Here is a 56,323-nt window from a genome sequence, read left to right on the forward strand (position 1 = left end):
CATCTCCTTTTTCAGCTTTTCTCTCTCCTGACAATCTATGTTGACCACGGGGATGATGGGAAATAAAGAGGATCTATTTTATTTCTCTAAAACCTGTCCCCATGCCACCACCCCATCAAATGTTACTTCCTATTAGTACTAAAACTGCAGGAGACTGTCAGGAAATGCTGATCAAAATGACAAATTGCCGTCAGCTGCCAGGCCTCCCACATTCAGGGTGGTCAGCAGACATTGTTCCACTAGGAACAGGAAAAGGTCACTGCTTGACCACTATGTGCCACCTCACCTTTTCCCCCACCCTGCAAGCAGCCCCATTGGCTGCTTTCCCCTGCTGAGCCCAGGATGGGCTGCAGGCCACAGTGTGGGCAGGAGAGAGTGGGAAGCACTGTGAAAACCACAAGTGCACGTCACTCACAACCCTGCCAGCAGCGTTTCCCCCACAGGACCATCTTTAATCTCTGAGTCCAACAAACTCCCGTGACATTTGTGAAATTTTCTGACCAGTTGCATATCACACCTGTGGGTGAAAAGATACACTTCTCAACGCCCAGTGAAATTTAAAGTAGGATTTCCTTTGATGCTTGGGAAGAACTGTAAGTCCAGACATCCATTCGGTTTCAGAGCAAAAAGAGCCCTGTCTCTATTTCAAGGGAAAGTCCGTTCATTTTTCACCCACTCACTTGTGCTTCAAGAGCTGTTGTGAGTTGAGTTCCCTGGGTCCAATGCTAAGTGATCTGCACCCAGGGTTTATAGGGAGTGCTCCGGGGACAATACTTGAGAAGGAAGCAAGACCAGGAGGAGAGAAGATAGATTGAAATGCAGTCACAACAACGGCCTCAGCTGATCCTGTGTCGGGAGCGCTGGAGCTGGAACCCTTCCCTGCAGAGCTGCTCCTCTTTGAGGCAGGGAGCAGGGCCTTTAAGCTCCATCTGGTGCCCATGGAGGGGCGTGATCTTCTTTTCCACTGAAGCAGTTTTCAGAAAGGAACCCAGATGACATGTCTCATCTTTCCAGCTGCCAGGGGTCAAGAGAGAACTGGGTGGTCCATCAGAGTGTATACCCCAAGTGCCTGCTCAGGACCAGCATTTGATTTAACTGCTCCTGCTAACTTTGAACTTTCCCTCTGAATTAGGAGACTATCATGAAAAGCAAATGTGGGAACACACCAGTTTCCCTTTATTTAAAGTTTTCCTACACTTGATTCAATTTAATAAGCAAGCATTAAAAACTATACTATGGTAAGCAGCCTAGAAGTGCATCTCCAGGTGCCTGGGCTGTATTCATACACTGATCCGACCCAGCAATAGAAAAGAAGGAACTTTACCTGCGGCATCAGAGAGGAACCTTAGGATGATGCTGCTGAGCGAAGGAAGCCAGACAAAGGAAACACATGCTGTATGATTCCACTTACACAAAGTCTACAAAATTAAAACTAACCGACAGTGACGGCAGATCAGTGGTTGTTTTAAGAAGGGATGTGGGGCGGGCCAGAGAGAGGACAGGAAAAGGCCACGGGGAACTCTTGGGGTGACGGGTGTGATAGGTGTAAGCACATGTCAAAACTTACCAAACTCTACACTTCAAATATGTAGCCCTTATGTCAGTTATATGTCAATAGGGCTATTTTAAAAACAACTATCCTATGCAGGTGTCTGCGCCCGGCCTCAGGAACACAAAGGTAAATAAGAAACAAACTCTGCTTCCAGGGAGCTCAGATGTACATTCAACTAAATAGAATGCAAATCAAAATAAAAACTAGCATGATATAAAGAAAGAAACTATTATGGGGGCAAAGAAAAGGAGAGAATTTTTTTCTGGGAGTGTAGAGGATAGGAACAGCTAACTCATACAGGATTTACGATGTGCAGGGCACTAAAGTACGTTGACGTCTTTAATTCTCACGACAACCGTGTCTGGAGGTGCTGTCCTTCCACCCGCTTCACAGGTGAATCGGTGGCTCCAGAGTCCCTGTTCGTACTCACTGGTCACCGCTCGCTCTGAGAAGCCTCGCTCGGCCCGGGCCTTGGAGGGTGCGTAGAGCCTCCCCAGAAAGAGGCTGTTTCGTCAGAGGTCCGTGTGCATTGTGACCCGGTGGGCCTCCAGCTATGCTTGAAATACAGCAAGAATTTCTACGGGGATACACTGGGAGAGCCGCAGGGGAGAGGAAAGGGAGACTGCGGCCAGTGTGAGCGGCCTTGAGTGATTTGCTAAGGAGTTTGGACTCTGACCTTCCGGCAAAAGGAAGCCACTGAAAGTTTCTGACCAGAAGAATAACATCAAATCTGAGCTTTAGAAAGAGAGTGGAGAGCAAAGAGAAAGGCTGCCCGCCTGCAGGCAAATGGACACCTGGCAAATCTCATGTGGGTCCATTCACAGGCATTGCACTAGGACCATAGTCAATCGATAGAGCTGGGATCGATCGCACTGTAAATTTAAGTTTCAGTCTCAGCATATTTCATTCTCTGGTCACCTGAGTCCTGTATTCTTTCTGTTTTCACCTGTGTTTCTGTACATTTTTTACCCAACAGGAAATTACAGACAACCACAACTGGAAAATAAAGTGACCCTTTTGCAGGCCCTTTGCCTAAATTTAGTTCAAAATTGGTTCAACATTGTCCCTATGCTGGCTTAAAATGAAAAGTCCCATGATGACATTTTAACTTTTTTTCATGTGAAAGTGATCTTTTACCTCCGCATAAGTTCAAGTTGTCTGATCAGCTCACGGTCTGAAAAATCAAGCAGCACCGGTGTCGCTGACCCCAGGACGTCACCTGGCAGCCTGGAGGCAAAGCCCTGTCCTGAGCCGTGACCGGGCGGGTAGAGAACCCTGAAGAACAGCCTCTTCGGGGGAAAACGGGAGAAGCGGGTAGCTAGCCGTGGTCGCCTGTCGCCTGCCAGGAACACGTCATGTAGGCTTTCCTCTTAAGGGGGTAGGAGACGGGCACAAAAAGAAAGCCTCCCCCGCAAACAAGGACGTGGCATTGCCTGGAGAAGGACTGCCATGGCTGAGACACCATGGAGGCGTAACTGGAAAAACTAGAGTCCATGGAGGGAGCCTTGTGAGGAAAAAACAGTAATCAGACCAGAGAGCCAAGTGTTCCCTTGTGTTCTTAGTTCTGCCACGGACACCATGTCTGCTCAGGCAAGCTCCTTGATTCTTTGTTTTTATTTTATTCCCTGCTCGAGGATATTTTTTCTATTGCTTTTCAGAGAGAGAGAGAAAAAGGGGGGAGAGAGAAACACACACATCGATTGGTTGCCTCCTGGATCGAGCCTGCAACCAAGGTACATGCCCTTGGCCAGAATCGAACAAAGGATCCTTCATTCCATGGGCCGACGCTCTAACCACTGAGCCAAACCAGCTAGGGTCTTAAATCATTATTTTAAAAATGGTACACTGCAACACTCACTCCCTGCTTCCATAAGCAGTCAGTATTTTTCAATACAGTCAACACACACTTAGGAGACCCTTCTCTGGCCCCAGCCACCCCAGCTGAGGGCAGAGTCAGGGCTGGCTCCCGCTCTCCTGGTTTGTCCCAGAGCCCTCAGTGCTGCTCAGACCTCCTTACCGTGTCTGGAGAGCGTGGTAAGCATGCAGGAGGCTCCTCGTTCCTGTGAGATCTGGTTTAATCAATTTGGGATGACTCTAGCAATCTGCATTTTAGCTGATGGCCAAGGCATTCATGTCACCATACAATTTGAGACATATTAGGTCGCACTAAACTGCTTAAGAAAGATCTATTTTCTCTCCTCTTCTTATTCTCTTTCTGCCTATTGAAATAGGTAAAATATTTGAAAGACAGTTTTGATGGATAGAGTTTTGCCTACCCAAACTATTAACACATTTACAGATTATTAGCACTCATGTCAGTTAGAACTAGTAAATATTATTTCCTTTACAGTTTTCCAAACATTACAGACTAGCTTCTATTTTCTAAACATAAGTCTATTCATATGTTGCTGTGTGTCCTTGGAAAAGTGAAATCAAATCTATCTCAACTTGTACAATTTTTGAGGATTAAATACCAAAATTGTTCATTTATATATTGTCACCCCCACTAGATCACAACCTCCTAAAAACAAGGATTTATCTGTCGTATCTGATTATATCTTAAAACAATACCTACTAGATGGATGAACAGATGAAGGGATGGATGACGGATGGATGGATGATGGATGGATGGATGATGGATGGATGGATAATGGACAGATAGATATACAGATTTTTTAAATGAGTAAATATGTGAAAGAATGAATTCTGCTTCTAATAACCATTATAAATTGCTGCCAGAATTAGAAATATAAAATATTCCCAAGGGTTCAGCAAAACTCGTCTAATTATAATTGTTTAATAAACTGGAAAAGAAATGTAAAGAGAAGGCGACCTTACTGTACAGGACACTTTAATGTCCTTCCCACGCCTCCTCTCCCCAGCCTTGCAGCTGGTTGACTCACCGGCGCTGCCCGCGGGGCAGAATGATCTGTGCCACCGGCACATCGCGCGCCTCTCCCACGGCGATGACACATGTGGCCCACTCGGGGTTCCAGCTGGAGGTGTTGGGGGAGCTAATGCAGGGGGGCTTCCAGGGCTGGGGAGGAGCGAGACCATGAGGTCACAGACCGGCTGCCTCCCCCCTTCAAAAGCCGCCACCTGCTCCTGTTGCTCAGCGCCGGGAGGAAGCGGCGGCCTTTCAGCAGCGCCGCGCAGGATGTGGTGGGCCGTCTGCGGCCTGCTGGGCTGGCTCCCCCTGCAAGGTAAGGCCTCAGGGCCGGCGCGCCCGGACCGCCACCTGGCGTCGGGGCAGAGCTGCCGGCGGTGGGCGGCGTCCCCGGGAGCTCCCGCAGAAGCAGCCCAGGGGGTCTGCGGGTCCGCCCGCTCACACCAAGCGCAGCCCTGCGGCGTCCTGCGCTGCGGGGACACGGGGTGGAGTGAAGGCCGCTGTCCTGTGGGCCCCGTGGGACCTGTCGGGGACACGCGGCGAGCTTGCTGGGGCCGCCTCTTCAGAGTGCCCGCCCGAGGAGCGGCAGCTTTGGATTCTCAGATTTCCTTGCTGTGTGAGCCTTAGCCAAGCAATGCAGCTTCCCTGAAGCCCAGTCTCTGCATCTTGAAATGAAGAGGACAGTGTGACCCACCGATGCCCGGGCGCTACATGGTCAAGGTCAAAACGCGGGAGCGCTCTGGGCGCAGCAAAGCGCTGCGGGGCCTGGGTCAGGCAGAGCCGGTCATGGGCGGCGGGACCGCGCGCTGTGTCGTAGGGGCCGCCGTGCTCCGTGTTCACCATCATTCTCAGTTTTACTCTTGGTTTTTAATTCGAATGCAGCATTGTGCAAATTAAAGGAAGACTCAGCTGCCTTTTGAGCGCAGGTGAAATTATTCCTACCCCAAGTGGGGGCAGGGCAGTGGGTGTCCCGGCGACTGCGGCTTGTGTGCAATTCGTGCAGAGGAAACGCTCAGAAATGTGCTGCTGCTTGTGTGTGTGCGCGCTTGTTGTCAAGCATTGAACCTGGGTACACGGGACGTCCCCGTCCCCCTGAATCTGTACCTGCCATAGAATTGATTCGGAAAGATTCTATTTAAAAAACGAAATTTCCTACTTTACTTAGTATTTCAACTCTTTATTTCATACATTTCAATTTGTGCCTTCTAGTTTGATCCCGGTACCCTAAGGACTTGATAAGTATGCAATTTTGGTAATAAACAATATTTGTTCCTTTAATAAGTGGCTTAAAGAATAGCTACTACATTCAGAAAAACCCTACATTAGACAGCTAAAATTAGAATGCTTTAGATTATGCTGAAGTTTAAAGCCTCTAACTGATCTTAACTTTGTCAGGATTCCAGTTATTATCTCATCAAAATACCTCACAAAAATAAGTTTTTAAATAAAAACAGCAATAATCATGTTTTACAGTAAACCTAAGATGGGTCATTTAGAAATATGCTCAAATACTCTTTATAAAGAGGAGAGAAAAAAATATGTATTGTGTAATGCACAGCACTGGGTACTTTCTGTTAACTAGATTTAATTCTAGCAAAGATACTGAGGTAGGTATTAATATCCCCAATTTACATAGGAGAAAATTTGAGGATAAAAGAAGTTAGAAAACCTGCCCAGGTTTTCACAACTAGTTAATGACAACATAAATATCAGCCTACAAAGTACACAGTAAAAGTATTTTCTCATGAATCAATGTATGTGCACAGGTGTGTGTGCATGTGTGTGTGCATGTGTGAGTGTGTACTGGGTTGTGACAGAAAATGTGTTTCTTAATGTGGAGCAAAAGTTTGAAAGCCACTGATTTACTCAGTTTGGAAGGTCCATTATTGAAAAATCCCGATGTGAAAACTTGGCAAAGGGCCACCCAGTGGGCGTCTAGTCCCACTGACATCTGAGAACTGATTGCTCTCTCTGACCTAAGCTGGCTCAGGCCCACCAGAGTCCCAAATAAGAAAGGGGTTGACTGTGTCCTTTCGTGTTGGTACAGAGGCAGGAAATCCACTGTGGCACCACTATAAATGATCAGCTGTGCTTAGCTAATTGATTACAGGGAGATCCCTCTACCGTCTTCTAGTGGCAACTTCTAAGGCTGCCCAAAGTCTACAGGCCAGAAAAGCCTCACAGTCTCGGAGCCCACACTCCTTCCAAGGTTGTCGTTGGCATAACTAGCTTCGAGGGCTGCTAATCAGTAAGCACGAAGGGTTTTTCAGAATCAATCCCATTGGCCTCTGTTGTGGATGGTGACAGTCCCCCAACTTGCACCCTCTCTGCTGGCCACTTGGAGGAGGGTAGGCTACAGGAAACCAAAGGAACAGCTGCAATTGAGTGGGGTCCTGTCGATTCTTCTGACCAGGGAAAAGTCATATGCTTGTTGGCACATATTTGAGGCAATTTCTTTAAAGTTATACTAGAAATAATTTGATTTTGCCAAAGTCAGATTCTTTTTCATGCGCATAATTTTCTCTACTGATTCTATCTTCAGAATAATAATCATTCCTCTTTGTGAAGTTCTGATGGACGAAAGCGCATTTCGTCTCCCACCTCACAATAGTCTTGTAAATGAGGCCCTGGCTAGATAAGTAACTCACTGCATGTCTCTGGTTTTAACTTAGCTCTAGTCTTTATTTTTCAACACAACAAATACAAAGTCAGCATCTTATTACTGAATTGTGCATTTACTCATTTTTAGCCATTAATTCAACTAATACTTAAAATCTTACTCTGTGCTAGGCCCTGGTAATATAAAATGAATGAATGGCAAACCATTTTTCCAAGAGGAGTTTGTAATCCATCCACAGAGACTTATGTGTAACCACTTATTTATAAAGTGCTGTGCTAAGTGCCATAGCAGAAGCCTGTTGAACGCCTTTGGGGACCTGGAGGAGAGAGTAGGTAGGTCATTGTGGGGAAGACGGAGCAGGTAGGGCAGGTTTGACAAAAGTGGTGTAATTTGAGTTTAGTCTTGAAAGAGATAAGAAAGGTCTTCCAGGCCAAGAGAACAGCATGGACCAAAGCAAAGTATCTTCATGAGCCTGGACTTCCGGAAAACAACTGGCCACTTGCATGGAGCATCTGGGAAGAAGTATCAGCCAGTGATATGGGACAAGAAGATAGGAGTCAAGGTATTTGGGATTTTGGTCTCATTCTTGCAAGTAACAGGAGCCTTAACAAGTAGTCTAGTAGAGGAAACAGGTGATCAAACTTATGTTTTTCAATGGAACTCTAGAAGCAGATCAGGATGATCACTTAGAGGGAGCAGAGACCAGAAGAAAGTTACTGCAATGGCCCAGGAAAGAAACACTGAGTGCCTCAGCTAAAGCAGTAATAGCAGTAAAAACGTAAAATAAAAAGATGAAGAAGGGGCGGGGGGGACAAATTGATTACAGAGGTGTTTAGGAGATAGAAAGTGGTTCCCAGTGTCTGGTGTGCAGTGGCTGGTGAGGACATTACTGAACACAAGGAAACACTGGAAAGGAGCAGGAGGCGTGCTTGTGCTAGGCGTGCCCGCAGCACGGAGCAGGAGAAATAGTGGGTTCCCATTGCCCGTGTCCATCTTAGGGTCCCTGCAGGACAGACTCTGTTCTGGAGCTTTTAAATTTATCACATGCAAATCTAACCCACTAAGGTAAGAAAAAGAAAGGATACTAATCCTTTCCTCAGCCGACTGTGCTGACCTGCAGTAGAGGCGGAGATCACACTGCAACTCCCCAAACCTTGGGGAAAACCAAGGACTCTTTAGAGGGGCACAGCTTTTACCCCTGTGTGCTTGGCAGGGGGCTGTGCCTGCTGCCTGCCCTTTGCCTGGGGAGTGGATCACATGTGCTTTGGCATGAAGTCGTCCCACCGTTAGGACAGTTAGGTAATGGGGTTGGAGGTGGAGATGGTGAAAGGTCGCAGGTTCCAGTTCCGCACACAAACCAGTCACAATCAATAGCCCTCATAGACTCAACAAGCAACCTCTTAACACACACGATGCATGGATGGATGAATTCAGTCATGGAAGTAACAGCCAAGCCCAGAAATCAACAGTCACTGAGTGAGCATGACCTGCCAGTGGTAACTGGCGACACCAAGAGAGACAAGTCATTCATTGCCAAGCTCTGCACGCTCAGCCTCTCAGAGCCACAGAGAGCTAATCTGCAGCTGGAACTCCTCACTCAGACGGGGAAGACTAAACGGGCACAGAGCACTCAGGTCTGCCCAGGAAAGGCTGAGTAAAGACGTACATGTTTGCGAGCTTGCAGAGAGGAAGTGGTGAGCGGAGGAGATGCCCACACCCCATCCATCCCTCTGATGAAGACGGTGAAAGTTTGACTCCAAGCTTTGGTGAAAACAGTTTAAAAGAGGAGTTCCAGTTTAGTTTTAAATGTCAATGAGAGGATCATGGGGAACTGTTACTTAGAAGATGTGCCACCAAAACTTAGGTACAGCCATCCTCTCCCCCCTTAACATGAGCTAGACGCCGTGTGCACATTTCAAGCACTGCAGCTAAGCAGCAGGGGCCGGGGCCTTCGCAGCTGGTGCTCTTGCCTTCTGCAGTGGCTTCCTGCCTCCGAATCAAGCGTGGGGTCTGCATGATAGCCCTGAAGGATAAACAGGCCTGTACAGCCAGAAGCAAGGCTTGGAGCACAGACAGTGAAAAACAACAACTAATTTTCTATGCCTCAAACACAGCCCTTTCCGTCTAAACTCAGGCACCTGCAATGTGGGCAGTCTGCTCAGCAGCCTGGTCCTGCGTTCTCAACAGCAAGAGCAAACACTAATCTCAGGAGATGCAATTCTTTAGCATAGGCTAAAAAGCCATGCAGTTTAATTCATAAGCATGTATCCCAAGAAAAAGACAATGATATACACATGTTTAAAATGAGAGGCATTTATTCATAACCAGGCTGCCGATAAATCTTGCCACTCCCGTCTCCCCAGATGCAGGCTTCCTGTCTGGGCAATCATTTACCAAGGGGAAGAAATTGGCAAAATTTCTAAGTATCAGTTCTGGCCAGAAGGATGAAATCAGGGCATGCTGATTACAGTAGTTTCTGTTCTATTATTGATTCAATGCAGCATGTCCCTCCTGCCTCTCAGTGCTCTTATTAAAAACAGGAGAACCTAGATCTCTGCCCACTTGCCTGCATTGTTGTGCCAGCACGAGGCTGGCATTAAGTCATTGCTTTTTAAGCTTGCACCGCGATAGTTCCTGTAAGGAAGGAATGTGAAACATACTCACTGCCCTCCAGAAACTTCAGTCTGTTTATGGGAAGCAAGGTAATGCACAAGAACTAGAGAGCAAAGCAGGAGTCACAATGAAATGGCTGTGGACACAACCATTGGAAGCTCTAGATCAAAGTCTTGGCTCAGAGCCGTTTAACCTTAGAGAAAATTCTGTTGTCACTTCAAAGCCTCTCTGCTAACACCCTTATTACTCAATTATGGATCGGTTTTATAGATTGGAATGTTTCCAAATGACCCGACCGAAGCAGAACTGTGGCCTTATGCCTCAATGCTTTTGTGAAAAAACAATCTTTTTATTGACTCTCTGTTGTTCATTGTAACATTGGCTGATGATATGGGTATTTTCCCTTGGGACTCAGGGAAATTTTTCCCAGGAAAGGCAGAATGAATACAATACAATGACTCTGGGTGGTTACTGCCAGAGGCTCGATTGAATTAATGACCTAGGAATGCAACAAACGAAAAGGTCCACACCAATTAATTTCCAGAGCTCTCCAAAGTACCTTTCTTAATACTTGAAATCTGTCACAAGCAAATAATTCCTTTCTTATTTCTCGTTTTTAAAATTTAAAATAATGCAGTAAAACTCATTACATGTCATTCATAATTTCTACCCCACAGTATTCTTACATGCACTGAAGTGTTTTGTACTCTCCTTGATAAGAATTGTCATCCTCAGAAAAAAAAATTTTAATTTAAAATTTGAAGAAGTAAGAGACCGCAATAAGTGTGCCAATTTATTTTTCTGTCACTATCTTTTTGGGAGGCTCAAGTTACAGGTGCTTCAGATCAGTTGTTTTCTATTCTCTGGGGACTGTGACTTGGGGAGTCAGACTGCACGCCTGCTGCAGGGGTGCTGCTGTGGATGCTCCACTGGCCTCCTCTGCGGACGCCCTCTCGGGGTAGGAGCTCTTCTGCAGGAGCCAGCTGGTCCCGCCACGGGCGGCAACACAGTTCACACTCTGTCTCCGGGAACCGAGACTCGCACTCGAAGGCTCAGGGGCTGGTTTCACAGAGCAAGGCCAGAGAGGCTGAGGCTCCTGGGTCTCATCACTTAGTGCAACCAAGTTACCTGGGCCTGGAGCTCGCGGCCTATAGACCTGGGTACGGACCCCAGCTCCAAGGCTGTGTGACCTTGAGCCTCTCTTCCCTCAGCTGTAGAGCGAGCCAAATAGTTCTTGCTTTGTAGGGGTAGTTCGAAAGTTAATCTAAATGAAGGTAACGTGACCTGTCACAGTTCCTGGCACATGACTGAACAAGTGCCCACAGATGCTCTTCAACTGTCCCCTTTTCCTATCCAGACCCCACCCCTTCACTGAGACCTTCAGGAGCATCTGTCCTGCTCCTGCACACAGTGCCCACTCCGCGCCTCGCGTTTCTTGGTATTGACTCACGTTTTGTTTCTATAGAAATGTATACGAAATGCTCGAAGAAGTGAGGGAGGTTTGTTGGGGCTGAGTCCCTGCCTGGGCTCAGGAGCGGCCCGGCTCAGGCCAGCCTGACCCTCCCCGATTCTCTCGCTCCGCAGAGGCCTTTAGGACGGGGCGCACAGAGACGGTGACGGTGGAGGAAGGCGACGCCCTCACCCTGGACTGCATGGCGCCCCAGGCCAAGGCCGCCCCCCTGCAGTGGCTGGCCCCCTCGGGGTACACCATTTTTTTAAATGAGCATCCTGGTAAGTGAAAGAAAAATAAACTGCCCCAGACCTCAACTGGAGGGATTTTCCAGACAGACAAGTGGGTGGGACAGAAAGCCAGCATGAGTCACCCAAAGGGTGGGCTTAGCCCCGCCTACTAATACCCCAGAATCACCCAGAAGCTTGTTATTTCACACCTGGCTACCTTCCGTTTTGTGACAGGAAGTCTGAAATGGAAACCTCACCAGAGTGGTTGGTAAAGGGGATTCAAATTATGAAGCATATTCTCATGACCCGCCTGGCCCCTCATCCCCACGTCACATTTCCAGTCTCGGTGACCATGAAACAAGCAGCTGCACACAGACACATAGCCACTAACTGCTCTTCCTTCTGATGCAGCCAGCACCCCCCACACCTGCAGCCAGCACCCCCCCACCTGCAGCCAGCACCCCCCACACCTGCAGCCAGCACCCCCCACACCTGCAGCCAGCAACCACCCCCCACCTGCAGCCAGCATCACCCCACACCTGCAGCCAGCACCCCCCACACCTGCAGCCAGCTGCTCCATTGTCCCCCTGAGCAATCCAGTCCTGTCGCATGCTATCTCCTTCAGCCTTAACAAAGTCCAGATGGCTGAGCTACAGCAACCGATGGGACACACTGCCTTGGAAAGGAGGCCGTCACTCCTCTCTGCACAAACACACCTGAGTGTGTCCTCAATGCCTGGCATGGAAAGGGAGCCATTTCTCAGTTTTACTGAGATGTTATTGACATATAACATATTAGTTTCGGGTGTACAACATAATGACTTGCTATGTGTGTATATAAATTCAAAATGACCCCCATATACTTACATCTCTTGTTTGCAGGATTCTTAAGCCTATTTAATTCATCTCTGTGAGCAGGACTATAGTAACCCCTCCCCCCGCCCTTCACAATAAGTCATCGTATATCTCCACTCAGTATTTCCAACTTGGAAAGTCTTCAGAACAGCAAATTTCATTCTGCTCTTAAAAAGCAGAGCCTCTGAAAAATGTAACACGCTTTGAAAACATTATTAAGTGTTGATATGTTAGGTGTAAAATAACTAAATATAACTATTTCAAGCTAAATTAACTATTAAGACTAGATTCCAATAGAAGAAATAGATATTAACTGTTAAAAGCTCTGACAGAAAAACTTCACATAGAGATAATTCTGTTACATGATGCTTTCGGTTCTTTGTGTTGGGTTTTTAAACTCGATGGTGATGACGTCATCAAATGTCAGGCAGGAAGCCTGAACTGAGCTCCCTGGTTCCCAAGCAGGGCTACGTTTGCCTCCAGGGACATTTGCAGGATCTGCAGAGAGTCTGTGGCAGCGATGGAGAAAGGCAGGGGAGCAGGAGGGTTCTGGCATCAGAGGGCAGAGGCCAGGGGTGCAGGTAAACACCTTACAGTGCACAGAACAGCCCCAGGCGAGGAACTAAGGACTCAAGTGTCAGTGGTGCTGAGGTGCGAGTTCCTGCATTCAGTCCAGGTAGCATCAGGACGCAGCCCTGGTTCCAGACAAGAAACAGTCTTCCTTCTCAGCCATTCAAGGTTTAGCAAGTTTAGGCTTGTTCATATGATAAATCTTAACAGAAAGGGAAAAAAGAAAAGAAGGGAGGGAGGGAGGGAAGACAAAGCGACTCGCTTCAGGAGCCTCTGGTGAGCGAAGGGATCTTCACTTGAGATGGGCTTCCCAGGTCGACAAAGAATGACGAGGAACACTTGCTACTGGCTGGGATTCTCCAGAGTTTGATTTTTTAAACCCCCATTGGCTGCACACCTGGAAAGACTAAGTCATAATCCTTGGGGAACTTCAAATAATAATGAACTATTAAAAATTAAAAATAAAAAGTGCCCAGCTGGAGCAATGACGACCAAAGCTTTTATTTTCCATTCTTCACATTTATTCTGACCAGACATCAAATGAATCAGACCTACAAAAGGTGGGGCATTGTTGTTGTTTTAAAATATATCTTTATTGATTTCAGAGAGAGGAAGGGAGAGAGAGAGAAACATCCATGATGAGAGAGTCATTGGCCAGCTGCCTCCTGCACGCTCCCCTTGCTGGGGATCGAGTCCGCAACCTGGGCATGTGCCCTGCCCGGGAATCGAACTGGCAACCTTTTGGTGCTCAGGACAACGCCCAACCAACTGAGCCACACCAGCCAGGGCTAGTGAGGCCTTTTTCATCATGTAGAAAATAGAATTCTTTACAGTTCTTCTGCCACCTGAACCCTCCACCAGCATAGTGTTCTTAATTTCCTACAAACAGCAATAGAGCAAATGGTTTATTTCGCCAAGACTAGTATCAAAACATTCCCTAAACTAACTTCCAGCTATTGACAGGCATCCAGCTGGTAAAACTAGAATTTGCAAGTCAGCTCCATTCAAGATGGGATATTTGTTCCTTTAAAGCGTGAAAAGCAAGAGCCGCTCCTGCGAGGAGTCGACCCGCTGAGTCTGGCCTCTGCGGCCTTTCTCACGGCCGCTCTGCCTCTGCCCCGCACAGGTCTGAGGAGCACCAGGTACCAGCTGCTTCACCGCTCGCCCGACCGGCTCGCCATCCGCGTGGCCCGCGTGACGGCCCAGGACGAAGGCGTGTACAAGTGCCTGCACTACGGGCGCGCCGTGAGCACACAGCGGGTGCGCGTGGTCGTCCTGGGTGAGTGGCTCCCAGCCGGGGCCCCCGGAGGCGGGCAGGGTGCGCAGGCACCTCACGGATCATTTCGGTTTTAAAACGTTACCTCCAGCGAGCTATCACCTGGGCCCCTCGGCCACCTTTTGTGGAAAGGAAACAGAAAGGAGCATTTTCAGTGGCAAGCCCTAGATTAAAGTGCGAATTCATGAAATCCATCTTTGGCAGCAATTAACTTTTCTCTCCGGGGAACTAGAAAAAGAGCATTAATATTTGACGACCTGAGACCCTGTGTCAGGCACTGCACTAGGCTCGGAATGAGGCGAACTAGGCACAGCCTCTGCCCACAGGAGTCCGCTCGCTAGCTGAGAAAGGCAGCACGTGTGTGTAATGAGGTAGGACATTATGACAGCGTGATTCGGACGTAGCTGCCCTGGAAAATCAGCCCGCATCCTCTGCCAAAGTTCCCTCTCTCGGTTGGGGGTGGGCTGGGGGTGGGGACACGAGTCGGTGGCAGCCCCCTGCTCGGCTGGGACTTGCTTGGTTCTCTAGATGGGCACTTTTGTTCAGCTCAAGTCTTACGATCTTTACAGTTTTGCTTCTGTGGCAGAACAGCTCAGTTAAAAACTTAATTCCACATATCATACAAATGAATTTCTTAAACTTCCCTTATTGAGGAACCATAGTGTGGTGCCCTCCATAAAGGAATGGCACAGTGAGAGTGTCAGGAGAGGAGTGGCTCCTGGGGTCTCAAGGCCCAATGTGACAGCTCAGGTCTGTCTCTCCCTCACCTTGCGGCCACCCCGCACTCGGCTCAGGCTGCTGTGGGCCCTCGGCAGCCCCACGCCCATGCCCACCTCCATCACGTCGTCTTCTAACCAACGAACGGTCTAGGGGCCGAGTCCCAACAGCCGCTGTTCCTTACCGGCCTCGTCTCCCCCATATCGGAGCTGCCAGCACCTAACACATCTGGGGGGTCCTTGGAGCTGGCTTCGCGCCGTCTGGGTGGCAGCGGGGATTCAGTGTGAAGGGGCAGGTCAGGGCCAACGTGCGAAGCAGAACGGGAAGAGCGAGAGGCCTGACTAAAGCGTGTTCCCAAGACAGGAGTGGGAGGGAAAGGGACCAGCGAACCCTTCATAAGACACGCGTGTCCTTGATGCTGGGAGAGGACAGAAGCAACTTACCTTGAAGTGAGTCTCAGGCCCAGGAAGTTTAGAGCTGAAACCGTCAGCTCATAAACCAGTCTCTGCCCGTCACAGGCAACGAAACTGATAAACCAAGGAACTGGGGGCCTAACCCGGGCTCTTACAAGTTGGTGGCAAACGTGGAGCTAGAATTCCGGTCTCCATTCCTGACCTAGTGCTCAGCCAATCACATAACAGTCATATATCAAATGTAAAAATTGTTTTTGAAACATAGTCAGTTTGGAAATTTTTAGGGCCTGATCACGCTCTGGGTGACAAACATTCTGACTACAGCCAAAGTAGCTTTCCAGGTACATAAAAGCCCTTTAACTATATTCTGGAAAAGGTCAGGTAAAAAAATTTGCCCATGATTTAGACCATAACCCACACTGATCCCTGTAGATTATTAGGCTCTGTGCTTTGCTGAGATATGTAGGCCAGCTACTTAAGCACAGAAAAATCTGTTTTTTTCCTAGCAACTCCTTTCAAGTCAACCCTGGAAGCTTCAGTCATCAGAATGCCAAATAGAGAAGAACAAGTTATACTTAAATGCTCCACCGTGAGAAGCAAGCCCCCTCCCCAGATCACTTGGCTGTTAGGGAACCACACGGAGCTCCATGGTAAGTGGAGAAACAGCGCTCTTTCCTCCTTTGTTTTCCTTCCTAAAGTTCCAAGGGATTTTTTTTTTTTTTTTTTAATGTTCTGGCACCCTCTGATGGCAGTGGGTGCCAGAAAACACCATCCAATAATTATCAGTTCTTTTCCAAATTATCCTTATAACCAATCAGTATTACTTTTTAATCTTGAAAGGCTAATCACAAATACATTATTACATGTTTTGTGTAAAACAAAGCAGAAATCTAAAATGTAATGTTTATTATAGCGTCTTAAAATTTGACAAAATTTCATAAAATAAAACAAAATAGAGCTATTACCTGAGAGCATAAACTTTTTATTAGGCATAAAATTGAAAATCCATTTAACATAATGCATGGTCTTCCTTATACAGTGTAAGTACCCTGTCATACCCTCAAAGACAGGTGAAAATTATGGAAACAAAGAATCTAAACTTGGAGGCTTTTGATTGAAGCAGATTAGTAATTGTCATGCTTAGAACTATTTATAGTTTGTTTATATTTCCACAAACATTACATTTGATTTTACATAATCATAGATTCTTAGAGCTGGGAGGACTCTCTATTGTTGAGGAAACCGAGGGTCAAGCGGAGTTCTAGAGAAAAAAGACCTAGAGCCCAGATGTGATCCTCAGTCCAGGGCCAAATGCACAGCACGAATGGTTTCCCCTTTAATTTGCCCTATTCATTAAATGGAGAAGTCTGTGTCTTTGTATTTCACCACATTCGGGCTGTCCTTGCACCGTTACAGGCTCTGGATTTTTCAGTAGTGAAGGGTTTATAGAAGCCCATCCACCCTGTTCCCTGGCCTCCCTGTGTGACTAGGGCCAGGCTCACGGGGCAGCAGCCTGTGGCTGGAATGAGGGTGGAAAGGGAACAGGTTTGCCAAGATGTCAAGGCCCCAAGTCTCTGAGAGAACCAAGCTCATCTGATAACATTAAATAGCCCCAACCTCACACACGCCTCAAATGCCGCACAGGTGAAACCCACCATGAATTTGAAGGTGACGGGAAGAAATGTAACAGCAGCAGCACACTCCGAGTGAGCGCCGACGGCAGAAACTCCACCGTGGGCTGCGTGATCCGGCACAGGGGCCTCCGAGGACGAAGGCTGGTAGCCTCCTTCCGCCTGGAAGATCTGGGTAAGAACTGATGTCTAGAATCATTTTTAATTTCCCTCCGTATTATTCTCTCAAACAAGATTAAACAGCGGGAAAAGTCTTGCAGAGCCAGATCACTGTCCCAAAGCTCTGCTAATCGCACATTCTCTTAATGATTGAGATTCTCCAGCTGGTGGCCACTGTCCCAATGTTCAGAAAACCCCCCTCGCAAGAACGCCTAGCACAGCGTCCTAGGCATATAGCGTCCTGCTAGCCTTTTGAGGATGACAGCCAGCGTGACTTAACCTTGCTCCGTTTCATTGCAGTCACGTTCTCCGAGAGGTCACGGAGCACACTGCACCTTTACATCTAAGCTTGTCTGTATCATTTTATGCGAATAGAAAGCACTCACTCAGTGACATGACATCATCATTATTCTTTACATATATTTTGTTAAAACTGTTTTAAAGATTTTAGCTTAATCATGTTAATATTCTGAGCAAAACACAAATAACCATAAAAATAAACAAACATCAAATATTAAACACGAAGAGAAGTTGCTTCCGTTGTGAGAATCTCTGTTCTCTGATTCCTTCACCCTAAGTGGAAGAAATGATTTTTAAACTATGTAAAACTTTTTAGCAAAGAAGGACCCTATAAGAAGTGGCGTAAATCACACATCTGTAATTAACAGGCCTCTGGCCTGATTATGTTATACGGCATTTCCCAGTGTAAAAAGAGATTCCTGAAGTACAAGGATTCCCTCACACTAGTGAAGGAGGAGATTGCAGGGTGCAGTGTGTTGGAGAGAGAGCTCTGTATCCAGTGAAAGAACTGATCATGAAAGACAACTGCTCACGAGAACTTCACTGGGAAAACCGCCCGTGCTGCCGGCCCAGTGGCACTGTGGCTCCGGTTAGTTGGTCCCCTCTCACTGCCACATGCTTTCCACCTGCTGCTTTCTCATCAAACCAAAAGTACTTCTTGAGGCAGCTGCATTTAGAAGGCCCAGGGACCCACAGACTGGGCTGTCATCTGACGCAAATGTTCCTGCCCTGCTATGATTCAGGCCCCAGCCTCCACCCCATCCCTGGGAGGGAGCACAGGGCATGCAGGGGATATGGGAGAACTGCCAAAGAGAAATGAGAATTTATTTATCTGATGCTTCTGAAGGACTTTCAGATTCTTTCAAGCGTTTTCCTCTATTCATTGTCAGTAACTCTCTTCCTTCAATTTTCTCTGGTATCTTTGTGGCCGCCAGGTTCACTTCAGCCTTATAGTCTGTGTTACGCTTTTTCTAATGTTTTCTCACTGGCGCTTCTTCCTTTCCTTGGAGCTCTTGCATGCAATTCAGGCTTTTTTATAATTTTAAAAAAACTTTAACATTTGATTAAGACAGGAACATGTTAAAACCACAGAAATTCTTTGATTAAATAAAAAGCGGAGAATACTCATAGATGTTTATAAAGACATTACCCACCTGTCACACATCAGTATCAATATTTGCAAATTAGCAGACGCCTTTTTTATATGCTCCTTGGTGGCAGGCTGTTCATACACTGCTCAGACCTATGCTAAGCGGAACCCTGGAAACATTCCTAGATATTGTTTAATATTATACAATAACAGTTAGTAAGCATTGTGCAAGCATGTTGTGTGACTGGACTCCTTCATTCTCACAAAAAATCCCAAGAGTAAATGCTGTCAGTACCTTCGTATTACAGCTACTCAAAAACGGAGCATTCCCAACGTTAGGCATCTTGTTCAGACTCACTGAGCAGCAAGTAACAGCCCTGGGATTGTACCCAGCCTGAGCCTGGCTGCAGGGCCCCCCAGCAAATGAGGACTTAGATGTGTGATGGGAGGATGTGCGATGGACGGGGGTGAAAAGGTGGACGCAAGTGGAGACAGTGAGTGCCCTTGGCCCGGGACTGCCAAATGCGCCTCCCCGCAGAGGTCCCGCAGGCTGCACCCCAAAGCCCCACAGCAGGCAGATAGCAACCGCGGGACACAGATCCGCAGACCAGCCAGAGCTGCGAGCCACAGGCCTGAGGCTCCTGCAAAACCTCCGCGAGCAGGAGGCGCCAAGTGCATGCTCCAGCCTATTGCACTGAGCACAGTGTGGGCAAAACTGTTCTCTGCAGCTGCAGAACTTTGTTTGTCCCCCTTTCCTAGTTACTGATCCTAAGACAGCTCCAGAGGCCCCTGGGAAGAGCTCTCCACCCTCTCAAGACGCCCAGCAGTCCACCAGCACGGGTAAGTGTCGCAATCGCTAAAACTCTAAAAGATCCTCTCTCTTTGGGAAGTCAGTTTTCCAATGATAAGTTTTAAGAACATTTTTAATTTTAACTTGTAACAACACCATGCAGAACCCCCTCCAGCTTTGTGGTGACCTGGAGAAGTGCCATAGTTAACCATCCAGTGGGCTCAGAAGTAGCTAACAGCTTGTAAGCTCCCCCTCCCACTCCCCTCCCCTCTCCTTCCTCTCCCTCTCTCCCTCTCTCCCCTCTCCCCTCTCCCTCTCTCCCTCTCTCCCTCTCTCCCTCTCTCCCCTCTCTCCTCTCCCCCTCTCCCCTCTCCCCTCTCTCCCTCTCTCCCTCTCTCCCTCTCTCCCCTCTCCCCTCTCCCCTCTCTCCCCTCTCCCCTCTCCCCTCTCTCCCCTCTCTCCCCCTCTCCCCCTCTCCCCCTCTCCCCTCTCCCCTCTCCCCCCCCTCTCTCTCCCTCTCTCCCCTCTCCCTCTCCCCCTCTCCCCTCTCCCCCTCTCCCCTCTCCCCTCTCTCTCCCCCTCTCCCCTCTCCCCTCTCCCCCTCTCCCCTCTCCCCTCTCCCTCACACACACACAATTGTGACATTTGCATTTCCAATGTGGTAAAGGACAAGGTAGAATTCACTTAAGGGGAGATTCATTTCTTTGCTTTTCCATCTGGAATAGACCAAACACAAAATAAAGACTTGGTATCAACAAGGAGCAAAGAAGCAGGACTGGAGAGTTGCTGTTTCTGTCATTGAGGAACAAAATCACCTCCGAAGGTTCCTCAGTTAGCTGGTTGTTAAGAACTCAGGTAGTTTTTAATGATGGCGTTGAACTAGAAATGCAGAACTTAGAAAGCCTGGATTAGACAGTGAGCCCACCACTAGGTGGTTAACTCTGGACAGTGATCATATATTTAATTTATATTTACATTTAACTCAGCATAATATCAGGTAACAGCGGTGCTCAGGGAATGAATGGACGCATGCACGCAGTCCTTGTGGCGCCCTGAGTGACACCGGCCTCGTCAGGGGACATGCTCCCGCCTCCCCCGGTTCAGACACTGTCTCTGTGACAGAGCAGCTTGGTGGGATAAGTGCTTCAGAACAATACCATGTTCATAGTTCTGACTAGCAGACCACACTTAAATTTTTTATCTTGAATAATATTTAAAACTAGATGTTTGGAGGTTTTAAAACTGATCAGTACAACATGTGCTATGTAGTTTTTTTGAAGGACATTGGAGAATGAAAATATTGTGAAGTGGGACGGCCACATTACTTGCTTTAATAATCCAATATTTTTACAATGTTTAGAATCTACTTGTCTTTAAATTGGCTCACACCACTAGTAAACAACTCCATTTTCTGCTCTGCCTCTTCATGTATAACATGAGAGTTTAAAAATATGGTCTGAAATCCCTTTGAGCTTTCCATTTCTACAGTTTTATTACTGCTAATGACACCCATTTTCAGTAGAAGATGGGTGGTTTCATTCCCCTTTGGAATGGGCTAAAAAGCCGGAGACCGCAAGGGAAGAAGTAGGGAAGGTACAGCAACACCCGAGAAAGGCCTTTATGGTTCTAGAAGGTGCCTTCCCCAGCAAAGGCCCAGCACAGCCCGCTCCTGGGCGGGCGGCCTAGGTCTGAAGGGCGCGGGGCCTGCTGTTCCCAGCCTCAGGCTGCAGGCTGTCTGCCCACGGAGCTCGGCCGTCTGCCGCCCAGCTGCTGTCTGGGGCACCTCAGGGGCCTCCGCCCTCGCTGGCCTGATGCAGGAAGGAAGCATAGGACAGGTGTCAGCTGTGGCTTCTGAGTCTCAGTACCGACTCCGCCACTGATCTGCTGCAGGACCTGAGACGCTTCACTCAGCTTCTCTAGAGCTGTTGGCTCAGAGCTGTGCTGAGGAGTAACGTGTGCCAAGTGCTCAGTTTAAGGCCTGCACAGAGGAAATGTTCAATAAACAACACGCACCTTAAAAAATGAGGCCAAGAGCCTGGCCGGTGTGGCTCAGCAGCTGAGCATCGACCTAGGATCCAGGAGATCGGGTTCGATTCCCAGTCAGGGCACATGCCCGGGTCGCGGGCTCCATCCCCAGTGTGGGGCGTGCAGGAGGCGGCCCATCAATGACTCTCTCGTCATTGATGCTTCTGTCTCTCTCTCCCTCTCCCTTCCTCTCTCTGAAATGAATAAAAACATACTTAAAAAATAATAATAAAGCAAAGTAAGTCAGACGATTTGCAGCTCGTTTTGGAAGATGTGAGAAGTTCCTAAATGACCTCTGTGTTTTTCAGTGAGCATCACTGAACTTGGTCTCCAGAGCTGCTTCGCTGCTTCTGGGTGGCCGCGTGTACATGCGCACTGTACATGCACAGTCGCATGCACACGTCCCGTGTTTCTCTCGCCTTAGTTGCAGGAACGGAGGGTTTTAGTACAACAGAGATTGACAAGGGAGACGAAGGACGAGCCACTCAAGACCCGGATTTGACCACTGGTGAGTATCTCCCACCACATGGAGGATAAGCAGTCGGCACTTTAACCTCCCAGTCAGTCCAGTCGTTTTGTTCAGCCCTGCCGTCCATTCCCCTTGACCTTCCTGCTGGTTAGCTGCTCCCTCCCCCTTGGCGTGGCCGCCTCCTCCGGCTCCCGTGACAGCTCTCCCAGTCCTGTTGCTTTGCTGCCAGTCCTCCCCTGTGCCTGTTCGCGGACTTCCCTCTTCCCTCCCGCCTGCTGCTTCTCGTGTGTAGAGATGCTCTGATTTTACATCCCCTCCTTGGTTCTTTCCTTAATTCCTAGACAGCTTACTGTTCCCAAGACTGTCCCAGTTGCCACCAGGCAGATGTCGTACCTGTGTCTCCAGAACATTCTCTTGAGCACTAGTCCCTGTTACCTACATGTCTCTACCTGAATTTTCTGCCATATCCTCAAATTCAACATTGCTAAGAACTAAGCACATCTTCTTCCACAGAATCAGCTCGTCTGAAGTGTCACATGGGCCCAGGCCCTGGTGTCCTCACTGTGCACGCGCGTATGTGTGCGTGTGTGGTTCACGTGAAATCAGTTTCCAAGGGCTTTTGAGTCTTTCCTTTCAGGTGTTTTGCCCACTTTCAGGGCCACCACCCTGATCCAGACCCTCACCATGTCCTGCATGCAGACTATAACTTCAGGTTCTCCTTCTGTAGTCTATTTTTAGCACCTTCCTACCCAAACATCCCTTTGCGCCTTTTACACCTGTGTTCAGAAAGCCTCTGGCTTCCACAGTCTACAGCGCAGACCCTGAGCCCTGATCTGCCCAGAAGGTGCTGGGACCAGCTCCCTCTGCAGTCCGCCTCTGTCAGGTCCTTGCAGGATGAAAACATCCTCTCCTGTTGGTGGCCCTGCCCTCACGTGTCCTAACTGGCCCCGAGGGAAGGAAAGGCTTCACTCCTTACTCCCTTTGCAAGGTTAATGTCGCCACTGAACACTTTCCTGACCACCTCAGGGACGGCGCCTGCCTCTGAATCCCTGAGCACACTATTACGTTAACACACGTGGATCTAAAATTCGGCACAGATAGCTGACTGCTCTTTGTTTTTATTAATCTATTTGTTTACGTCTAGAGAGAACTATCCCAAATAATAGGAACCCTGTCTCACTCAGCCCCAAGTGCGATGCTCTGCAGGGGGCTGGCCCTTCCTAACTGCCTGTTGGCTGAGATGAGGGCACCGGGACATTTAGCAAAGCTGGGGCCCGTAGAAGCAGAATTCTAGGTTTAGAAAGGCCTTTATGGCTCATCTAGTTTCTGGGCAAATGCCTTGATGTAAGAACACATTTATCCCAGCCAAAGTCAACAGATACTCATTTTATTTGCATAGTTTTCAAACTCCTTAACAGCCTCTCTTGCTAAACCACACTTTGCTAAAAACAAATGAAGCCTACAGCTAATTTGAATCCCCTGACTATAATTTAAGTCAATATTCTCACGTTTTCTCTAGGAATGGAAAAGAACTACTTCAATATCGATATAACCTAAAATCCTCTTTTAAATCCTCCCACGATGGCGCTGGTTGCGTTCTTGTGTTCAGAGGGAGCAGTATGAGTCTTTCTCCTTCAGGGCAAAGCCCGTCCTGGTCTCGCCTGGCTCTTAGCCTGCACTGCCTTTCAGAGGGGCGTGTGCCCGCCCCGTGGACAGCAGGCCCCTCCGGCGACCCCGAATCCTTTCCTTTCCTTCCAGGCGCAAGTCCGCAGCACATGGAGTTGGCAAGGAGGAAGAGCGGCATCCTGCTGCTCACCCTGGTGTCCTTCCTCATATTCACCCTCTTCATCGTCGTCCAGCTCTTCATAATGAAGCTCCGCAAGGCGCACGTGATATGGAAAAAGGGTGAGTGGGCAGGGGGCCCGGGGGCTGCGACAGGCTGAAAGGAGAGGCCTGCAGACAGGCGAGCTCGCCAGCCAGCGCTCTGCTGCTAGAGGGTGGGCTCATCCATCCACTCGATAAGTGTCGTCACTTAGATAAGCAGCTGTTAGCTTCCCAGGAAACAAGGACTGTGCACCTCCAGGAGCTGTAGGCAAAGACAGCAAAACCCAAGGGGAACTAGAGCAGCGAGGAACTGGAAGTATATTATAGAGGCCTCTACTCACAACAGGATACAAGATAGAGAGCTCACCCTTCCTTCCATCCCTCCTTCCCTCCATCCACCCATCCCTCCATCCACCCATCCCTCCATCCACCCATCCCTCCATCCACCCATCCCTCCATCCCTCCCTCCATCCCTGCATCCCTCCCTCCATCCCTCCCTCTATCCCTCCCTCCATCCACCCATCCTTCCCTCCCTCCATCCCTCCACCAATCCCTCCATCCCTCCATCCCTGCATCCCTCCATCCCTCCCTCTATCCCTCCATCCCTCCCTCCATCCCTCCACCCATCCCTCCATCCTTCCTTCCCTCCCTCCTTCCCTCCCTCCCTCCCTCCCTCCATCCCTCCACCCATCCCTCCATCCTTCCTTCCCTCCCTCCCTCCCTCCCTCCCTCCCTCCCTCCATCCCTCCATCCCTCCCTCTATCCCTTCACCCCTCCCTCCATCCCTCCACCAATCCCTCCATCCTTCCATCCCTCCCTCCCTCCCTGCAATAATCATTCACTGAGCAGCTACTGTGTGCCATGCACTGGGGACACATCTGTCAACAAGACAGACCAGGCTCCTACACTGAAAGAGTTCTTATTTTAGGAGTGGTCAATCAAAGGTTGAGTATAGTAAACTTTTTTAGTCCCATTTCTACTTTGAAAACATGCATTCAGCTTCCCTCAAGCATAATATGTTAGTAATTTTTTTCTAAGCATTCTGATTAAAAAGTTATTATTGGAAACAAAAAATATATAACTAGCATAGAAAATACCTATTAAAATACATAGACTCAGCACCTGTCAGAGCTAGAAGGGACCTGAGAAATGATCCAGAATAACCCACCTACTCAATTCATTCTATAAATGTGTGTCAGGACTAAAGCCCCTTTATTTCTGACAGTTATATAGCCTGTGTCATCCAACACAGTCGCCACAATATGGCTATTGAGCGCTTGACATGTGGCTGGTCCCTTCTGAGATGTGCTGTGAGGATAACACACGCCCCATTTTGAAGGCTCAGCGCGCGCACACACACACACACACACACAAGAATATAACATACCTAGTCCTGATATATTGGGTCTACTAGTTAAATGATAGTAACTTAACCTCACCTGCTCTGTTGTACTCTTTGAGCATGGCTACTGCAAAGTTTAAAACTACACGTGGGACTTGCATTGTAGTGCTGCTGGACAGCACCGACTTAGCCACTTAGGGCTCACACACCTCCAGTGACAGAGAACTCATGCCTCAGGGCAAAATACTACACCTTTGGATAGCTCTGCCCCTCTTAAAAGTAGCACTTCTCCATGCTAGAGATCAGCCTCTCTGGGTACGCAGATGGACTAACATTCTCATGACGGGTAGACTTGGCAGCAGGTCTGGTTTCCCGTGTAGCTGAACAACAGGAAATGCCCTAGTCTTGTTTCCAAATCTCCCATAATGCGTCACCCCCCAGTCCTCTCGGGACTGTTGAAGTGGTTCCTTCCCAAAGGACCGCGTTTGATTCTAATCTGCTTCATCTGACCCCTGCAGTTCTCACACTGCCGGCATGTACCCGTGGGACTCATGGTAAACAATGAAACATGATTTGTTGAATGACTGACATGAGGTATGGGAGGGGAACGGTGACTCCATATTATACAGAGACAGAGGCATTGTATTACTCACACATATCTGTCCACATATAGATGATGTCTGTGGCCCCTGAAACTAATAATTTTCTTTTCTTGCAGAAAATGAAATTTCAGAACACACTCTAGAAAGTTACAGATCAAGGTCAAATAATGAAGAAACATCATCCCAGGAGAAATATGGCCAAAGTAAGTCTACATGTGACCTGAGGTTTGAAAACTGAGGTTCATTGATTTGTTGCCTTTCAAGGGGAGCCTAAAAATAAAAATTTGATTTTTAGCAGTATAAAGCTGCCTGCCTAAATCGTCGTTTAGAACTGAAGGAAGTGCACCTTAAAAAATGAAAGCATCAGTTGAGTTCATGGGGCTGGCGATGTTGGGAAGCCTTGTGGAGTCCTCGCCGACACACGGGCACAGCTCTGGACTGTGTCCCTCCCGTGCCCCAGAGTACCCGGTAGACTCTGCCCTGTCCTCATTTTGGGTATATTGATTTAGCTACGACAATACTCCTGCAGGCGGTAATTGGATTTGCTCTCTGTGCATCCCTGGATCCCAGCACAGGATTTGGCACAAATGGAGTGTTTAATAAATTGTATTGAATAAATGAATACAGGGCTTAACTCAAGCAAAAATGCGTCAGATTTTTTGGATGACTTCATTGCAACTCCTCAAAGTATATAAAGAAAAAAAATTCATTTTAAATGTATCTTTATTGTTAAAAGTACTGCAGATGTTCCCTTTCCCCCCATTGACACCCTGCACCCCCCCCAGGCCTTCTCCATAGTATCCTCTGGGTCCTTAGGTTATGCGTGTCTGCACATAATTTCTTTGATTAATCCCCCCCCAACTCCCCACCCACCTTCCCTCTGAAATTTGTCTGACTGCTCCATGGGTCTACATCTGTTTCAAACAGAGTCTAAAAGAAAGGGGGGGAGGGAGGGAGGACGGAAGGGGAGAGAGAGAGAGAATTCCTGACAAAGATCCAGTAGAGAGAAGTAAATGTAAAGCAAGCACCTTATACCTCCCAGCATTTTGCTCCTCGGTGCACATGCACTTACTCTGCCCACCAGGAGGAGCAAGGACTGCAGTGGGCTTTGCAGCTAGTTTCTATCGGTTTCCTAAGAAGTGTGTCTTTTACAATTCTGCCTTTTCTTTTGACTTAACAGGGTGTAAAATGGAAAGAAAGGGCTGTACTAGCAGGGAAGGGGCACAAGTGAGGGGACTGTGTGGGGATGGGGGTGGGAGGAGAAATGCCTCTGCTGGGGTGCGGGAGTGCAGCCCCCGTTTCCCTGACATGAGCTCCCTCGAACCGTCTGGCACGCAGAACGCTGCCCACGTATCCTGTGAGTGGTGCTTCCTGCGCCCATCCTCCCTGGAAGGCAACCCCAGCAGGAGAATTACAGCCTTCCAGGAAAGAAACACCCTCCGCTTGGCTGCTGAACAAGCAGAAGCCCCTCCAGGCCGACTTTAAGAAAATGTAAAGTGAGCGCCTGCACTCAGGCCTGCTCCCTAGCCAGGGCCAGCCAGGGGCCTGCCCGGCCAGGGCCCCGCTTTCCCCTGGGCTCCCGCACCCCCCTGAGCCCTCCAGGCTCTGCCAGAGCCGCAGGGCCCAGAGCTCCTTCTCCCATAGCCCCGTTCCTTCCTGAGCGAAACTCAGCTGAAGACACTGTGGTTTTCCCAGCAACACATGCTACTTTATAGCAGAAATGTCCATATATTTTATTTCAGGTGTATGAGTATAATTTTTATTTAAAAAGAGCTTTTAAAAGTTAGACTATCACATGTGTTCAGATCACTTATATGCATCCGAGAACTTCAGATTCAATTTTTAATACCTTAACATATGGACCTAAAAATACCATGTACAGTGTTTCAGATAAAGGGGTGCAACGCTGTTCAAGATGAATCTTTATCTTCGACATGTTTCTCTTTCAGCTTCCCGTTCGAAGAGCTGCATGGACTACATCACACAGCTGTACTCAGAAGCAAAAACACACAGGAAGAAAAACACCCAACATACAAAATTAAAAGGAAAGCAGGCCTGGATACCAGAGAGCATTGTGTAGAGCTCCCTGCAACAGGAAACAGGACTTCAGGGCAAGCTCAGGGCCACCGCAGTGGACAGCTTGTGGGCAGGGGCCCGGTCACCGTGACAGGAAGAATGTGCTTTGAGTGGTGTCCTTCATGGCAATCAGCTCTGACCCAGAGCAGCCAAACAGGACTAAACATGGACATGAAGCTTCTTAGTTAAAAGGATAAATTACCTAGTGTGCCTGACACTACTTCAGAGCAGGAAGACGCTACTGAGCCTGGGGGCCTGGGTCACTGTGACCCGCTGACATGGCGCATGGCACTGTGGGGCACAGCCTTAGGTGGAACTCATGGAACTACTTAAACATTAAAATTTTAATCTTTCCTTCTGGTCTCCAAATAAGGAACGTTGAGATGAAAAGGACCTAACGGAGGTCTCTAGTCCTGGGAGCTTACTTTCAAGAGGGGCTCTGAGCTGTAACCAGCAGGCTCACCGTCAGGGGGAAGAGGCACCTGAGGACCAGTGGCTGGGTGAGCACAGCAGCCGGAGACAGGAGTGACTCCAGGGAGGCCAAGGAGTCCATCTCCTTAGGTTTTCTTGCTAAATCACAAAAGTTGACCTGGTGACAGTTTTTTTTAATGACATTTCCTTACAAAAACATGTAAGCAATGAGTTTAATTCACTGAGTATTGACCTAATCGATGCTTTTAAAAAGTATTTAACAGAGCACAGAGTATATGGACATTTGTTTTTCTAGCATTTCCTAGTCTCGCCTTCACGTGTGGAGGTGACATTGGGCATATCTTTCCCCCCTATCATTTATTTAAAGTAGAGTAAAATCTGGCATTTATTTATAACATTTCTCATTGCTTGGATCTGAATACGCTAATTCTAAAATAACGTCCCCCCCCCGCCCCTGCCCCAACCTACCACACACACTCATATAATGAGTTTGTAATTGTTACAGGGTCAGATCCAGTTGTGCTACTTATTCTCTTGATAACATTTTTCAATCCTTACCCCAGGATATGTTTCCATTGATTCTGAGAGAGAGAGAGAGAGGGAGGGGGAGGGAGGGGAGGGAGCCATGAGAGAAATACCGATCAGTTGCCTCCTGCAGGACCCTGGCCAGGTGCTGAACCACAGCCTAGGAATGTGCCCTGACGAGGAATCGAACCCGCCACCTTTTGGTGTAGGGACCATGCTCCAGTCAACTGAGCTGCCCGGCCGGGGCCTTGATAACTTTTTTAACAATCACAAAATTACTGAAAGATGTAGAGAGAACAAAACACCTTGCCCTCTGAACCGCCTGAGAGTAAGTGGACATGATGCCCCCTCACTCCCCAAACGTGCGTGTACTTCCTACAAATGCGAGCACTTTCCTCCATCCCCCCCGCGCACCATCAGAATCAGGGAATGGACACTGACCTCCTTCTGACAGTCCCGACTCCATTCATGGTTCCCCAGTTCTCCCAAAGGACCCGGTGCAGCCCCATGTTGCACGTGAGGCTCACGCTTTTCGATGCAGCTCCTCGACGTTTCCTTCCCTTTCATCACAGGGGCGACTGGGAAGGTCACAGGCTGGTTATTGTGACCGCCCCTCAGAATGGCTTTGTCTGATGTCGCCTTTGATTATAATCAGGACTGTTGAAGAAGTGATGTTTTACCACATTGCATTTTATTTATTCCATTCTTGATGATGTTTAATCAGTTGATTACGGTGATGTCTGCCAACTTCTCCACATAAAGTTACTCTTTTCTCCTTTCTAAAATAACATTTTGTGGGGAGATGCTACTCAGATATCCTATTTCCCATCAGACTTTCCAAGTTACTCATTTATTCACCTGTCTTTATGGGCTCATGGTCCCTCTGCTATTCAGTCTGTCACCCTCCCAAGTTATAATGTTACTAGCAAATTAATCTGTGGCTAATTGATGATCAAACTGTGGAAACAGGCTCGTGTCCTTCTTGTCCTTAATTTTCGAGCACTTTCTTGCTTTCTGGTATAAAATATTCCAGGCTTATCTTACATTTTCCTTCCCAGCCCTGTAACCCTCCATTTCTCCAAGGACCCCTGGTTCCACTTACTGGAAAGTGGTGTTTAAAAGCCAAGACCCAAGAGCGAGGTGTACTCATTGCCTGTGGCATATCTATCTTCAAGTCATCGGGTGGAGAAAACTGGGAAATGTATTTATACATATGTGTATAAATGTGCCTGTGTGTATGTTTAAATCTGTCCGCTGGACACCAACAAGTTTTCTTCCGTCCTCCGTCACTGCCTTTCCTGAGAAGCCCAGCTTTCACTGTTCCTAACACACTGACTTACTGCTCAGCCTCCTGCGACGAGCAGCCGCCCAGCTCTGCCCCCCCCGGGGGTCCTTCCAGCTGGAGCTGGACTTGCTGCGCCCGCCTGCCCTGTGGGTGCTTCCCCACCACCCCGGGGCTCTGACACCCACACGGCTTGCCCCTGCCCGCGCACATACACACACGCTGCTGCGCGGGACCCTGCTGCCCACGCAGCTCGGACCCCACGTGCCGGGCAGCCCCCCGGGAGCGCCGACTCCTCGTGGGGTGCGGCTTGGACGCCCTCTCCCGGCTCCCAGCTCCCCACCAGGGCTGCTGCGGGACCTGCTCTGCTGTAGGCCACCCAACAGCTCCGGGACTGACCTGTCTGGGAGGAGCAGGAAAGTGAAGGTTAGAAGGGCAATGAGCCAGACGCCCTGATCTCTGAGAGCGCTTTAATGTATAAGGACATCAAGTGCTGCATATTTTTATAGTCTTGTAGCAGCTCCGAGACACAAATCATTCACCAAGCAATTCGTGTTCTGACAAAAATAAAGAGGGAAGACGTCTAGAGGGTGCCTGTCATGGCCGATCAGCCTCACTCCTGCATGGTGCCCCTTCAGTCTAAGCTGCAGGTCAGGCCTCCAAGGGGTGCTCACGGGACAGCCTCCGCTGCTCCAGGGTCTTCTACTCAAGGGGCCAACGCCTGTGCCAGCGCTGCAGCACTGTGAACAGCAGCAGCAAACAGCCCCGGGCCAGAGCCGCTGAGACAGAAGACAGGCAGCCCCAGGCTCTCCCCAGAGACTGTCTCAGCAGACCTGAGGCAGGGCTTTGGAATCTGCATTTTTAAAGCTCCTGAGTGGTTCCAACAGGTTGGGTGCCCTGATGTGGCACAAACCAAAATTCTAAGTCACAGCTAAAGTGGAATATCATCATTCAACCTGAATTAGAAATAATATTTAGAAATGTTGTGTTCTCCTGGAGATGGGAACTTGAGAGCCAAGCAGTGGTCTCTGGTGTGGAACTATACGGAGTCCACAGGCCAGGCACCCTCTGTGGGCAAAGAACAGCCAGTGGGCACAGTGCCCACCTGTGGTGCTTTCTCAATTTATATTCAGCAAGTAGCAGCAGGAAGACAGGGAAACAAAACAACATTTGTAGAGGACCTGCTATGAGCCAGACTCTTTATGGGTAATCTAATGTAATCATCACAACAACCTTGCAAGGTGTTGTTACCATGTACGTTTGACACATCAGAGATGCTCTGAACTCTACAAAATGGCTCAGGGAGCCCACATGCTGATCTGGGTCTGTTGGGCTTCAGTGCTGTGCCCCTTCGACTGCTGCAACAGGATGGCTCCAGGGGACATTTAAGAGAATGAGATGTTGGACAGCTGTGCTCAGTGTTCTTCCATTGCCCTCCACACTCTCCTCCCTCTTCCACCTGCCCGGTGCCCTGGGACACTGGCACTTTGGGCTACATCAGGAGGGCTCCTTGCTACTCTCTCAGGCTTCCAGTGGGGAACGTGGAGTCCCAGCAGGTGAGCACAAAATGTGTGTGCCAGGTTGCTGGGGACTGAGGTGTCCCCTCGTGGAGGCCACAGCTCCTGTCAGGCAGTTCTCTCCAGCTCTGGTTCTGGAATCATCTTGCTTCCTCCACCCCACCCGGCTCAGAGGGATCCTGCACTCTCATTGTGGTTCCCACAAAGCTTTGTAGCTAGTTCATTCATTAAATCTCCTCAAATTGTCCAATCTGAGTCTATCTCCTGTTTCCTGCAGAGACCCTGACCAATACAACAGCTATCTATATTCACAGATTTCTTACACTTAACAAACCTGAATCAAGTTTTATAGATAGTTGTGGAACATTATGATTAGAAGGGATCTTAGACTTCATCTCAAGCTTTTCCTATGATGTATTTTGGGGAACACTGGTGGACTATAAATGCTAACAGGTGTTCTGTGGGGAAAAACAAAAGTTTTGAGAGGTTAAGTGAGTTTGAGAAAAGTTGACTACTACATCTCTCACAGAGGTGATCCTCATTAGCCAGCAAAGACTCTCCGACCCACAGGAATCTGTTGAGCCTTCTTTAACCCAGCAAAGCTCAAACTCGATCTAGAGCAATTCACGATGGCTGCCCACCCCATGGCCTCTGCCAATGCCTCTCTCCTTCCTAGCGGGTTGTGGGTTCCTTCTAGCAGCTGCCCCCCACTGCGGTCCTGTGCTTCGGGGGAGAAGGGCCTCATCCCCAGCCAAAGGGAGAGGCCAGGATTGGTTTGAAGCAGTCACGGTGCCGTTCCCCTGCTGGTGGTCAGTTTGGGCCGGCACATGGAGAGCAGGGCCGGCCATTGGGACAGGAGCAGGAGTTCCTAGCAGACACCTGCGAAACATGCCTCCCCACGGTGAAGAGGGACACTCAGGTGGGAAGCACCCGCTTCCCTCACGCTGCGGTCATAGCTGCGAGGGCGGTCCGGTGTCTTCCCATCCTGGAGTCTGAGCCAAGGTGGTGAGGGGCCACAGAACAGAGACAGTGACGCAGAATCCTTCAGTTTCCAGTCAACTGCTGGGGATTTCAGAGCTTCTTGTTAAGTGGAACAAAGAGCCCAGGTGGCCGTTGCTGGAGACAGGTGAACTGGATTTTAAATCACTTTCAACTCCTGAACTATAGACCAGCTGTATGGGGAACTCTGGTGTTCTGAGGAACCCAGTTTGGGAAACACTGATCTAGAGCAGTTCCTGTGGATTGTAGATGAGGGATCTGAGGCCCATGGAGGCTCCATCAGCCATCAAAGACCACACAACTACTTATACAGATTGGTAATAGTTCTATCAAAACAGATGGCTACACTCTTATTTTAGAAGCAAAAGGGAACTAGTGCTTTTATAATAGAAGCTTTATCGCAAATATCCAGTAAACATTTTCATGGTGCTTTGGGTATAACTGTTGCAAGAACAGTAGGAGGTCTGCACCTGAAACCGGGCTCCACTACTTCTGACTTATGTGATCGTGGGCGAAATAAGTTACTTACAAACTTACAGAAAAAGCAAAAACAAGCCAGTATGTAAATGGGGGTAAGCGGGGAGCTCCCACAAGAAGTTTCTAGGATGCTCCAGGCTTCTGTTTCCCGCGGTGTGCCCCTGGGAAGTATCTGAGCATCACCTGATGTTCCTGCCAGGCTTACTGATAATTCCCGCAGGTGGGGAGGGAGCGCCGCGGGAGGCGACCGCACAGCGCCCCTGGGAAGACGCTCTGGGGGAGGGGGTGCGGCCCGAGCAGCGCGCCCACGCGATCCCCGCCCGGGGGCACCCGCGCCGCGCCCACGCGCCCGCCGAGCCCGCCCCGAGCGCGGGGACAGCCAGGGGCTCGCGGGGCGCAGCCCGGGGGACGCGCTGGGGCGAGAAGCGCGACCCCGACCCTCGGGCCGCTGCCCGGCCCGTCCCGCCCGTCCCCGCATCGGGCCCGTCCGGGCCCGAGAGCCCGGTTTGGCGGCACCGGGGCACCAGCGGGTGCGGCGCGGGCGCGGGCACCGACCGGCGGGGGGGGGCGCGGGGCCAGCGGGGCTCCGGCGCCCCGTCTCCTCTCCTCTGCCGCGACCTCTGCCCCCTGCGCCCCCGCCTTTGCTCCTCCGAAGCCCCGGGACCCTCGGCCTGGGGACCGGACTCCGTAGCGCCCCCTCCGTCCCTCCTCGGCGGACGCGCCCCATCTCCGCTCCCGGGGCGGGGCGCGGAGGGAGACTCGGGGCGGCCCCCAGGGCTGCGGCCCTAACGCGCGGACCCCACGCGGGTCGGTCTGCGGCTCCCCGTGGAGCCCGCGGAGCTCCTGGGGCCGCGCCCCGCGGCTGGAAGGGCGGGGTCCCCGGGGCCTGGGCCAGCGGGTCGGGGCGCGGACCCTCCGGAACCGAGACCCCGGGAAGGCGGCGCTGCGGGCCGGCACTGTGACCCCCCAACTTTGTGCTCCTTTCCCGGTATTACTGGGGCTGTTTGGGGTCCTGTTTGGTTCCGTGCGAAGGTCTCGGTGTTTGTTCTCGTCTGTGGACGTGCCCTTGGCGTTTTCCTGGGGCTGCGTGGACCGTGGATCGCTTTGGGGGTGCAGGCGCCTGACGGACCCCAGTTCTTCTGATCCGGACCCTGGTGCCCGCCTCCCCGCGTCCACGCCGTCGGTTTCCTCCGTGTCCCGCAGTCGTCAGCGCCCGCTCTTCACCTCCCTGCTGAAGTTCGTTCCCGGGAGGCTCGCCGTCTGGGGGCCGCTGCGATGGTACAAGGATTGTTTTTCTGTCTCTGTCTGAGAGTTAAGTGTATAAAATGCCTTCGGTGCCTGGAGGTTAATTTTGTATTATGCTCTTATTTTCAAAGATTCATTAAATTGAGCAGTTTTGGGCACAATCTTACGGGTTTTCTGTGCACGATTTCATGTCATCAGTGCACAATGCGGGTTCTACTCCCTCCTGCTCAGTCTGGAGGCCTTTTATGTTTCCTCCCTGTCTGATGGGGGTGGTCGGGCTTCCAGTTCTCTGTTGAATAAAGGTGGTGAAAGTGACATGAAATCACCTGCCATCTATCTGTCCATCTGTCTGCCTATCTGTGTGTCCATCCATTCAGCTAGTGATAGGGGTGCTGAGGGTTGGGTCTCATGCTGTGTTCCATGGACACAGGCCAGGAGCAGCTCCCTGGTCAGCGTGGGGGGAGACGGGAGGAAAGGCCTTCATCCGAGGTCCAGGTGGGAAGGGCCCGACTCACTGGTGATGGTAGAAACTCTGTGTCCCAGGAACTCAGCTGCCCCCTTGGGTGATGAATCCGTCCACCCCACGTCCCAGCATCTGCCCGGCCCTTCCTGAGCCCCTGCAGGAGCTGTGCCTCGCAGCTAAGAGTCAGGCTCCACCCCACACTGACCTTGACTGCAGCCTTACCACCTGAGAAGGTTGTTTAAGCCTCACTTTCCCCATCTGTACAATGGGGTGATGGTAACTGCACTGCAAACTGTATTGAGGTTTAAATGAAGTGAAGTCAATTCAGGGAAATGTCCAGAACGGGTCTGCCTGTCTTGTACTGTCACTGATGCGTCAGTCTGTGTTGGCTAAGGTGGCACAGCACATGGATGCCCTGTCGGAAACGTGGTCCTGCATCTGAGTCTCCCAGCACTGACCTGTCCAAGGAAATTCATGTGAAAGGAGATAGGGAGGGAGTCTGCTGGGGCAGCTGGGACTCCTGGGTACGTCCCCGAGGAGGGGGCCAGGCTGAGCCTTTCCCTCCCATCAGCCAGGGCTGGGATTGGGCCTGTGACTATTTTCTTCTCTCAGAAAAGATGCATTTCACAGGACAGCAGGACAGGGAAGGGAGAGAGTGACCCATGAACAAGAGAGGCTGAGACATGGAAACCCTGCAGAGCTCCGCATTTTCTGAAGAGCCCTTAAAGATCCTCTGGGGTGTGGATGTCATGACCAGCTTTCTGTCCCATTCTCTTTCCTTCTTTTTGGAGGGGACTGTCCTGCCGCTGCCCACCTGCCAGAGTGGCCGGACAGTCTGGGGGAGGGGCACCCAGGTGTGCTCTGCTGGAGCTGGAAGGCTGCACCAGGAGGGAGTTTGAGGCAACCCAAGGACACTGCTCATGACCTTTCACAAGTTGGAGATGCTGATGTCAGCCCTGGTCTGAGGGGTGAGCAGGACGAACCCTGGGACCAACCCCAGGTGCAGGCAGGCCAGGTGCAGCAGGGAGGGGCGTCTACCCTGCCCCTCACAGCAGGGTGTGTGTGTGTGTGAGTGTGTGTGTGTGAATGTATGAACGGGTGGGACTGGGACTGTGAGAGTGTGTGAGTGCCTGTGAGTGTGCCTGACTGGGATTGTGCATGTCAGTGTGATGAATGATTGTGAAAGGGTGTGTATGAAGGTGGGTGCTTCGGGAGGGGATTGTTTCATTTTAACCTCAAGGTCGTAAATTTGGACCTTTGGTCTCATCTTTAGATGAAGTTAAAGTCAGGGACACAGGGACAGCCTTGACCAAAGATTCCGCCTGCTTGTAACACGTGTCCCTTAGTGGACACATCACCAACGCAGCCCTGTGAGTCAGTACTTTAGAAGTCAAATTCTACAATTTTCTAGGATAGCACCATTATCATATGGAATCAATTATTTGGGGTGAAACGTTTATTAATGTAAAGATTTAAAATAGGATCTCAGAGGGAAGGAGGGAAGGAGGGTCGGAAGACAACTTATAAGCCAAGGAATTTAACAGCATAAATGAACAGCCCGTGGACACAGACAATGGGCAAGTGTGGGCCTGGGGTGGGGGGGGAGATGGGTGATGGGGGGTAAGAGGGGAAGTGGAGAACACCTGTTAATACTCTCAACAATAAAAACATATAAATAAATAAATAAAACAGGCCATCATTCTAAGCCCTGTAGGCACTTCTCAGCTGGCTCCTTCATGGGCAGCTCTGTGGCGCTGCTGGCCTGCGGGGTCGCCATGCTGGGTTCCCTCCGTCAGCTAAAGGTGGCTGTGCATCGGGGGGGCTGCTCGGCTGTCCTCAGGCCTGAGAAGGCGGTGGCTGGCCTGGCTGTGCCCCTCTGCACTTGCACACACAGTGGCCGCCCCCACACACGGCGTCCTCTGCTTTTCTCATAAGCCTGTGAAGTAGACAGGAGGGAACTGAGGCTTGTCCAAGGCTGCTCAAGGCACCTCGGACCCCAGGCCCTTCTCATCACTGTGTGTCCTGAGGCCTCCTGCGAGCAGGGGTTCAGGGAGCCTGAGCACGTCCCACCACTGTTCTGTTTTTAGGACCCGGACCTCTCTCTGGATGGTTTGATCACAGTAAAAGATACACAGTGACATTTACCATTTAAACTTTTTGATGCACAGTTCAGTGGTGTTAAGTACATTTGAACTGTTGTGCGGCTGACACCACCATCATCTCATCACTGTTCCCATCTTCTCCAACTGAAACTGTGCCCCACTAAACCCCCCATCCCGCTCCCCATCCCCTGGTCACCTCCCTCTTACCTTCTGTCTCCGACTCCGACGGCCCGAGGGTCCTCGACTGAGCGGAATCACAGTATTTGTCTTCTTGTGACTGCCTCTTTCACGGAGCAGAATGTCTCCAAGGTCCTTCCAGTTGCAGCGTGTGCCACTAGGTACTTCCTTTTTAAATTCAATGTATTGGGGTGATATTGGTTAATAAAATTATGTAGGTTTCAGGGGCACAATTCTACATACATCAGCTGTATATTGTATTGTGTGTTCACCACCTCAAGTCCAGTCTCCTCCAGTCACGTTTATTCCCCTTTTCCCTCTGTAACCTCCCCCGCATGGTAATCACATTCCTGTTGTCTGGTCTGTGAGTTTTCTTTCCTTAATCCCTTCACCCTTTTCACTCAGCCCCGCAACCCCCTCCCCTCTGACAGCTGACAGTCTGTTCTCTGTCAGCCTGTCTCTATTATGTTAGTTTATTTTGTTCAGTAGATTCCACATATGAGTGAGATCATAGGATACTTGTCTTTCTCTGACTTATTTCACTTACCAGGATGGTCTCCAGGTGCATCCACGCTGTCACAAATGGTTAGATTTCCTTCTTTTCTACAGCTGCATAGTATTCCATGGTGTAAATGTATCACAGCTTTTTTATCCACTCATCTTCTGAGGGACACTTGGGCTGCTTCCAGTCTTGGCCATTGTAATAATGCTGCAATGAACACAGGGGTGCATCTATTCTTCCAAATTAGCGTTGTGGGATTCTTTGAATATATTCCCAGAAGTGGAATTTCTGTCTCATAAGAAAGTTCCATTTTTAATATTTTGAGGAAACTCCACACTGCTTTCCTCAGTGGCTGCACCAGGTTGCATTCCCACCAGCAGTGCATTATGGTTCCCTTTTCCCCAGGTCCTCGCCAACACTTGTTTGTTGATTTATTGATGATTTATTTCTGGGCATTTAATTTTGTTCCATTGATCTATATGTCTTTTTCTATGCTAGTACCGCACTGTTTTGGTTACTATGGGTCCGTAACATAGTCAGGTAGCATGATACCTCCAAATTTCTTCTTAAGATTGCTGTGGGTATGTGTGTGTTTTTTTCGTTTGTTTGTTCTTTGTGGTTCCATATAAATGTTTGGAATATTTTTTGCTCTGTGAAATAGAGAACATTGGTATCTTGATAGGAATTTCATTGAATCCATAGATTGCTTTGGGTAGTATGCACATTTTGTTGATGTTAATTTTTCCTGTCGATGAACAAGGTATATGCGTCCACTTATTTGTAGCTTCTTAAGTTTCTTTCTTCAGTTTCTTATAATTTTCCAAGTACAAGTCTTTTACATCTGTGGTTAAATGTATTTTTAGGTTTTCTTTTTATTTTTTTCATGCAGTTGTAAATGAGATTTTTTTTTAGTTTCCCTTTAATTGTTCATTATTGGTGTATAAAAATGGAACTGATTTTGGATATTTCTTTTGTATCCTGCTAAGGTACTGCATTTGTTGATCAGTTCTAGTAATTTTTTGGTGGAATCTTGTGAGTTCTCTTCATACAGTATCATGTCATCTGCAAATAATGACAGTTTTACTTCTTCCTTTTCTATTCAAATGCTTTTTTTCTTCTAATTGCTATGGCTATGACTTCCAGTTCTATGATAAGTGTGGTGAAAGTAGAAATCCCTGTCTTGTTCCTGATCTTAAGGGTAATGCCTTTAATATTTGCCCATTGAGTATAACATTGGCTGTGGGTTTGTCATATGTGGCCTTCATTATGTTGAGATTTGTTCTCACTCTGCTGAGAGTTTTTATCATAAATGGGCACTGGGTTTTGTCCAATGCTTTCCCTGCATCTGTTGATATCATTATGTCATGCTTATTGTTTATTTTGTTTATGTAATGTATCACATTTACTGATTTGCTGATATTGTACCAATCTTTCATCTGCACAGTAAATCCCACTGAACCATGGTGTCTGATTTTTTTAATGTATTGTTGGGTCCACGTTGCTAATATTTTGTTGACGTACTTAGCATCTATGTTCATCAGGGATGTTGGTCTATAATTTTTTTGTCGTGTCTTTATCTGGTTTGCGAATTAGGCTAATGCTTGCCTCATAAAATGAGCTTGGGAGTTTTCCCTTGTCTTCAATTATTTGGAATAGTTTGAGGAGAACAGGTATTCATTCTTATTTGAATCTGTGGTAATATTCACCTGTGAACCCATCCAGTCCAGCATGTTTGTTGGGAATTTTTTGTTTGTTTGTTTCTATGTTTCTTTTTTTTTCCTAATTGTCACCCAATATTTTTTCCATTGATTTTTTTTTTTTTTTTTAGGGATTATGGAAGGAAGGGTAGTAGGGCAGGGGAGAGAAAGATGGGGAGGAGAAGAAGGGAGGGAGGAGGGAGGGAGGGAGGGAGGGAGGGAGGGAGGGAGGGAGGGAGGGAGGGAGGGAAACATCTATGTGGGAGAGACCCATCAATTGCTTGCCTCCTGACCAAGATGACAGATGAAACCTGCAGCCCAGGTACAAGCTCTAGACCAGGAATCAAACCCCTGACCCTTTGGTGTACTGGCCAGTGCTCTAACCAGTGACCAATACCAGGGCTGTTGGGAGTTTTTTTATGACTGCTTCAATTTTATGAGTTGTAATTGGTCTATTCAGATTTTCTGCTTCTTCCTGATTGACTTTTGGAAGGTTGTTTATCTCTAGAATTTATCGATTTTGTTCAGATTATCCATTTTGTTGGCATAAAGTTGTTCATTCTGTTTTCTTAGACTCCTTTGCACTTCTGTGGAGTCAGTTGTTACTTCTCTTCTTTCATTTCTAATTTTATTTATTTGGATCCTCTCTCTTTTTTGTTCATGATGAGTCTGAATAAAGGTTTGTCAATCTTTTTTATCTGTTCAAAGAACCAGCTCTTGATTTCACTGATCTCTCTCTCACTCTTTGTTGTTGTTGTTGATCTTCAGCTGAGGATATTTTTTTCCCTTGATTTTGAGAGACAGTGGAAGGGAGGAGGGAAGGAGAAAGAGGGAGTTAATTTATTAAGATATGTTTTTGTCGTAACTTATGCTCTATCCTAGTGAATGTTTCATGCATGCTTGAAAATAATGTATATCCTGCTGCTTCAGGGTGAAATGCTCTGAAGATACGACTTATATCCATCTTATCTATTGCATCATTTAAGGCCATGGTTTCCTTCTTGTTTTCTGTCTGGAAGATCTATCCACTCATGTCAATGTGGTGATAAAATATCCTACTGTAACTCTATTACTGTCTCTCCCTTTATGTCCATCGAGATTTGCTTTATATATTTAGGTGCTCCTTTGTTTGGTGCATAAATGTTTACAAGGGTTATATCCTCCTGTTGGGTTGCTCCCTTTATCATTATTGTCTTCCTTTGTCTTTTAATATAACCTTTGTTTTAAAGTCCATTTGTCAGATATAGGTATGGCTACCCCAGCTTTTTTACTCATTCTCATTTGCATGATATATCTTTTTCCATCCCTTTGCTTGTCCCTATATCTTTCATTCTGAGGTAGGTCTCTTGTTGACAGCATACATATGAGCCATACTTTCTAATCCATTCACCTACCACTTCTTTTGATTGGAACATTTAAACCAGTTATATTTAAAGTGATTATTGATAGGTACGTATATGTTGCCATCTTACTGTTTAAACTATGTTCCTCTTTCCCCCCCACTTTTTCTTGACCCTTCAACAGTTCTTATAATACTGGTTGGGGTTAACGAACTCATTTAGCTTTTTCTTGTTTGGGAAGCTCCTTATTTCTCAATCGATTTTAAATTATAGCCCTGCTGGAGAGAGTAGTCTTGGGTGTAGGTCCTTGCTTTTCCTCACTTTGAATAGTTCATGCCAATCCCCTCTGGCCTGAAATGTTAATGTTGAGAAATCAGCTGACAGTCTTCTGGGAGCTCCCTTGTAGACAACTGACTGCCTTTCTCTTGCTGCTTTTAAGAGTCTTTGTCTTTAACTTTTTAAAATGCCTTTAGCCATTTTAATTGTGATGTATCTTGGGGTTGGTCTTTTTGGGTTCATCTTCTTTGGGACTTTGCGTCCTGGACTTGTGTGTCTTTTTCCTTCACCAGGTTAGGGAAGTTTTCAGTGTTTATTTATGTTAATAGGTTTTGGATCCCTTGCCCTTTCTTTTCTCCTTCTTGCACTCCAGCAATGAGGTGGTTATTATGCTTCATGTTGTTCCAAAGGTCCCCTAACCTCTCTTTCAATTTTTTTTTTTTTTTTGCTGCTCTGTTTGGGTTTCTTCTGTTGCCTCATCTTCCAAACCACTGATTCGATTCAATGTTCTGCCCATCAAACCAGCTATTTCTTCTAGTGTATTTATTTCAGATAGTGCACTCTTTATTTCTGACTGGTTCGTTTTTATGCTTTTTATATTTTTGTGTTTTTTTTTGCTAATCCTCTAAGTTCTCACTGATTTCATCCATTCTTCCCCTAAGTTCCTTTAGCATCCAAATAACCATTTTTTTGAACTCTGTATGTGGGAGATAGCTTTTATTCTGGAGGTGTCTCCTGTTCTTTAATTTGGGGCATGTTCCTTTGTCTCCCCACTTGGGCTGTGTCTCCATGTTTGTTTCTATATATTAGACTCCCAGTCTTGGTAGTGTGGCCTTATGCAGTAGGTGTCTTGTGGGACCCAGTGGCACAGTCTTCTTGATCACCTGAGCTGAGTGCTCCAGGAATGTCCTTTGTGTGTGCTGTGTGGGCCCTCCTGTTGTAGTTGAGTCTTCTTGCTGCTAGTGGCCCGTTTGTGTGTGGTGTCGACCTTCAGGCTGGCTGACTGAAGCTCAACCCTGACCTCAGTGCACAAGCTGCTGTGCACGTGCTGACCACATGGAGCAGAATTCACCTCTTCTGGTGTCTGCGGAGACCTCTCTATGGATATGCCGCTTGTGAAGCTCATTGTGTCTGATGTCATCTAAAGCTGGCTACTGGGTGGGTTGGCCTTAGGCCTCCTGGGAGGTACTCTGGTGCTGGCCAATGCCAGACGCGTCCTGTGACTGGCCCTGGACAACCTGTTTGGAGCTACAAGGCAACTCATAGTATATGGCTGCCTCTGCTGGGCCTGAGTGAGCTCAAGAAGGTCCAAGCAGCGCACCAAGGCTGGCTAGAGAGCTGAGCACTGCTGGGGCCATTAAGGCTTTTAGATACGAGAGTGACATGATCTGATTTATATTTTTTAAAGATCACTCTGATTTAAAAAAATAAAATTTAATTTGTAATAAAAGAAAAATTCAATTAGAGTTGACATTTAATATTAGTTTCAGGTGTACAACATGTTTTGTAGATTTTGATGTAACTTACAAAGTGATCCCTTTGATAAATCTAGTATGGGTTCTCTTTGAAAAGGTATTAATCATATTCCTGAGGACTTCACCCTCCTGATCGGTTTAGAATCAAATGTTCCCACAGTTTATTTTTAGTTGAATTTATTGGGTGTCATTGGTTAATAAAATTGTATTGGATTTTGGTGTGCAATTCTATAATGCATCATCTGTATATTGTATTGTGTGTTCACCACCCCAAGTCATGTTTCCTCCCATCGCCATTTATCCCCCCTTTACCTTCCTCTACCTCCCTCACCCCCCTTCCCCTCTGGAGATCACTCTGTGATTTGACATTTGAAATGATATTTGAGATATGTCCTTTTACAGGTAGGATTGAGCCAGATGAAGAGGGTGGGATACCTTCAGGTACAGAGAGTGGGCATGCGGCCTGGAGGCAGGAGAGATGAAGACCCGAGAGACCAGAGCACACGCCTGTCAGGTGCCTGTGAGTGAGGGCTCAGGGCAGGGAAACAGAAGACCCTCGATGGGGGCGACGAGGCAGAGGGGAAGGGGAGCCAGCACAGAGTGTTCAGAGCAGGGGAGATACGGGGCCCATCATGGGCTGGCAGGGCAGGGCGACAGGGGACTGTGGGAGGGGCTGGGCAGGGGGACAAGGGACGGTAGGAAGGACAGTCAGGGGGATAGGGAAAATGGGAAGGGGCAGGGCAGAGGGGACAGGAGACTCTGGGAAAGGGCAGGGCTGGAGGAAGAGTGGACCAAACTTGGGGGGCAGGGGATCCTCAGTGGAAGGGGAAGGGTCCCCTGTCACCTCTCCCTCCTCCCGTCCTTCCTCCCTTGCTCCTTTCATGGTGGGTCCACTGCCCTCCGTCCTACACACGCGCCATTAGGGCCCCTTCTTCCCGCTGCCCTCTCAGCTCCATGCAGGGTCCCCTGTCCTCTCTGCCCTCTCTCCTCAAAGGGCTGTCTCCAGGGTTCCCTGCACTGACCCCTACTAGGAGTCTCCCCTGTCCTTCATGCCCTGCCCCTAAAGGGGCTTTCCTATCCCCTGCTGGTTCCCCTCCATTAAGGGTCCCTGTCGTCCCTGCCCTGTCATCTCCATGGCGGGTCCCCTGCCCCCCTGCCTGTCCCCTCAGTTGGGGATTCCCTGGCCCCTGTCCTTTCTCTTCCATGGAGGGCCCCTGTCCTCCTTCCCTGTCCCCTCATAGAGATGTCACCTGTGTTTCCTGCATGTCCCCTCATAGTAGTGTCCCCTGTCCCCGTGCCCTGCCTCCCCAGTTGGAGAATCCCTGTCTCCTGTCCATGTTCCTCCATGGAAGCTCCCGTCTTCCCTCCCCTGCCCCTTCACAGGGTTAGTTCCCAACCCCCTGCACATTTCCCTTCATGGAGAATCCCTGCCCCCTGCCCTGTCCATGGGGGGTTCCCTCTCCCCAGCCTATTTCCCTGTATGTACGGACCTCTGTCCCCCATGCCCTGCCCCCTCTGAAGAAGGTCCCTTGTCCCTATGCCGTGCCCCCTCCATGGAAGGTCCCCTGTGCTCAATTCCCTGCCCCGTCCATGGAGGGTCCCCTGTCCTGCTCTCTCACCTCCATGGAGGGTCCCCTGTCCTGCTCTCTCACCTCCATGGAGGGTCCAGTGTCCTCCCCTCTCACTCCATGCAGAGTCCCCTGTCCCCTGTCTTCCTTTCTCACCTCCATGGAAGGTCCCCACTTTTCCCCTCTCACCTCTATCCAGGGCCCCTGTCCTCCTGCCCTGTCCCCTCAAAGAGATGTCACCTGTGTTCCCTGCATGTCCCCTCCTAGGAGTGTCCCCTGCCCTCTGCCCTGCCACTCCAGTTAGAGAATCCCTGTCCCCTGTCCATGTCCCTCCCTGGAAGCTCCCCTGTCTCCCCTCCCTGCCCCTTCACAGGGTTAGTTCCCTATCCCCCTGCACCTTTCCCTTTGTGGAGGATCCCGTCCCCCCTGCCCTGCCCCAAAAGGGGTGTGCACTGTCTCCCCCCGCCCTCTCAACTCCATGGAGAATCCCTGCCCCTGCCCTGCCCCATCCATGGAAGATCCCCTGTCCTCAATTCCCTGCCCCCTCCATGGAGGGTGCACTGTCCTCCCTGCTGATTCCCCTCCATAGAGTCCCTGTCCCCTGGCCATTCCCCTACAGGGAAGGTCCCCTCCCACCACTGCACTGCCTATCACAGGGGGTTGCCTGTGGCCCCGCCCTGCCGCCTCCATGGAGGGTCCCTGTCCTTCTTGCCCACTCACTTTTATGAAGGGTCCATAATCCCTGCTAGCCTCTTCAATGGGGGGATCCCTATCCCCCTCCTCTGAACCCTCTGTGGAAGGTCCTTGTTCCCAATGCCCTGCCCTTTCATGGAAGGTCCCCTTTCCCCCATGCTCTGCACCCTTGATGGCAGGTCCCCTGTCTTCCCCTCCAACCTCCATGGAGGGTTCCCTGTCTTCCTCTCTCACTTCCATGGAAGGTCCCCTGTCTTCCTGTCTCACCTCTGTGGAGGGTTCCCTGTCCCCTGTGTTCCCCTCTGACCTCCATGGAGAGTCCCCTGTCCTTCCTGCCCTCTCACCTTAATGGAGGGTTCCCTTTCCCATGTCTTCCCCTCTCACCACCATGGAGGGTCCTCTGTCTCCTATCTTCCTTCTTCACCTCCATGGAGGGTTCCCTGGCCCCTGTCTTCCCCTTTCACCACCATGGAGGGTCCCCTGTCCCCTGCCTTCCCTTCTCACCTCCATGGAAGGTGCCTTGTCCTTCCTCTCCTCTCACCTCCATGGAGGGTGCTCTGTCCCCTGTCTTACCCTCTTACCTCCATAGAGGGTCCCCTGTCCCCCCTCTCATGTCCACAGAGGGTTCCCTGTCCCCTGATCTACCCTGTCACCTCCATGCAGGGTCCCCTCTTCTGCCCTCTCACCTCCATGGAGGGTCCCCTGACCTCCCCTCTCACCTCCATGGAGGGTCCCTTAACCTCCCTGCTCACCTCCATGGAGGCTCCCCTGACCACCTCTCTCACCTCCATGGAGGGTCCCTGAACCTCCCTCCTCACCTCCACGAAGGTTTCCCTGTTCTGCCGTGTCACCTCCATGGAGGATCTCCTGACCTCCCTGCTGCCCACCATGGAGGGGTCCCCTGACCTCCCCTCTCACCTCCATGGAGGGTCCCCTGACTTCACCTCTCACCTCCATGGAGGGTCCCCCGTCCTGCCCTCTCACCTCCATGGAGGGTCCCCTAACGTCCCCTGTCACCTTCATGGAGGATTCCCTGTCCTACTCTCACACCTCCATGGAAGGTCCCCTGACCTCCCCTCTCCCCTCCATGGAGGGTTCCCTGACCTCCCCTCTCACCTCCATGGAGGGTTCCCTGTCCTCCCCTCTCACCTCCATGGAGGGTCCCCTGTCCTCCCCCCTCACCTCCATGGAGGGTCCCCTGACCTCCCCTCTCAGTTCCATGGAGGGTCCCCTGACCTCCCCTCTCAGCTCCATGGAGGGTTCCCTGACCTCCCCTCTCACCTCCATGGAGGTTCCCTGACCTCCCCTCTCACCTCCATGGAGGGTCCCCTGACTTCCCCTCTCACCTCCATGGAGGTTCCCTGTCCTCCCTCCCCTCTTAACTCCATGGAGGGTTCCCTGTCCCCTCTGCTCTGCACTCTCCATGGAGGGTCCCCTGTCCCCCCTCCCTCGTCCCCTCCATGGGGTCTTCTGTTTCCCTGCCCTGCGTCGTCACTCACAGGCCCTGAGCGGTGTGTGCTCTGGTCCTCGGTGTTCATCTGTCCGGTCTCCAGGCCGCATTTCCACTCTCTGGACCTGAAGCGCATCTCACCGTCTTCAGCTGTCTAAATCCTACCCTCTCAAATATCATTTCAAATGTCAAATCACCAGTGATCTTTAAAAAATATAAATCAGATCATGTCATTCTCTTGACTAAAAGCCTTACTAATTGTGATAGCATTTTCAAATCAACCAAGGGCTTTTTAATCACCCGCCAGCCGTCTCTGCACCCCAGCCAGCCTGGCTCTCCCTGCCCTGGGGGTACTTGCTGTCCCTTTGGGGGTGGCTTCCCCAGTTCTCCATGTGGCCAGCTCTGTCTCAACAGCCAAGTCTGAGTAGAAATATGACAAGATCTTGGGGAGCCCTTCCCGGAGCCTGCTGGAGAGCCACCCTGCTGAGGCTCAGTCCAGCCCTGTGGGGTATCAAGAGGCAGCAGGTCACAGAAGTGAGACAGGTCACATTGGAAAGATAGGTCATAGAGGTAACCCGGCAACCATTCCAAGTCAGCCAGGTGAGCCAAGGTATCCAGGTGTCCCAGGTGTTCCTTGTGAATGAACATTTATTGAGCACCAACAAACCCCAGACCCTCTACTGAATGCACAAAAGGTGTTTCCCCACCCCGAGGTCCTGACCTTCAGTAACCAGGTGTCTTGACCCTGGGATGTGGGCAGGAGGGTGGGTCAGAGATGTCTTGGGAGGGACACAACCCACATGTCTCGCTTTCAGGCTGGAGGAAGGGACCAGGGGCCAAGGTTTTTGCAGGCCCCTGGAAGCTGGGAGTGACTTTGGCAGGGACAGGCAAGGAAACTGTCCCATCAGGAGCTGATTCTTCCGGGCCCCAAAGAGCAGGGGCAAGATCTCCTGGAGCCTCCAGGGAGGAGCGCACCCCAATGAACCCGCCTCATGTTTCTGAAGCCCACCACCTGGGATCACACACTTTGTGGTGCAGGCTACTCCATGTGAAGTCACTTGTAGAGCAGCAATAGAAAACCACTACAGTCCCTGTCACCCCATAAGTCATGTGCCCTTCCTTGGAGCTGGCCTAGGAGCTGCCCCTCCAGCTTCCTACCTTCCACAGGGGCTGTGCAGGCTCAGCTCCATGGCCTGACAAGTAGGGCTGCCAGACATAGCAAGTCAGCACATGAAATATTGCATGAGGCATGACTGCTGGAAGACTATGTGTTTTTTATGTGAAATCAAATTTAATTGGGCGCCTATTGACAAGGCTTTTGAGTCTAAGGTACCAGGAGCCCAGCCTGATTTCAGAGGCTGGGTGGTTCACGAGAAGTCGGGTGCTCCTGCAGGCCTCAGTTTCCCCATCCGTCAAGTGGGATGGGACAGAAAGCTCCCTTATAATTCAGGCCCAAGCAGCTGGGAAACCAGGCTCTGGGAGGCTATAGGGATCCACACTTCCAAGCCTGGAGGGCCCTCCTGGCCACAGCCACCTGGGGGCAGCAGCACCCAGTCCTTGAGGCTCCTCTGTGGGTCCAGTGCCCTGAACAGTTATGAGGTCACTGAGTCACTCAGCAAACTCTGGCAGAGCCGATGGTGACAGGAGGCTGTAGGCCAGGAGTGTGGCCTGGCTCAGAGGGAGACCCAGGCCCAGCCACATCAGGGTGTCGAGGGCTTTGAGGAAGGGGCTTCAGGCAGCCTTGTCCCCAAACCAGGCTGCTCGCCCCCAGACTCTTCCTGAGCCCCCACATTAAAGGCCCACCCCAGCCCAGCCCTGGCCCTCCTGCCTCATGCCCAATGAACAGCTGGTGGGGCCCTCAGCCTGTGCTCTTGCTGCCCCTGCCTGTCAGGATTGGGCAATGCCCCCCAGTCACCTCCTCAAGTACCCACAGGGCCCTGCAGCCCTGGGCTCTGCCCACAGCCTGCCCAGCCCTGGGTGTGCAGCAGGTGAGTGGTGGGCCCTCGCCCGTGCCCCAGCCTCAGAGCCATCCCTGAAGTCAGGGTCCAGGCGCTTGTCTCCTCCCACCAGTACCAGTGTTGCCTGCTCCCACCTCTGCCCGGCTGCATCGGAGCTGTTCCCACACCGGGCCTGCCCCGACGGGTGCCTGGTCCTGCCCCCAGCTCTAGCCCCACATCTAAAGGAGGCAGGGGCCACTCCCAGCGCTTGCTCTGAGCCAGAGGGTCGGGCAGTTCCTGGCCCATGGGGGGCTTTGCACACCCCAGGGGCCTTTGCAGGTCCTTCCCTCCCAGCACTGTCTGGCCAGCATGGCCCTGACTGTTGGAGGCCTGGCTGACAGCAGGAGCCAGGAGGCTCTGACCTCGGCCAAGCCCCCAGAATTCCCGGATCCCAGCACAGGGAAGGCTGGGTGAGCATGTGCCCCACCTGCAGTTCATTTGCCACTTTGTCCACTGGCTGAGGACTCTCTTGCCTCTCACACTGTACCTATTACATTGATTATCTATTCCTGATAGCACCATTTTTGTAACACCCTTTATAATAATTTGCACAATATTGGCCTTTCTACTTAAACTCTAAGCTACATGAAAGCAGGATCTCTATTTTCCTCTTTATCATTGCTTTTCTAGACCCTTGAATACAGTAGACACTCAATATTTATTAAAGTGAATGAAAATAAATAAAAGACTAAAGAGGAGAGAGACAGAGTGAGAGAAACATTGATCCGTTGCCTCTTGTATGTGCCCTGACAGGGACCAAACCGGAAACCTAGGTGTGCCCTTGACCAGGAATCCAACAGGCACCCCTTGGGTTTCTGGGCCGCTCTAACCACTGAGCCCCGCCGGCCAAGGCAGAAATAAGACTTAATTTTGACTGAGGGTAAATTAAATTGTTGGAAGCCCCCAGCGCCTTTTTCAAAGATGCTCTCCATGTTTTAAAACCTGTATCTGTTTTTCAAGGGCCTGGGTGACTGCCAAACCCTAACCTGTGTTGATTACTTGAAAAGATAGTCTTTCTACATTCACTTGTAGAGTGGGTAGGTCACCTTTAGGTAATTTACATCTTTCACTTGTGGGCTGAGATGGGAACTGATCCTTAAATTGTTAGAATAGTGTCAATTCAGAGTATTTCTGATCATTTATTTTTGTTTCATTTAAAAAAGTGCTTCAGCCCCGGCGCATGAGGCTCAGTGGTTAGAGTGTGGCCGGCAGGCTGAGGGGCTGGGGTTCAGTCCTGGTGAAGGGCACCTACCTCTGCTGCAGGCTCAGTCCTGGCGCTGGTCGGGCTCCCGCGGGAGGCAGCCAGTCGCTGGGTCTCTCTCATGATGTTTCCCTCTGCCCCCCCTCCCTTCCACTCTCTAAAAAATCAACCAGGTGAGCATTAAAAAAACAAAACGGCTTCCTTCGCTGGAGGTAGTGTTGCACTTTCCCTTGTTCACTTGCTAAATGGCACCAGCTGAACAGTTGTTTGTCAGGAACCAGCCTGAGAAAGGAGCAAACCTGAGCTGAGGGGGGAGTGAAAGAGGCAAAGTTATGGGCTCAGGAGGAGGCCCTGGGGCAGGAGCAGAGCAAGTAACACACCAGAGGGAAGGGTGAGGGGGATACAAAGTAGCTCCTTCAAGCTGCATAAACACAGAGTAAACACCCCGCCTCCTGCCTGGGCCCAGACCCTGGTAACTTCTTTATCTGGGCTCCTCATGGGAACTTGTGGGGAGGGTCGGGTCCTTGACTTCAGACCCTCAGGTGACGTGGACCATGTCCAGACATGTCACTGGCTTCCAACAGTTGTTGAGACTGTTTGCATTTCAAGAGTTTAGAATCAGAAATGTTTGCTTTAATATTTTAAAATCCTCACTGGAGAATGTATTTATTGATTTTAGAGAGAGAGGAAGCCGGGGAGGAGAGAGACATTGATCTGTTGCTTCCCATACAGGCCCCAACCAGTGACTGCAGGGGAAACTGAGGCATGTGCCCTGACCTGGGACTCAAACCTGCAACCTTTTTGGTGTATGGGACAATGCTCCAGCCAACTCGGCCACCTGCCGGGGCTGCTTTAATCTTTGAAATCACATCTTCTCTAAGAGTTTACTAAGCCCTGGCCTGTGTGGCCCAGTTGGCTGGAGCGTTATCCCATTTACCATAAGGGTTGTAGGTTCGATTCCAATTCAGGGCACATACCCAGGTTGTAGGTTTGAGTCCGCTAGGACTTTTTTTTTCTCTCTTCTGCTCTTTATAAAATCAATAAAAGCATGTCCTTGGGTGAGGATTTTAAAAAATCTTTAAAACACAAAAAAGAATGTGTAAAAAAGGAAAAAAGAGTTTACTAACACCCAGGTTGATTTTTCTGGATTTTCCCCACCAAAGTACATTGTTAAAATGAAACAGTTCTTGCCCAGTTAGGAAAACTGGTAAAGATTTTTTTAATTCATTAATTCTTCTGTTTATTTTATTTTTGTTGTTGACAGTAATACAGATATTCCCCATTTTCTCCCTTTGTTCCCCTCTACCCAGCCCCCACCCGTGTCCAGGCCTTCACCATGTTATTGTCTGTGTCCATGGGCTGTGCATATGTATATACATGTTCTTTGGTCAGTCTCTTCCTGTCCTTCCCGAGATCTGTCAGTCGGTTCCACGTTACCATATCTCTGGACCTATTTTGTTCAGTTTCTTTCGTTCATTAGGTTTCACATATAAGTGAAATCATGTGATACTTGTCTTTCTCTGACTGTCTTATTTCACTTAGAATAATACTCTCCAGGTGCACCTGTGTTGCGGCAAAGGATAAGAGATCCTTCTTCTTTACAGCTGCATAGTATTCCATGGTGTGAATGTCCCACAGCTTTCCTATCCACTCATCTCCTGATGGGCACTTGGGCTGTTTCCAGATCTGAGCTGTTGTAAATTGTGCTGCTATGAACATAGGGGTGCATATATTCTTTCTGATTGGTTTTTTGGGTTTCTTAGGGTACATTCCTAGAAGTGGGGTCACTGGGTCAAAAGGCAGCTCTATTTTTAATTTTTTGAGGAGCCTCCATACTGTTTTCCACAGTGGCTGCACCAGCCTGCATTCCCACCAGCAGTGTACTAGGGCTCCCCTTTCTCCACACCCTCCAGCACCTGTCATTTGTTGATTTATTGTTGGTGCACATTCTGACAGGTATGAGGTGATACCTCATTGTCGTTTTAATTTGCATCTCTCTGGTGATTAGTAACTTGAGCATTTTTTCATTTGTGTCCTGTCGATCTGTATATTCTCTTTGGAGAAGTGTCTATTCAGGTCCTTTGCCCATTTTTTTTTTTTTTAATATCTTTATTGATTTCAGAGAGAGGAAAGGAGAGGGAGAGAGACAGAAACATCAATGATGAGAGAGTCATTGATCGAGCCCACAACTGGGCATGTGCCCTGACCGGGAATCGAACCCCGATCGCCTGGATCCTAGGTCGACGCTCAACCACTGAGCCACGCCCGGCCAGGCCTGTGCCCATTTTTTAATTGGGTTGTCTTCCTCTTGTTGAGTTGTATGAGTTCTTTGTACATGTTGGAAATTACCCCTTTTCAGATGCATCCTTGGCAAATATGTTCTCCCATATCGTGGGTTTTGTTTGTATTTTGAGGGTGATTTCTTTTGTTGTGCAGAAGCTTTTAAATTTATTTTTTCTTTTGTTTTTCTTGTTCTAGGAGATGTATCAGTGAAAATTCCACTATGTGAGATGTCTTTGACTTTACTGCCTATGATTTCTTCCAGGATTTAAACAATATATATATCTTTATTGATTTCAGAGAGAGGAAGGGAGAAAGAAATAGATAGAAACATCAGTGATGGGAGAGTGGTCATTGATCGGCTGCCGCTTACACACCTCCGACCAGAGATCGAGCCCGCAACACGGGCATGTGCCCTGACCAGGAATCCAACCGTGATCTCCTGGATCCTAGGTAAACAGCTGAGCCACACCTGGCCCAGCTTCTTCCAGGATTTTTATGGTTTTGTGATTTACATTTAAGTCTTTTATCCATTTTGAATTTATTCTTGTGTGTGGAGTCAGTTGGTGATCTAGTTTCATTTTTTTGCATGTACCTGTCCAATTTTCCCATTTATTGAAGAGACTGTCTTTACTCCATTGTATGCTCTTTCCTCCTTTGTCAGATATTAATTGAGCATAATGGCGTGGGTCTATCTCTGGAGTCTCTGTTCTATTCCATTGATTTGTTGTACTAATATCAGTGTGTTTTTATTACAATGGCTTTGTAGTATAGTTTGATATCTGGTAAAGTGATCCCTCCAACTCTGTTCTTCTTTCTCAAGATGGCTACAGCTATTTGAGATCTTTTTCGGTACCATATAAATTTTCTTCTAGCTCTGTGAAATATGCTATTGGTATTTTAATAGGAATTGCACTGAATGTATAGATTGCTTTGGGTAGTATGGACATTTTAATGATATTAATTCTTGCAATTAATGAACATGGTGTATTTTCCCACTTGTTTATATCTTCCTCTATTTCTTTTTTCAGTGTCCTGTAGTTTTCCAAGTACAGTTACATCTTTGGTTAAGTTTATTCCTAGGTATCTTATTTTTTTAATTGCAGTGGTAAATGGTATTGTTTTATTTTAGTTTCTCTTTCTGAGAGTTCATTGTTGGTGTATAAAAATGCTGTCGATTTTCAGAAGTTAATTTTGTATCCAGCCACCTTGCCAAATTCATTTATCAAATCGAGTAGTACTTTGGTGGAATCTGTAGGGTTTTCTATGTAGAATATCATGTCACCTGCAAATAATGACAATTTTACTTCCTCCTTTTCAATTCGGATACCTTTTATGTTTTCTTCTTGTCTGATGGCTGAGGCTAGGACTTCCAGTACTACATTGAATAAAAGTGGTGAAAGCGAACAACCCTGTCTTGTTCCTGTTTTTAAGAGAAATGGTTTTAGTGTTTGACCATTGAGTATGATGTTGGCTGTAGGTTTTCATATATGGCCTTTATTATGTTGAAGTATGTTCCCTCTCTTCCCACTCTGCTGATATTTTTTATCAAAAATGGGTGCTGGCCAGGCCAGGCGTGGCTCAGCGGTTGAGCGTCGACCTAGGATCCAGGCGATCGGGGTTCGATTCCCGGTCAGGGCACATGCCCAGGTTGCGGGCTCAATCAGTGACTCTCTCATCATTGATGTTTCTATCTCTCTCTCTCCCTTGCCTTTCCTGTCTCTGAAATCAATAAAGATTTAAAAAAAAAAAAATGGGTGCTGGATTTTGTTGAATGCTTTTCCTGCATCTATTGATATGATCATATGACTTTTGTCCTTCATTTTGTTTATGTGATGTATCACATTTATTGATTTGCGAATATTATACCAGCCTTGCATCCCCAGAATAAACCTTACTTGGTCATGGTGTGTGATCTTTAGAGTGTATTGCTTGATCCAGTTTGCTAGTATTTTAGTGAGGATTTTAGCATCTGTGTTCATCAGGGATATTGGCCTGTAATTTTCTTTCTTTGTAGTGTCTTTATCTGGTTTGGGGATTAGGATGATGCTGGCCTCATAAAAAGAGCTTGGGAGTTTCCCCTCCTCTTGAATTTTTTTGAATAGTCTGAGGAGCATAGGTGTTAATTCTTCTTTGAATGTTTGGTATAACTTGCCTGTAAATCCTTCTGGTCCAGAAGTTTTGTTTGCTGGGAGTTTTATGATTACTGCTTCAATTTCATTAATTGTTATTGGTCTATTCAGGTTTTCTGATTCTTCTTGATTCAGCTTTGGAAGACTGTATGTTTCTAGGAATTTGTCTATTTCTCACCCAGGTTGTCCCATTTATTGGCATGTAGATGCTTATAGTATTTTCTTGCAATCCTTTGTATTTCGGTTGGGTCAGTTGTTATATTTCCTCTTTCATTTCTGATTTTATTTATTTGGGGCCTCTTCTCTTTGTTTCTTAGTGGTTCTGGCTAAAGGTACATCAATCTTATTTACCTTTTCAAAGAACCAGCTCTTGGTTTCTCGATTTTCTGTATTGTTTTTTTAGTCTCTATGTCTTTAATTTCTGCTCTAGTCTTTATTATTTCCTTCCTTTTACTTCCTCAGGGCTTTTCTTGCTGTTCTCATTCTAATTCCTCTAGTTGTTGTGTTAGATGGTTTAGTAGAGCTTTTTCTTGTTTCTTGAGGTAGGCCTGTACTGCTATGAACTTTCCTCTCAGGACTGCTTTCCCTGAGTCCCATAGATTTTGGGTTGTTGTCTGTTCATTTTTGTTTTTTTCCAGGAAGCATTTGATTTCTTCCTTGATCTCATTGTTTAATAACATACTATTTAGCCTCCATGTGTTTGAATATTTTTGAGTTTTTTTTATACTGGTTGATTTCTAGTTTCATGCCATTGTGATTGGAGAAGATGCTTGATATGATTGCAGTCTTCTCGAACTTGTAGAAACTTGCCTTGTGCCCTAACATGTGGTCTATTTTTGAGAATGTTCCATATACACTTGAGAATAATGTGCATTCTGCTGCTTTGGGATGAAATGTTCTGTAAATGTCAATTAAATCCATTAGATCTAGTGTGTCATTTAAAATCTATGTTTCCCTGTTGATATTTTGTCCTGATGATCTGTCCAATGATAACAAGTGGTGTTAAACTCCCCCAATATGATTGTCTTGTTGTCCATCTCCCTCCTTAAAGTCCACAAGAACTTTTTTATATATTTAGGTGCTCCTATATTGGGTGCATATATATTTATAAGGGTTATTTCCTCCTGTTGGATTGATCCCTTTAGTATTATGTAGCAACCTTCTTTGTCTCTCGATATGGTCTGTATTTTGAAGTCTATTTTTCAGAAATAAGGATTGCTACTCCAGCTTATTTTTTCCTTTCCATTTGCATGTAATATCTTTTCCTAACCATTCACTTTCAGCCTGTGTGAATCTGTTGCTCTCAGGTGGGTCTCTTGTAGGCAGCATATATATGGGTCCTGTTTTCTTATTCATTCAGCTGCACTATATCTTTTGATTGGAGCATTTATTCCATTTACACTTAAGATTACCATTGATATATACTTAATGCAATTTTTTTCCTTTATGCTGATGTACCTTTCTCTCAATCTTCTTCTTAAAGCAGTCCTTTTAGCATTTCTTGCAATGCTGGTTTTGTGATACTGAACTCCTTTAGCCTTCTTTTGTGTGGGGATCTCTTTATTTCACGTTCAATTTTAAATAATAGCCTTGGTGGATAAAGCAGTCTTGGTTGCAGGTTCTTGCTTTTCATTACTTTGAGAACTTCATGCCACTCCCTTCTGCCCTGAAGTGTTTCTGTTGAGAAATCTGCTGGGAAGCCTTATGAGAGTTCCCTTGTAAGTCACTGTTTGTCTCTCTCTTGCAACCCATAATATTCTCTCATAAAGTTTGCCATTTTAATTATGATGTGTCTTATAGTGGATCTCTTTGGGTTCCTATTGTTTGGAACCCTCTGTGCTTCCTGAACTTGTGTGGTTTTCTCCTTCACCAGCTTAGGAAAGTTATCCGTCATTATTTCACCCACCAGGTTCTCTATCCCTTTCTCACTTTCCTCCCCCTCTGGCACTCCTATGATGCAAATGTTTTTTCATTTCAAGTCACCCAAAGTTTCCTTAAACTGTCTTCATGCTTGTTAGGCGTTTTTTCTTTTTGCTGCTCTAATTGTTTTTTTCTACCTATATTCTAATTCACTTAGTCTACCCTCTGCTTCATTGAGCCTGCTTTAATTCCTTCCAGCATATTATTGATATCAGATATAGTATTTTTTATTTCTGCTTGGTTCTTATTTCATATCTAGCTCTTTATTCATGCTTTCACTGAGTTCCTGGACCTTCCCTTTAGTGTCTTGTGATTCTCATTAATTTCATTGAGCATCTTTATAACCATTACTCTGAATTCTGTTTCTGACAACTTGCTTAACTCCATCTTATCAAGGTCTTTTTCTAGTGATTTTTCCTTTACTTTAGTTTGGGAGTTGTTTCTTTGTCTCCCCATTTTAGTGACTCTTAATGTTTTTATCTGTATATTAGATGTATTTGCTGTCTCTCAGTCTTGTGGGGTGGGATTTTGTAATGTATGTCCATTGGGACCCAGAGGTGTGTTTTCCTTATACTTCTGAGCTATTTTCTCTAGGAGTGTCCCTTTTGTGGATGTCCCTTTTGTGTGTTCTTTGGGGTCTCCTGTTGTGATTGGGTCTAGATTGTTGTTGACCCATTCTTGGGAAGACCCTCCTCTCAGGTTGGCTAACTGTGAGGCTCAGCCACAACCATTTCGTATGAGCTGTTGTACAGGTGCTGACAGGGCAAAACAAAACACAACCAAACTGCCAGGAAACAAACAGTAACTTACAAAATATCCTGACAATCACAATGAAAACATCCCAAGAGAAAGTAGAATTCAGAGAATGAAATGAGAACACAAATGCTAAAACACAACAACAACAAAAAGAGAGAAAGAGAAAAGGATATTATTGCTAATAGTAAAAAAAATAATAAAATAAAAAGTAAAAAATAGAGAAGCTACTGGGAGATAAAAGGGGCAGAGAAAAGATTCTGAAAGGAAAGAAGGGCAAGAAAAAAAATAAGGGTAGAGAGTAGGAATAGGAAAATGGTTGAAATATAA

At 48.3% G+C, this 56,323-nt stretch overlaps 1 protein-coding gene across 1 annotated transcript; it reads left to right on the forward strand.

Annotated features, from left to right (window-relative positions):
- Window positions 1–4,709: 4,709 nt before the first annotated feature.
- On the forward strand, window positions 4,710–27,572 carry CRTAM (cytotoxic and regulatory T cell molecule; the record flags this gene model as incomplete). The annotated part of the gene is made up of 10 exons (XM_081122752.1): window positions 4,710–4,755; window positions 11,257–11,400; window positions 13,903–14,055; window positions 15,689–15,832; window positions 16,827–16,988; window positions 19,122–19,202; window positions 21,602–21,685; window positions 23,405–23,551; window positions 25,531–25,617; window positions 27,364–27,572. 10 exons carry the CDS (start codon window positions 4,710–4,712, stop codon window positions 27,492–27,494), a joined length of 1,179 nt encoding a protein of 392 aa, XP_080978878.1. The 3' UTR covers window positions 27,495–27,572.
- Between the last annotated feature and the right edge of the window lie 28,751 nt (window positions 27,573–56,323).

The sequence above is a fragment of the Miniopterus schreibersii genome (assembly GCF_964146895.1).
Source record: "Miniopterus schreibersii genome assembly, chromosome: 20".
Classification (NCBI taxonomy): domain Eukaryota; kingdom Metazoa; phylum Chordata; class Mammalia; order Chiroptera; family Miniopteridae; genus Miniopterus; species Miniopterus schreibersii.